The 72089-nt window shown below is 45.7% G+C and overlaps 2 protein-coding genes and 2 pseudogenes across 2 annotated transcripts; 2 read left to right on the top strand and 2 right to left on the bottom strand.

Moving 5' to 3' along the window:
- Positions 1 to 30637: 30637 nt before the first annotated feature.
- Positions 30638 to 30985, top strand: LOC137365017 (histone H2B-like; the record flags this gene model as incomplete). The annotated part of the gene is made up of 1 exon (XM_068027889.1): positions 30638 to 30985. A coding segment is annotated over one exon (348 nt), but the record flags the coding sequence as incomplete, so codon positions are not given.
- A 1002-nt stretch (positions 30986 to 31987) lies between these two features.
- Positions 31988 to 35934, top strand: LOC137365012 (histone H3-like). The gene is made up of 2 exons (XM_068027883.1): positions 31988 to 32455; positions 35719 to 35934. Exons 1-2 carry the CDS (start codon positions 32024 to 32026, stop codon positions 35932 to 35934), a joined length of 648 nt encoding a protein of 215 aa, XP_067883984.1. The 5' UTR covers positions 31988 to 32023.
- A 515-nt stretch (positions 35935 to 36449) lies between these two features.
- LOC137365011 (histone H2B-like) lies at positions 36450 to 43665 on the bottom strand (annotated as a pseudogene).
- Positions 43666 to 64688: 21023 nt separating this feature from the next.
- Positions 64689 to 64745, bottom strand: LOC137365042 (U4 spliceosomal RNA; annotated as a pseudogene).
- Between the last annotated feature and the right edge of the window lie 7344 nt (positions 64746 to 72089).

Raw genomic sequence — 72089 nt, 5'->3', positions numbered from 1 at the left:
GTGATGTATGTCAATATGTGATTTATTCTCCAACTGTCACTCACTGCTACTGCATGTTTTGTGGGATTTATTTCTGTGTCTGACAGTCTCTGTTACTCTTTGTGAAACTTTTAAATCTTGAAGTTCAGAGTCTTGGGTGCAGTCGTACAAGGAACACAAAGTCAGCTTGCAAATACTGCAAACAATTAGGAAGGCAGATGGCATGTTAGCCTTTATTAAAAGGACATTGGAGTCCAAGCATAAGGAAGACTTGCTACAATTGTGGAGGGTTTTGATGAGACCACACATGCAGCTGTGTGTACTCTTCCTGGTTTCCATATTTAAGGAAGGATATACTTGCATTGGAGATGGTGAAATGAATATTCACTCGATTGATTCCGGAGATTAGAGTGTTGTACTATGATGAGAGCTGACTAAATTGGTTGTTTATTCTGTTACGACCAGGTGAGAAGGGGTCCAGGGGTTCCCTCTCAGTCTTTGCCTGGTTTAATCGTAACAGGGTTCAATTTTTAAAACACCGTGCTTTTAGCTCCCCCTTAGTGAATCCTTGTTCATTGCTCCAGTTGTAAGGCAAAGAAATCAAACAGATTTCCTTAGATTTAAACAAGAAAGTTAGAAGTTTATTAACCTTAAACTCTAATCTGGTTAACGACTATGAATACGCGAAGTGACCAGGCTAGCATCCCCGATAAACACAGGTGCAGATAGAGACAGAATACATAGAAGGAATAAAGGGGGAACAGTTTGAGGCAATATCTGGTATTTACAGTCCTTTAGGTTCAACATGGAGTCTTTGGTTGCCAGTAAGTCTTGCAATTCGTTGGGGCTGATTTCACACTTCAACTTGTTCCGATGTAGGAGTCTATTCTCTCTTGAGGTTTATGTGTCTTCTGTGGGTCCGGTGGCTTGGGTGAAAGGAGGAGAGCCAGGCGAGAGACTTGTTTGTTTCAACTACAGTTGCACACCGCCTTCTGAATTCAAACTGTCCTGTGGCAAGTTCAAAAAACCTGGACCAGCCAGTTAGTCATGTGACCAGCTGGTTTAACCGGTCCTGGCTCTGTGAATTGCATCATCTTAGCAGGGCCTGGAATGTGCTTCCTTACACCTTCAATGTCTGGTGATCAAAATCCATTTGGGGTTAATTAGAGCAGGGAAACAGTCCTTTATCTCCACATGCAGCATCTCTTAGTATGTAAATAACCTTCCAGCCCAGTGTCTGGTGATCTTCAAGCAAGTTATTTCTTCATTCCAGCAACAGTTTAAAATCAATGTTCATTTGACAAAAGTAATATGCCTCATTCTTGGCAGGTGGGGGCCAGCGAAATGAAATGCAAATTGTTTTTAAAGTGCATTTCATTAAAAGGGACTGGAGAGAAAATTAGGAATGGAACACATACACTCATCTCTCACACTCATTCAGAACCCTAACGATTGTTACAGGCTGTCTTTTCTTGGTAGCAGTGCTGCTTTAAACGGCATTTTCTGACATCCCAATAAACATGTGGATTTTGGGGAAGTTATTTTTTACAGTTTACATATTTCCAAGATTGTCTAAGGTGTCTTTGTTCCAATTGAGGTAAAAGCCTGCTACCCAACCCGAACCTGACGGGACACGATGACGTGTCGGGTTCGGGTCAGGCCGCTCTTCCGGGTCCGCCTTCGGGCCGGACGCACACTGCAAGAATTGCAGGTAAGTATTAAGAGTTAAAAACGTACCTGAGCTGCGAGTCCAGAATGTCAAGCAGGAAACTCTGAATCTGCGCAGTGAGCATCTTTATGACGTCATCACGCTTGTGCTGCAGCTTCCTGAAGATTGGGAGTTGGAAGGTAAGTAAAGAGAACATTGCGGGGGTTGGGTCGGGTCGGGCTGGGCTCGGGGGGAAAATGGAGGGAACTCAGGCCGGGTTGGGTCCAATGTGATTCTGTCGGGTTCGGGTTGGGTTTTTTTTGTTATCTGAGCAGGCCTTTATGTTGAGGTCTGCAGAGGGGAGGGTTAGGTTTAAGTAGACCTCGGTGAGAGTTCTGCTCAGGGGTGGGGGCAGTGGGCAGTTCCACTCTGAATTCTCTTTCAGTGCTTTGATGAGTCATGCAAGGGCTCTTCACTCAGGGAACGGCTGATTCCCTTTTTTCCTGACTGTGGGGGTGGATTGTTTGCTAATCCCCCCCATTCTCCTCTGGGACAATCCTGCCTGCAGGTATTTGTCCAATTTCTGCTGCAATCCCCTGCGTTACTTCGACTAGGTGAGGCATCACCTGCAATGTTTCTCTGCCTCTTGAGAACTTTATTTGTCTCTGCAGGTGCCTGCAAATGCTGCTAGCAACTCTGGTGGGGTGCTTCTGGTGTCTGCATTTACATAGGAGGATGTGGTGTTTAATTTTTCAAACATTTTGGGGTTTGCTGACTGGACAGTGGGGGTTTCATCCGGGATTCTTTCCAGACTTCCTTTAACCTGCCCTCTTGGTCCCTTTTTCCCCGTTCCTTTCTCACCTTTTGCCAGCCTGATGCCTGGCCGATTCCCTTTTGTTCTCAGCAGGAGTCCCTTACAGTTCACTAGCCTTCTGCTGTCGGGGCCTCCAAACACCGATACAGGACTTAGAGGTGTAGATTTCACTGCAGGCTGGGGTTTCCCCTCAATCTGGCACATGTGGAAACTCCTACAGTACTCCACTACATCTTTGTAGAGTTTTAGCCAGTCAAACCGCTGTGCTATGTGGGCTCTGGGTTTTTGTACACCGACATATACAGCCACTGTAGTCCCGTGGGCCATTCTTAATATTTCTCTCCGGTCCCTCTGTGGCAGCACTAACTGGTGAACCACTGTCCACTCCTTGCTCTCAGGTCTGTGACGAGAACTCCACTTCTTCATCAGTACCTCATTCTTTAAACAGTAGCAATCAGGTACTCCCTCTGCTTCAATTTCAGAATAGGTAGCCTGTGCTAACTCTCTCAATACTGGGTCAGCTCGCTGAGCCTCAGCTAGGGAAGATCTATTTAACTGATTCCCTGGGTCTTCGAACTTTCCAAAGAAAGTCTCGGACAGGCAGACCTCATGGTGATCTGCCTGCAGTGCCAATTCAGTCTCCTCTGGGGGAGTTGGTTTGATCATGGCCTCACTCATTACATTCAGAGAAACTGCAGAGGACCATCTCCTGCCACTGCCCTGTCTCTCTCACCTCCTGCGGTCTCTCTTTCACTACTGGGGAAGCTACCACCTTTGTCCCTGCCCGATCATTACCTAGGAGCAGGTCAACCCCATCCACAGGCAAACTAGGGACAATCCCTATGGTCACCGGTCCTAAAAATAGGTCGCACTCCAAGTGCACCTGGTGCAAAGGTACAGGCATACGCTGCCCTCCAATACCATTTACCACTATTCTGTAGTTTACTGCACTCTCTGGGGCAAAGGTCAGGCCTTTTCCCAGTAAAAGGGATCTAGTGACCCTGTGTCCCTGAGAATTACTATGGGCTTGCTGGCCCCACTGCAGTGGTATGGGGTTACTCTTCCTTCAGACACACAACCCTGATAACCTTCAGGAATCCTATTAAATTTTCCTGCACTTGCAACGGTAGACTTCCTGGGTCTCACTCTTACTGCAGTTAAAGCCATAACTTGTTCTGCTGTGCTTTCCATCAGGGTCCTTTCTTCACTGAGCGGGTGTGCCCTGATTAACCCGACAGGTTTTCCTTTTAGTTTCCAGCAGTCAGCTCTTAAATGCCCTGCTTTATTACAAATGGAAGCACACAGGTCTCCGGGTCTCACTCCTACTTACAGCACTTTCCTTTTTGGCTGAAGGAGGGTCCCCTGTGTCTCCTGCTTTTCTTCCCCTCCCAGGATTGCTTGGGCTTCTATCACCTTCCCACCCTCTGTCCTTTTCGGATTTGTAGGGGTGATTAGGAAAGGTTTTCCCCTGGGAAACTGATTTATAAATGAGAGCAAACTCATCGGCCAGGACTGCTGCCTGCTGTGCTTTATGAGCCTTTTGTTCCTCCACATGTGTCTTTATGGAGAGCAGGAGAGAGTTTTTAAATTCCTCTAACAAAATTACTTCTCTGAGATTTTCATAGCTGTACTTTAAGAGCCCTCAGCCACTGGTCAAAAGCCACCTGCTTATTTCTCTCAAACTCCAGGTAATTTTGATCAGCTTGTTTTTGAGGGTCTAAATATTTGGCGATAGGCTTCTGGTACTAACTCATATGCCCCGAAGATAGCATTTTTTGTCAGTTCATAATTTCATGAACTCTCATCTGGCAACATGGAATAAACCTCATCAGCTTTTCCCACTAATTTGCTCTGTAACAACAGAGTCCAAGCCTCAGCTGGTCACTTTAACTGCCTTATCAGTTTTTCAAAAGACACAGAAAATGCTTCCATGTCTCCCTCATTGAATTTTGGGATCAGTTGGGAAAGTTTTAACAATCCTGAACCCAGCCCTGAATTGTGTTCCTCCATATTGGCCATGCTTTCACTGTGGTTACTCTGTCGCCCCTGAGTTAACTCAATCCATCTCAGCTCTCTTTCTTTGCATTCTTTCTGGAAGGTTCTTTCTCTTTCCCTCTCCTCTCTCTCTCTTTCCCTGTCTTCTAATTCAAGTTTCCTCTGTTCCAATTGTACCTTTGCTAGCAATACCCTGTCAGAGTCTACTTCTAACCCTGTTTCTGCTTCTTCAGATTCAAGGGAAAAATGATTGGCCACTGGTCTTAGGAGTTCAGACTTCCTCACCTTGTCACGTACAGTGATCCCACACTGCTCAGCCATTTTCCTCAACTCCTCCATAGTCAGTGCTTTTAACTTATTCCAAGTTACTTCCCCCTGGCTTGGGGAGCTACTAGCTTCCATCGCAGACATGTTAGTATTCCAGCACACACAACCACGAGAAAACCTGTATTGAAATCTTTTCTCTTTGTTGATTGGGAAAATATTGGCTTCCCACTTCCAATTTCCCTTTTGTCTATGGGTAAAATCTCAGATGCTCGCCCCCAAATTTCTCTTATGACTAGGTGAGAAGGGGTCGAGGGGTTCCCTCTCAGCCTTTGCCTGGTTTAACTGTAACAGGGGTTAATTTTTAAAACACTGTGTTTTTAGCTCCCCCTTAGTGAATCGTTGTTCACTGCTCCAATTGTAAGGCAAAGAAATCAAATAGGTTTCCTTAGATTTAAACAAGGTAAAAGTTTATTAATCTTAACCTCTAATCAGGTTAACGATTATGAACATGCGATGCGACCAGGCTAGCATGCATATACGATAAACACACGCAGATAGAGACAGAAAAAGTAGAAGGAATAAATGGGAAATGTTTGAGGCAATATCTGGTAGTTACAGTCCTTTAAGTTCAATGTGGAGTCTTTGGTTGTCGATAGGTCTTGCAATTTGTTGGGGCACAGGTTCTGATGTAGCAGTCTTTTCTCCATTGAGATTTACGTGTCTTCCGTATCCAGTGCCTTCAGTCGTTTCTTGATATCATGTGGAGTGAATCGAATTGGCTGAAGTCTGGCATCCGTGATGCTGGGGACTTCAGGAGGAGGCCGAGATGGATCATCAACTCGGCACTTCTGGCTGAGGATTGTTGCAAATGCTTCAGCCTTATCTTTCACACTGATGTGCTGGGCTCCTGCATCATTGAGGATGGGGATATTTGTGGAGCCACCTCCTCCAGTTAGTTGTTTAGTTGTCCACCACCATTCATGGCTGCATGTGGCAGGACTGCAGAGCTTAGATCTGATCCGTTGGTTATGGGATCACTTAGCTCTGTCTATTGCATGCTGCTTACGCAGTTTGGCACGCAGATAGTCCTGTGTTGTAGTTTCACCAGGTTGACACCTCATTTTGAGGTATGCCTGGTGCTGCTCCTGGCATGCCCTCCTGCACTCTTCATTGAATTAGGGTTGGTCTCCTGGCTTGATGGAGTAGAGTGGGGGATATGCCGGGCCATGAGGTTACAGATTGTGGTTGAGTACAATTCTGCTGCTGCTGATGGCCCACAGCGCCTCATGGATGCCCAGTTTTGCATTGCTAGATCTGTTCAAAATCAATCCCATTTAGCACGGTGATAGTGCCACACAACACGGTGGACGGTATCCTCAATGTGAAGGCGGGACTTTGTCTCCACAAGGACTGTGCAGTGGTCACTCCTATCAATACAGTCATGAACAGATGCATCTGCAGCAGGCAGATTGGTCAGGACGAAGTCAAGTATGTTTTCCCCTCTTGTTGGTTCCCTCACCACCTGCCACATACCCAGTCTAGCAGATATGTCCTTTTGGACTCGGCCAGCTCGGTCCGTAGTGGTGCTACCGAGCCACTGTTGGTGATGGACATTGAGGTCACCAACCAGAGTACATTCTGTGCCCTCGCCACCCTCAGTGCTTCCTCCAAGTGCTGTTCAACATGGAGGAGTACTGACTCATCAGCTGAGGGAGGGCAGTAGGTGGTAATCAGCAGGAGGTTTCCTTGTCCATGTTTGATCTGATGCCATGAGACTTCATGGGGTCCAGAGTCAATGTTGAGGACTCCCAGAGCAACTCCCTCCCTACTGTATACCACTATGCCGCCACCTCTGGTGGGTCTGTCCTGCCGGTGGGACAGGACATACACGGGGATGGTGATGGCAGTGTCTGGGACACTGTCTGTCAGGTATGATTCCGTGAGTATGACTATGTCATGCTGTTGCTTGACTAGTCAGTGGGACAGCTCTCCCAACTTTGGTACAAGCCCCCAGATGTTAGTAAGGAGGACTTTGCAGGGTCGACAGGGCTGGGTTTGCCATTGTCGCTTCCGGTGCCTGGGTCGATGCCGGGTGGTCCGTCCAGTTTCATTCCTTTTTATTGACTTCGTAGCGGTTAGGTACAACTGAGTGGCTTGCTGGGCCATTTCAGAGGGCATGTAAGAGTTAACCACATTGCTGTGGGTCTGTGCTAAATTATTCGGATTCATTCTGTACCTTTCCATCTGCTGCTCTACCTCATATTTAATTTGTAGCTTAGGCTGCACTCTTGTGGGATTGATCCGGTGCCTTTCAATCTGATAGTGGGTGTGATTTTGAACTGAGATTGATGGATCTACCTTTGAGCAGGACTGAGTTGGGGTGAATTGGAAACAACTTCTGCCTCTCCTGCTTTGTTTGATTGTCTGCTGGATTGAAAATGTGTCTCTGGAACTTGGGATCAGTGTGAGTCTGACTGCTTCTGCTCTCTGTGACTGTGGAACTCATGGCCTGTCTGTGTCTCTGAGCTCTGGGAGTGATAATGTACCTACTCTGTGTTAGAAGGAGTGGACTGTACATGTCCTTGTGCCGGGGAATCATCACATTCCTTCTGGTTCCTTCAAGTATTTGCCGAGAGAAAGAAAGAAAAATATCTCTTGTAACTCAAGATCAATTGAGGTGGAAACTAGAAAAGACATGAATGTAATATTTCAATTAATAATCATTATGACCAACCAAAAAGGATGATCAGTAATACAAAGAGTGTCAGTGTCTGATTCCACTGCAGCACTCAGCTTCTGCTGATCAGGTTTTCTTTGGTAGTTTTATAACAATTTAGTGACATCCAGGAACAACCCAACATCTGCACTGCTCCATGAATGGGAATACCTGCTGGAGCAGGGATATTTGCACAAGTCAGATTTTTAATTCCACCTGGCATTATAATGCAAGAACTAGGAGCAGGATTAGGCCATCTGCCAGTCGAGTCTGTTCCACCATTCAATCAGATCATGGCAGATCTGATCATAGTCTCAACTCCACTGTCCTGCCTGTCCCCATAACACTTCACTCCCTTGTAAATCAAAAGTCAGTCTAACTCAGCCTTGAATATATTCAATGACCAGCTTCCACCATCCTCTTGGGTAGAGAATTCCAAAGAACAACAACCCTTTGAGAGAAGAAATTCCTCCTCAATTCCATCGAAAATGGGAGATCCCTTATGTTGAAACTGTTCCCCCGAGTTCTTGTTTCCCCTCATGAGGGGAAACATCATCTCAACATCATCAAGCCCCTCAGTATCCTATATGTTTCAAAAGATCACCTCTCATTCTTCTGAACTCCAATGAGTGTAGCACAACCAGGTCAACCTTTCCTCACAAGAGAACCATTCATCCCAGGAATCAACCTGGTGACACTTGCCTGAACTACCTCCAATGCAAATATATTCCTCCTTAAATAAGGAGACCAAAACTGTAGGCAACACTCAAGGTGTGGTCTCACCAACACCCTGTTCAGTTGCAGCAAGACTTTCCTACATTTATACCACATCCCCCTTGCAATAACGGCCAACATTCCATTAGCCTTCCTAATTACTTGCTGTACTTTCATGCTAACTTTTTGGGATGCATACACAAGGACACCCAGATCCCTCTGTACCACAGCATTCTGCAGTCGCTCTCCATTTAAATAATATTCTGCTTTTCTATACAGTCTACCAAAGTGGATAACCTCACATTTTCCCCACACTATACTTAATTTGCCAAATTTTTGCCCACACATTTAACCTGTCTTTATCCCTTTGCAGACTCTTTGTGTCCTCCTCACAACTTGCTTTCCCACCTATCTTTGTATCAGTAAATTTAGTTACAATACATTCTGAAGGGGGAGGTGAAAGGGAAAAGGACATGTAACAGTGAACAAAGGAGAAGGCCTGATGAACCACGAGTAGTCATGTCTGACATAAACCAGACAAGGGTGAAAGTTTCATGCGTTCGTGCCTTGCTAATGATTGGATAGTATAATGTATACCTGCTTAGAATGTAATTGGGTAACCTAGCTATGTACAAGTAGACACAACTGGATTGAGATAAGAGACAAGACTGTGTAACAGAATGATTGGTAAATGTAAATGAGCTGCTATCTGTAAAATGGTATAAAAATGATGTTTTTGGAACTATTTGGGGAGTTCGTACACCATCTCGAACGGGTACGGTCTCCCTTGCAGATGCTTGCAATAAACCGGTGAACAAAGAGCTTGAGTCTCGTGTGGTCTATTATGGACAGAGGGTGACTGAACTCCTTTTCACACTCGGTCCCTTCATCAAAATCATTAATATAGATTGTAAGTAGTTGAGGCCCCAGCACTGATCCCTGTGGCACCCCACTAGTTACAGTTTGCCAACCTGAAAATGACCCATTTATCCCAGTTCTGTTTCTTGTTCAATAGTCAATCCTCTGTCCATGCTGATATATTACCCCTCAATACCATGAGCTCTTACCTTGTGTTGTAATCTTATACATGGCACTTTAGCAAATACCTTTTAAAAGTCCAAATACACTACATCTACTGGTTCCCCTGCATCTACCCTGCTTGTTACATCCTCAAAGAACTCTACTAATTTTGTCAAACATGATTTCCCTTTCATAAATCCATGTTGACTCTGCATGATTGTATTATAAATGTTCTTTTGCTCTTTACTTCATCAAGGATTCCAGCATTTTCCCAATGACACCCATTAGGCTAGCAGGCCTGTCATTGCCTGCTTTCTCTCTTCCTCCTTTCCTGAATAGGGACGTTACATTTGTGGTTTTAATATCCACTGGGACTGTTCCAGAATCTAGGGAATTTAAGAAGATTACAACCAATGCATCCACTATCTCTGTAGCCACTTCTTTTAAACCGATGCAAGCCATCAGGTCCAGGGGACCCGTCAGCCATTAGTCCCATTAGTTTTCTTAGTACATTTTCTCTAGTGATAGTGATTGTTTCAAATTCCTCCCTCCTTTTCTGCCTTGATTTTCTACTATTCTTGGGATGCTTTTAGTGTCTTCAGTGAAGACATGCAAAATTCTTGTTCAAAGTCTCTGCCATTTACTTGTTTCTCATTCCACCAATCATTCAACCAAAACCGACAGCCGCTGTTCAAACCCTTAACACTTCTCACCTGGTGCCAGCCATAGGTGTCGTTTGCATAACTGTCCCCATCCCTACTGTCCGGCTCTGTTCCCTCTATTCACTGCTCAATAACAACGAACAGTGTGAAACTGGAGCTAAACCAGGAACATGCATTACAGGTTTGAGGATAGAAAACAACAATTATTTTCAACAGCAGCTTCTTCCCGTTCTGTCTCCCTTACCTTGTCCACAAATCGCCTGAGAAAGGCTTCTCCTTCCGCGCTCACTCCATGTTCCGGGACCAGTTCCTGCTCCACTCCGCCTCTTACAAACAGCCCCCGAACTTGCTCCAGAGTCAATGTTGATCTCTGAGCCCCTCTGCGGACAGGCTCCCAAAACAACGTGCTGCTGGAAGGAGACTGCTGTTTACTCGCTTACACCGGGACTCCCATCTGTTTCAAACAAACTTCTTCCGCTCACAGAGTAAATGACGCGAAAGGACACTGCGAGGGGAGGGGAGAGCGCATGCGCTCTTCTGCTCCTGAACAGTGGGGCGGGTGGGATTGCATCGCGCATGCGCTTCTTTCCCCACTCATTCAGAAAATAAAAATGAATTGGAACTTTCCCCAGTTCAGTTTTCTCCGAGTTTGAGCAAAGGAACTGGGGCTGTGGGGAAAGGTCAGAGAACGTTTCAAGCTGGGGGATTCCCCCTTTCTGAAGCTCAGTTTGAGATCATTCCCAGCAGTGTGTTTGCTCTTCATTCACCCGTCTTCTCAAAGCAATCCTCCAAGGGAGTTGCTGTGTTTGCTGCGATCGCGCAGGAGTTAATATCTGACAGTAACAGTCCCAGATTAATGTCATCACATTGAAACTGTCCCTCACTGACAGTCATATCGAACGGTGTGAGCTGAAAGATTACAGAGATCAACAGGGCCAAGAGCGTTAAATTTGGAACATTGTTCACCTCACGAACTGTTTCACAGAGTCGAGGAATAATAATGTGTCTGTTTATGACACAGTATCAGTTAGAGATGAGACTGTACCGTCTGTCTCCCAGGGGATCTTTCAAAATAAAATGAGGCTTCCAGGTCAGCCTGTAACTGCTGATGGGGATCTCTCTCTGTCTCACCTCTCATCACCCCCCGCCCGTTCCCACCCCGCCCCCGTCTCTCTCAATTTTTCACTATCACCTCTGTCTCTCGTGCTCTATATAAACGTGGGATCCAGTTATTGGGTGTGACATGGACATACTGATAGAAAATGCACTATTGATACTGTCTCTCTTCCTCTCTAAATGCTGCACATATGTTTGGGATACATTATTGTTATCAAAGTTATTGAGTGTGATACGTGTGCACTTTATTGTGTTACTGATACTGTCTCTGATGATACATATGAATGTGTAATACAGTGTGATATGGGCACACTGTTAGGAATGGTCGGACTTATTCTCTGCGGTGCTGTATATGAAGGGGGATAATGTTAGTGAACATGATAGAATCATAGAAGGTTTAAGGCAGAGAAAGAGGCCACTTGGCCCATCATGATCTGTGGCAGCAGAAAAAGGGCTAACATAAAGGAATGGCAGGGGTGCTTCAACCTCGAGAATGCACCTCTTGTGCTATGTGGGAGCTCCAGGATGCTTCCCGTATCCTGGAGAACCATTTGTGCCAGGAAGTATTGTCAATTGCAGCTGCTTAAGCTCTGGGTTTGGAACTTAAGCGGCAGCTGGTGAAACTGCGGTGCATTCGTGAGAAGTGAGTTATATGGATAGTATGTTTATAGATGTGGTCACCCCACAGATTAAGAGTATGCAGGGAGAGAGGGAATGGGTGACCACTAGGCAGTCAAAGAGAATCAGGCAGGTAGTGCAGGACACCCTGAGTGCATCACACACTCCGACAGGTTATGAACACAGAGGACAGTGATGCTTCAGTTGGGGAGTGCAGCCAGAGCCAAATCCATGGCACCACGGGTGGCTCAGCTGCAAAGGGGAGTACAGGGAAGACTGGAAAAGCCATAGTGATAGATGATTCAATAGTCAAGGGAACAATCAGGCATTTCTGTGGCTGTAGACGTGAATCCCAGAATACTGTGGTGCCTCCCTGCTGCCAGGGTCAAGGATGTCATTAAGCAGTTACAGAGCATCCTAAAGGGGGAGGGTGAACAGCCAGCAGCTGTGGTCCACATCGGAACCAATGACAAAGTTGAAAGAAGGATGTTGTCCTCCAGTCAGAATTTAGGGAGCTCGGTAAGAAATTAGCATCAAAAGCAGTATTCTCCGGATTACTCCCAGTGCCAGGCAAAAATGAGTACAAGAATAGAAGGATAAGACAGATAAATGCCTGGCTGGAAAGATGGTGCAGGAGGGAGGGCTTTAGATTCTTGGGACAGCTCGGATGGGTTACACCTGAACAGAGCCGGGATGGAGTTCCTTGTGGGACATTTGCTAGTACTGTTGGGGAGGGTTTAAACTCATTTGGCAGGGGGGTGGGGACTGGAAGGTAGACTCAGATGGGACAAAATTAAAAATGAAAATGGAAGGCAGAAAATTAATGGATGAGTCTGGAAGACAGAGGAAACAAAGGTTAGAAAATTTTTTTAAAGTTTGGCAGTGCTCAAGAGTATCAATTTCAACGCAAGGAGTATAGAAAACGAAGCAGATGAGCTGAGGGCACAGATAGACACGTAGCAGTATGATATCATAGCTATTACAGAAACATGGCTTCAGGAGGGACAGGAATGGCAGCTCAACATTACTGGTTACAGGGTTTTCAGACACGATAGGGAGGAGGATAACAAAGGAGGGAGAGTGGCAATTTTGGTCAAAGAAACTAATCCAGCTGTGAGGAGGAATGATATGTTGGAAGGTTTATCAAATGAGGCCGCATAGATTGAGCTAAGGAAAAAAAAAGGGGCAATCACACTGCTGGGAGTGTACTAAAGATCCCCAAACAGTCAGAGGGAGATAGAAGAGCAGATATGTAGGCAAATCTCTAAGAAGTGCAAGAACAATAGGGCAGTAACAGGAGGGGATTTTAACCACCCCAACATGAACTGGGATACTTTTAGTGTGAAAGGAATTGAGGGAGCAGAATTCTTGTGATGCATTCAGGAGAACTTTTTTTAGCCAATATGTAGCAAGTGCAACAAGAGAGGGTGAAGTTTTAGATGTAGTTTTAGGAAATGAAGATGGGCAGGTGGAAGGAGTGGCAGTGGGAGAGCATTTTGGTGGTAGTGATCATAATTCAGTCAGAGTTAACATAATTATTAAAGGACAAGGATAGAACAGGAGTTAAAGTTCTCAGTTGGGGCAAGGACAACTTTACTAAGCTGAAGAGTGATTTAGCAAAAGTGGACTGGAAACAGGTACTTGAAGGTAAATCAGTGTCAGAGCAGTGGGAAGAATTCAAAGGGAAGATTCAAGGGGTTCGGAGTCAACATGTTCCCACAAAGAAAAAGGGTGGGAAGGCCAAATCTAGAGCCCCATGGATGTCAAGGAGCTTATGGGTATGATAAGGCAGTAAAGGAAAAATTATGCCCGACATAGAGAACTTAATGCTACAGAAAGCCGAGAGGGGTATAGAATGAGGAGTGGAGCGGGGTGGGGGGTGGGGGGGGGGATGCGGAATCAACATCGAAATTAGGGAAACTAAGAGCGGGCATGGAAGAATATTGGTAATCAAAATCAAGGTGAACACAAAAATGTTTTATCAATGCATTAAGAGTAAAAGGATAACTAAGGAAAGAGTTGGGCACAGAAAAGACCAAAAAGGCAACCGATGTGTAGAGGCAGAAGATGCTGGCATTGTTCTTAATGAATAATTTGCATCTGTCTTCACAAAAGAGGGGGACGATGCAGATACTGTAGATAACGAAGAGGGGTGTGAAGTATTAGACGTGATCAACAGAGGGAGAGAGGACATATTAATGGAATTAGCTTATTTGAAAATTGATAAATCACCAGGGCCGGATGAAATGAGCCCCAGGCTCTTCAAAAGCAAGAGAGGAAATAGCGGAAGGTCTGACCATCGTTTTTCAGACCTCACTGGATACAGGTGTGATGCTGGAGGATTGGAGGACTGCTAACATTGTACCTCTGTTTAAAAAGGGAGTGAGGGATAGACCGAATAATTACAGGACAGTCAGTCTGACCTCAGTAGTGGGAAAATTATTGGAATCTATTCAGAGAGACAGGATAAAATGTCACTTAGAAAGGCACAGATTAATCAAGGATAGTCCAGCATGGATTTGTTAAGGGAAGATCTTGTCTGACCAACTTGATCAAAATTTTGAAGAATTAAAAAGGAAGATAGTTGAGGGCAGTGCAGCTGATGTAGTCTACATGGATGTAAATGTAGGAAGCATGATCAAGAAGTTTGCAGATGACACAAAGATTGGCCATGTGGTAAATAGCAAGGAGGATAACTGTAGGCTGCAGGAAGATCTTCATGGTTTGGCCAGATGGGCAGAAAAATGGCAAATGGAATTCAATCCAGAGAAGTGTGAGCTGATGCATTTGGGGAGGTCAAACAAGGCAAAGGAATACACAATTAATAGGAAAATGCTGAAAGGTGTAGAGAAAGTGAGGGACCTTGGGGTAAATGTCCACAGATCCCTGAAGGTAGCAGGACAGGTCGATAAGGTGGTAAGAAGGCATATGGAATCCTTTCCTTTATTAGCCGAGGGATAGATATAAGAGCAGAGAGGTTATGCTGGAACCGTATAAATCATTAGTCAGGCCACAACTTGAGTAATGTGTGCAGTTCTGAGCACCTCATTACAGAAAGGATGTAATTGCCCTAGAGAGAGTACAGAGGAGATTTACGAGGATGTTGCTGGGACTGGAACAACGCAGCTGTGAGGAAAGATTGGATAGGCTGGGGCGGTTCCCCTTGGCACAGAGAAGGCTGAGGGGAGATCTGACTGAAATGAACAAAATTTTGTGGATTCTGGATAGTGTTGAAGTGAAGGGCCTGTTTACCTTAGCAAAGAAATCAGTGACTCGGGGAATAGATTTTCAGTGATTGGCAGAAAGATTACAGGGGAGATGAGGAAAAAAAAATTCAGCCAGAGGGTGGTGGGTGTCTGGAACTCACTGCCTGAAAGGGTAGTTGAGGCAGAAACACTCAACTCATTCAAAAGAAGTCTGGATATACACTTCAAATGCCGTAATCTGCAGGGGTACCGACCAAATGCTGAAATGTGGGATTAGAATGGGTGGAAAGTTTTTCATCTGGCACAGACATGATGGGCCAAATGGCCTCTTACTGTGCCATAAACTTGCTTTGATTCTATAAATTATCCAGCTGCTGCAGTGGAATTTGAACTCATGTCTCTGGACCATTAGTGGAGACTTTTGGATTACTCGTCCTTTAATGTAACCACAAAATCACCATACCTCTGTATGAGAGTTTTTACTGGTTTGTCATGTGGAGTTCAGTCTGCACAAATGGAATTGATAATCTATTTCACTCTGATCATGTATGAGATGTTTTTGGCTGGTAAATAATGTGGATCACAGTCAACTGTATTTTTCAATTCTGCAGTCTGGGTGAGTTCTACCCAGGCATCTAATTTACATCACAGTTTACACTTCGTATCAGCATTGCTCAGTCTGATACTGTATGTGATTTTTGGACTGGCAATGTTTAGATAAATTTACAGTAATGGAATTGATACTGTATTTCAGTTTGATATTGTATCAGTTTTTAGAATGGTATGTAATGTTTAGATCAATCTGCACTAATAGAATTGATACTGTGTGTTTTTAGAATGGTATACAATGTTTCGATCAATCTACATGAATAGTATTGATACTGTATTTCAGTTTGGTATTGTATGAGTTTTTAGAATGGTAGATAATGTTTAGACCAATCTACACTAATGGAATTGATTCCGTATCTTTCCATTTCACAGTGTGGGTGAGTTCTGAACTGGTATCTAATTTGTGTCTCAGCTTACAATATCTTTCAGCACCTTTGAAACTTTCACTGTAATGAATGTTGGACTTGTTTGCGACTTGTATCTCAGGGTACACCATGGGGATGTTTCAACATCCTTTATAATCAATGGGTGTGAGCTTTGGGTATGGTATTTAATTTAAATCTCAGGGTACATCATTAGGTTAGATTCTGTGCCAATCAATCAGTCTTCTTCTTCTTTGGCCTCGTTGTCTCGAGAGACAATGGGTAATTGCCCAGAGGCAGTCAGTGGTTTGTGAAGCAGCTCCTGGAGTGGCTAGAAAGGCCAATTCTCGAGTGACAAACTCTTCCACAGGCACTGCAGATAAAATTGGTTGTCGGGGCTGTTACACAGTTGGCTCTCTCCTTGTGCTTCTGTCTTTTTTCCTGCCATCTGCTAAATCTCTTCGACTCGCCACTCTTTAGCCCCGCTTTTATGGCTGCCCGCCAGCTCTGGCAATCTCTGGCAACTGACTCCCATGACTTGTGGTCAATGTCACAGGACTGCATGTCGCGTTTGCACATGTCCTTAAAGCGGAGACATGGATGGCCGGTGGGTCTGATACCAGTGACGAGTTCCCTGCACAATGCGAGATGGGGATCCTGTCATCTTCCATGTGGCTCACATGGCCAAGCCATCTCAAGCGCCGCTGGCTCAGTAGGGTGTATATGCTGGGAATGCTGACCGTCACGAGGACTTCTGCATTGGAGATACAGTCCTGCCACCTGATGCCAAGGATTCTACGGTGGCAGCAAATATGGAATGAGTTGAGATGTCAGTCTTGGCTGACAGACGTTGTCTAGCCTTGCTGCTGCAGAGCAAGGTACTGAGGACACAGGCTTGATAAACTTGGACTTTTGTGTTCTGTGTCAGTGCATCATTTTCCCACACCCTCTTGGCCAGTCTGGATATAGCAGCAGATGCCTTTCCCATGCGCTTGTTGATTTCTGCATCGAGAGATAGGTTACTAGTGATAGTTGAGCCTAGGTAGGTGAACTCTTGAACCACTTCCAGAGTGTGGTCGCCGATATTGATGGTATCAATAACAAACAGTAACGTGTACCAATTCTATCTGATATTTAATTGCTAGCTAAGTCTGCATTATATTTAGATTGACACATTGCATTTCAATCTGCTAGTGGGTGTGATTTTGACCTGGGATTGATGTATCTGACTGTCAGTGGGACTGAATTGGGTGAAATGGAAACAACTTCTTTCTCTCCTGCTTTGTTTGATTGTTGGATTGAAAATGTGTCTCTGGAACTTGGGATCCATGTGGGCCTGACTACTTCTGCAGTCTGAGACTAGGGAATTGATGAACCATCTGTACCTCTGTACTCTGAGTGATAATGTACCTACTGTGTGTGAGAGGAGCTGGCTGCACTGTTCCTTGTGCCTCGAGTGCAGCAACCATCACATTCATCATGATTCCTTCAAGTATTTGCCTGTATGAAGAAAAAATATATCTTATAACTCAAGAACAGGTGAGGTGCAAAATATCAAAGATGTGAATTTACTTTCTGAATTAATAATTATTAAGAACACACACAATTGAAAACCCATGTCAGTATCTGCCTCCACTGAAGTACTGAAGCTCCCAGCTCCTGCATCACAAGTGTTCTGGGCAGATCCATCCAGACAAAACACTGCACTGTGATCGTCCCAACTGCTCTATGCTCTGCACAATATTTCCAGCCATCCTGCATCATTTGCATAAATAAAGAAAAATAAAGCCTGATATGTATATTGCTCAATTCATTTCTCCCCATACACTTGCTCACTTGTTCCACCTCCCCTTACGTGCATCAATACTATTCACCTCAATCTCTCCATGTGATAGAAAATTCCAGATTCTATCCATTCACTGCGTAAATACAATTTTCATGAATTCCTCATTGGCTTTAGGAATGATGATTTTATATTTTTGGCTCTTGTTTCAGACACCACCACAAGTGGAAACATGTCTCCGTGTATTCCATAAAAGCCCTTCACTATTTCCTCACTTTTTTCATTTGTTATGTGACGTGAATGTTACTTGCCACTTATCAGCCTAAGCCTGGATGTTGTCCAGGTCTTGCTGCGTCTGGGTTCGGGCTGCTTCAGTATCTGAGGAGTCATGAATGGTGCTGAACATTGCACAATCATCAGTGAACATCCCCACTTTCAGCCTTGTGATGGAGGGAAGGTCATTGATGAACCAGCTGAAGATGGTTGGGCCCAGAACATGAGCCTGAGGAATTCCAGCTGTAATGTCCTGAGACTGAGATGATTGACCTGAACAACCACAGCCATCTTCCTTTGTGCTAGGTATGACTCCAACCAGCAGAGAGTTTTGCCCAATTCCCATTTACTCCAATTTTGCTTGGGCTCCTTGATGCCATACATGGTCAATAGCTGCCTTGATATCAAGGGCAGTCACTCTCACCTCACAAGGCAATGTTTCTTTAACTCTAAAATAAAAGCAAAATTCTGCAGATGCTGCAAATCTGAAATTAAAAAAAACAAAATTGCTGGAAATACTTAGCAGTTCAGGCAGCGTATGTGGAGAGAGAAACAGAATTAACATTTCACGTCTGTGTCCTTTCATCTTACAATATGTTTTATGTCCTGGTATGTAATGGTCAAGTTCATTCAGTTTGCAGTAATGGAATTAATACTGTGTCTTCCGCTCTGACCATATGTGAGATTTGTGGAGTGATGTGGAACATGGAGCTCAGTCTGCAGTCTGGGTACATTATTGGGATAAATTCTGTACTTTACAATCAGGTTCTGTTTGTCTGCTGTATCTGACATTGAATTTGTAGTTCAGGCTGCACTCTTGTGAGAGTGACACAGTGCCTTGCAATCTGATAGTGGGTGTGATTTTGGACTGGGATTGATGTATCTCCTGGTCAGTTGGGGTGAAATGGAGACAACTTCAGTCTTTCCTGCTCTGAGTGACTGTTGGATTGAATAAATGTTTCTGGAACTTGGGATCAGTGCCGGTCTGACTACTTCTGCTGGCGGTAATTGTGGAATTGATGTCTCTGCTCTCTGTGAGTGATACTGTACTTACTGTGTGTGAGGAGCTGGCTGCACTTCCTCTTGTGTCGAGGAATCACTGCATTTATTCTGCTTCCTTCAAGTATTTGCCTATGGAAAGAAAAAAGTATTTATTATAATTCAGGAAGAGATGTGGTAGAAGATACAAAAGTGACCAAAACAATTTTTCAATGAATAATCATTGTGAACAATCACAAAGGAAACCCAGCAATGCAAACAGAGTCAGTGTCTGATTCCACTGCAGTCCTGCAGCCCCCAGCTACTGCATACCAGGGGCTTTGGCCATTTTACAACAATTAAATGACATCCAGAAACAATCCACTGGCACATGAATGGGACTGACCGACGGAACAGGAACTTTTACACAGGTCAGATTTCCAGTTCCCGCTCCCATGGTCTAACCGTTCAAGCGAAACCAAACAGCCGCTGTTTAAAATGTGTCCTTCACACTTCTCACCTGGTGCCGATAATAGATTCTCTTTGTGTAACTCCCCACATCCTGACTGTCCGCATCTGTTTCCACACTTCACTGTCCAATAACAAGAAACTGTGGGATGAGGCTGGATCGCTCTCTTTGCGCTGGCACAGACATGATGGGCCGAATGGCCTCATTCTGCGCCGGAAATTTTCCATGTTTCTGTTTGCTGAATTGTTGCAGAAATCTGCGCCTGCGCTCCCCTCCCCCAGCACTGCCTGTGAGCGGAAGAAGATGGTTGAAAACAGCCGCGAATGGAGAGATCCCAGTCCCGGGGGAAGGGAGCAAACAGCAGCCTCCTTCCAGCAGCACATCGCTTTGGGAGCGTGTCCGCAGATAGACTCAGAGATCAGCATCGAGTCCGGGGCAAGTTCAGGCGGAGGCGGGGGCTGTTTGTAAGAGGTGGAATGGAGCAGTATCTGGTCCCGGAACATGGAGTGAGTGGGGGAAGGGAGAGGCCATTTTCGGGTTGTGTGTGGACAGGGAAAGGAGACGGAATGGGAAGAACCTGTTACTGCAGTGCAGTCAAACAATGATAATATTTGTATGGCTGGGCTTCCTTTGTGGGCGTTCATTATTATTTGAGAGATTAAATTCTTTAAAATCCTGTATGTTCTACCTTCCCTGTATTTCAGTTAGAAACATACTTTTGTTCAAACAGGCAAATAATTGAATGAACCGGAATAAATGTGATGTTTCCTCCACCCAAGTTACAAGGAAGAGTGTCACCAGCTCCTTCTCATACAGTCCGTACATTATCACTCACAGAGCGCAGACGCACAGACAGGTCATCAGTTCCACAGTCTCAGACAGCAGAAATAGATGCAGAGACACATTTTCAATCCCTCAATCAAACAGAGCAGGAGAGACAGACGTTGTTTCCATGTCACCCCAACTCATAAATCCCAGTCCAAATTCTCACCTACTATCAAATGATCACTGTGCCAATCCCACGATCGTGCAACCTCAGCTACAAATTATGGTTCCCGTTTCAAAGTTACAGAATTAACCTCAATAATGGAGGCATTATGTGTGTTTATGGGCGGCACAGTGGTTATCACCGCAGCCTCACAGTTCCAGCGACCCCCGGGTTCAGTTCTGGGTACAGCCTGTGTGGAGTTTGCGAGTTCTCCCTGTGTCTGCGTGGGTTTCCGCCGGCTGCTCCGGTTTCCTCCCACCTCCAAAGACTTGCAGGTTGATAGATTAATTGGCCATTGTAAATTGCCCCCAGTGTCGGTAGGTGGTAGGAGAATGGTGGGGATGTGGTAGAGAATATGGGATTAATGTAGGATTAGGATAAATGGGTGGTTGTTGGTTGGCACAGACTCAGTGGGCCGAAGGGCCTGTTTCAATGCTGTATCTCTAAATAATATAAAAATATACTCTGAGATTCAAGTTAAATACCAGCCCAACACGTTCTGAGTTTATGAGTAATAATTGCCATAATGTGTCCAGACATATACATTAAAACTCATCTGGATTATGAAAATAAAAGTTACAATATAAATTTGATTTGTGTAGTCTGAGCTATAAATAACATACCAGTCCTAAAACCTCATACTGTGTCAGTTGGAAGATACTGTACAATTCCAGACTGAGTTCATTTTACATGCAAGTCCAAGATTCTCCCTCAGACTGAATGGCACTGATCAAATTGATTCGTACAGCCTGAGTTACACTTGCACACCAATCCTGTATCAGATTGAAGGATACATTATTTTTCACTATTGTGTTTACAGTGCAGATATTTAATATCAGGTAAAACCTCAAACATACTGTCTGCTTAAAACCTATCACATCTGTGGCCTGTTGCATTGCTGACATTTTATGTAGAATGAATCCAGACTTGCAAACAGTCCCAGGGACGGAAGGTTATATCATGAATCCCACACTCACACAGAGTACCAGATACTGACAGATACAGAGTGATTCTGATACACATGCTCAGTGCCAGATGCTGAAAGGTATAGGTTGATTGCTGCACTCACTCACAGTATCGCAGCCTGAGTCATCTAAAGCAATCTAACACACAAATAGTAGCACTGAGACATTGAGAAAGAGTCCAAAACTCACATAGAGTACCAGGCACTGACAGATACAAACTGAAAACTACACGCACATGGATATAGGATTGGCTAACTCACAGAAAACAGAGTGGGGATAAATGGGGCATTTTCAGATTGGCAAACTGTAACTAATGGAATGTCACAGGGATCAGTGCTGGGGCCTCAACTATTTATGATCTATATTAATAACTTGCATGAAGGGACTGAGTGTACTGTTGCCAAATTTATGGATGGTACAAAGATAGGTAGGAAAGCAAGTTGTGAGGAGGACACAATGTGTCTGCAAAGAGATATAGATAGGTTAAGTCAGTGGGCAAACGTTTGGCAGATGGAGTATAATATGGGAAAATGTGAGATTGTCTACTTAGGCAGGTAGAATAGAAAAACAGAATATTATTTGCACAGTGACAGACTGCAGAATGCTGCTGTACCAAGGAATCTGGGTGTCCAGGTACATGAATTACAAAAAAGTTGGCATGAAGGTATAGCAAGTAATTAGGAAGGCAAATGGAATGTTGGTATTTTTAGCAAGGGGAATGGAGTATCAAAGTAAGGAAGTTATGCTATAACTTTACAGGACATTAGTGACATCCCAACTCTACACAGTTTTGGTCTCCTTACTTAAGGAGGGATATACTTGCATTGGAATCAGTTCAGAGAAGGTTCACTAGGCTGATTCCTGGGATGTTGGATTGTCATATGAGAAAAAGTTGAGCAAGTTGGGCCTATACTCACTGGAGTTTAGAACATTGAGAGTTGATCTTCTGGAAACCTACAAGATTCTCAGTTGCTGGCCGGGGAGATGCTGAGAAGATATTTCTACTTGTGGGGAAAAGTAGAATTAGGGACCACAGTTTCAAGATAAGTGGTCTCCCATTCAAGAAGGAGATGAGGAGGATTTTCTTCTCTCAGAGGGTTGTTCATCTTTGGAATTCTGTTCCCCAGAGGACTGTGGAGGCTGGGTCATTGAATATATTCAAGGCTGTGACAGACAGATTTTTGATCTACAAGGGAGTCAATGGTTCTGGGCGCAGGCAGGAAAGTGGAATTAAGGCCACAATCAGAACAGCTATGATCTTATTGAATGGCGGAGCAGGCTCGATGGGCCAAATGGTCTTCCCCTGCTCCTATTTTGTATCTTCTTATCTTCTTGCACACACACATTCAACCAGTGTGTGGTGGACCGAGAATGAATCCCACTTTCATCCACAATTGCAGTGACTGAAAGGTATAGAATTAATCCCACAGATGCACGCAGTACCACTGACAGGTGCAGAATGAATCCCATGCTCACACACAGCACCAGGGATTGAAAAATACATGTGATTCCCACCCTCACAGAACAATATCAGACTGAGTTACAGAATGATTTCCACATTCACATAGTGCACCACTGACGGCTAATTAATTCATCCCACAATCACACACATTACAGAGGCTGACAGATACAGAATCGATCTCACACTTTCACAAATTGAGTGACAGGTACAGAATGAATCCCAAATTCATAAACTGTCCGAGAGAATGACAGATACAGTACCAATGACAATTCAGAATTAATCCCAAATTTACACATGAAATTCGAGATGGACCGATACAAAATTAATTCCACATTCACACTCCGCGAGAGACTGATAGTTACAAAGTGGATCCAGAACTTGCAGACAGTGCCTGAGACTGACAATTACAGAATGAATTAAACACTCTCATACAGTACCAGAGATGACTGAAATGGAATTGATAACACACACATATGTGATACCAGCGATGGAGCATACAGAATGAATCACATTCTGGAACAGAGATAGAGTTATACAGTATGGATCTCACACTCATGTACAGTACAACAGATTAACAGGTAAAATATCAACCTCAAACACACATACATTACCAAGGATCAGTTCAGAATGACTAACAAACTCAATTAATGTGTTAGAGGCTGAAAGATACAGATGAATACAAAGCTCAAACACAAGATACAGCCTGAAAGCCACACTCAAACACAGTACTGGAGACCAACAGATACAGAATGAATCCCACACTCGCACATAATTCCAGAGACTGGCAGATGCAGAATGGATGTCACACTCAAACTTCTTCTTAGGCAGTCCCTTGGGAACAAGGATGACTTTCTTCCACTACAGGGTTGTGTGTCCTTAAGTAACTGAATAGTCCAATTCTTGATCCACACACTCGGCTACAGGTGGGGCAGATGGTGTTTGGTGAGGTGGATGAATGGGATACTTGAATTTCCAAATACTCCTTCCACTGTTTGCGTTTGGTTGCGACCTGGGCATGCCGACGTTGTTCAAACTGGCTGGCACCTTCACGGTTGCTTCTTCACCATTTTGGGTGGTCTCAGGTAAGAGATGCCCACGAATCAGTGGAGATGTTACTTATTTTTCAGGGAGTCTTTAAGGAAATTCTTGTAACGTTTCCTCTGCCCTCCTGGTAGTCTCTTGCCCTGACGGACCTCAGAGTAAAAAGCTTGATTTGGAAGTCTGGTGTCAGGCATGCGGATAATGTGGCCCACCCAACATAACTGACTAGCCATGAACAGTGTCTCGATACTGGGGTTGTTGGCCTGAGAGAGGACACTGATATTGGAAGCGCCTGTCCTGCCACTGAATTTGCAGGATCTTGCGGAAGCACCGCTGGTGATATCTCTCCGGGGTTTTGAGATGTCTGCTGAACAGTGTTGATGTTTCCGACACATACAGGAGGGCAGGTAACACTGCAGCCATGTCAACCATGAGTTTGTGTCTGATTTGAGGTCTTTGTCATCAACCATTCTTTTCCTCAGACAACTGAAGGCTGTGCTGACACACTGGAGGTGATGCTGAGTGACATTTTTAGTTTAGTTTAGAGATACAGCACTGAAACAGGCCCTTCGGCCCACCGAGTCTGTGCCGACCATCAACCACCCATCCATACTAATCCTACACTAATTCCATATTCCTACCACATCCCCACCTGTCCCTATATTTCCCTACCACATACCTATACTAGGGGCAATTTTTAACGGCCAATTTACCTATCAACCTGCAAGTCTTTGGCATGTGGGAGGAAACCCACGCAGACACAGGGAGAACTTGCAAACTCCACACAGGCAGTACCCAAAATTGAACCCTGGTCCCTGGAACTGTGAGGCTGCGGTGCTAACCACTGCACCACTGTGCCGCCCTATATGCCGCTGTGCCGTCTTATGTGAAAAGGTTGAGCAGGTTGGGCCACTGCGCCGCTACTGTGCCATCTTATGTGAAAAGGTTGAGCAGGTTGGGCCAAAACTCACTGGAGTTTAGAAGATTGAGAGGTGATCTTTTTGAAACCTATAAGATTCTCAGTTGCTGGACAGGTAGATGCTGAGAGGATGTTTCTCCTTGTGGGGAATGTAGAATTAAGGGCCACAGTTTCAAGATAAGTGGTCTCCCATTCAAGAAGGAGATGAGGAGGAATTTCTTCTCTCAGAGGGTTGTTCATCTTTGGAATTCTGCTCTCCAGAGGATTGTGGAGGCTGGGTCATTGAATATATTCAAGGCTGTGATAGATAGATTTTTGACCTACAAGGGAGTCAATGGTCATGGGCGCAGGCAGGAAAGTGGAATTAAGGCCACAATCAGAACAGCTATGATCTTACTGAATGGCGCAGCAGGCTCGATGGGCCAAATGGCCTTCTCCTGTTCCTATTTTGTCTCTTATTATCTTCTTACACACACACTCAACCAGTGTGTGGCGGATCTAGAATTAATCCCACTTTCGTACAAAATACCAGAGACTGAAAGGTACAGAATTAATCCCACAGCTATATACAGTGCCACCGACAGGGACAGAATGAATCCCATGCTCACATACAGCATCAGGAATTGAAAGATACATGTGATTCCCACCCTCACAGAACAATATCAGACTGAGTTACAGAATGATTTCCACATTCACATAGAGCACCACTGACTGCTAATTAATTCATCCCACAATCACACACATTACCAGAAGCTGGCAGATACAGAATGTATCGTTCACTTTCACAAAGTACTAGTGAGTGAATGGTACAGAATGAATCCCAAATTCACAAACTGTACTAGAGAATGGCAGATCCAGTGCCAATGACCAATTCAGAAAGAATTCCAAATTTACACATGACACTAGAGATGGAGAGATACAAAATTAATTCCACATCCACACTCTGCGAGAGACTGATCGTTACAAAATGGATCCAGAACGTGCAGACAGTGCCAGAGACTGATCGTTACAGAATGAAATAAACACTCACATACAGTACCAGAGATGACTGAAATGGAATTGATACCACACACATATGTGATACCAGTGATGGAGCATACAGAATGAATCACACACACATAACAGGAACAGAGATAGAGTTATACAGAATGAATCTCACACTCATGTGCAGTACAACAGATTAACAGGTAAACCAACAACCTCAAACACACATACATTACCAAGGGTCAGTTCAGAATAACTGCAAAACTCAAATAATGTGTTAGAGGCTAAAAGATACAGATGAATACAAAACTCACACACAAGATACCAATAGATACAGCCTGAAAACTGCACTCAAACACAGTACCAGATACCGACAGATAATGAATGAATCCCACACTCATACTCAATACCAGAGACTGACAGATGCAGAATGGATGTCACACTAAACTTCGTCTTAGGCAATCCCTCGGTAAGGAGGATGACTTCCTTCCACTCCAGGGTTGTGGGTTCTTAGGTAACTGAATAGTCCAATTCTGGATCCAGACACTCGGCCACAGGTGGGGCAGATGGTGCTTGGTGAGGTGGGATAATGGGATTCTCCAATTTCCAAGTACTCCTTCCACTGTTTGCATTTGGTTGCTTACTGGGCATGTCGACGAATTTTGAACTGGCTGGCACCTTCGCGGATGCTTCTTCTCCATTTTGGGTGGTCTCAGGCAAGAGATGCCCATGAATCAGTGCAGATGTCACGTTTTTTCAGGGAGTGTTGAAAGGAAATTCTTGTAACGTTTGCTCTGCCCTCCTTGTAGCCTCTTGCCCTGACGGAGCTCAGAGTAGAAAGCTTGTTTTGGGACTCTGGTGTCGGGCATGCGGATAATGTAGCCTGCCCAACATAACTGACTCACCATGACCAGTGTCTGGTTACTGAGGATGTTGGCCTGAGAGAGGACACTGATATTGGAGCGCCTGTCCTGCAACTGAATTTGCAGGATCTTGCGGAGGCACCACTGGTGATATCTCTCCAGGGTTTTGGGATGTCTGCTGTACAGTATCTATGTTTCTGACACATACAGGAGGGCAGGTAACACTGCAGCCATGTCAACCAAGAGCTTGGTGTCTGATTTGAGGTCTTTGTCATCAAACATTCTTTTCCTCAGATGACTGAAATCTGCCCTGACACACTGGAGGTGATGCTGAGTGTCATTGTCGATATCTGTCCTTGGTGACAGGAGGCCCCCAAGGTATGAACAGTGATCCACATTGTCCAGTGGTTCGCCGTGGATCTTGATAGTCGGGGGGCAGTGTCAGGGAGCAGGTTGGTAGAGGACCTTTGTCTTCTGGAGGTTTAGCTTAAGGCCAATTATTTCATATGCCTCTGTGAATGCATCGATAAGGGTTTGAAGCTTGGCCTCTGAGGGTGTGCATATGCCAGCGTCATCAGCATACTGCAGTTCGATGACAGAGGTTGGAATAGCCTTGCATCTGGACTGGAGGCAACATATGTTAAATCGTTTCCCAGCAGGTCTTGCAGCATCTGTGGAAAGAGAAGCAGAGTTAACGTTTCAGGTCAGTGACCCTTCTTCGGAACTGGCAAATATTAGAAATGTCAAAGGTTATAAGCAAGTAAGTCGGGGGTGGGGCAAGAGATAACAAAGGAGAAGGAGTAGATTGGACAAGGCCACATAGCTGACCAAGAGGTCATGGAGCAAAGGCAAACAATATGTTAATGGTGTGTTGAAAGACGAAGCATTAGTACAGATAGGGTGTTAACGAACTGACGATTGAACAGCAGCAAGTACAAACATGAAAAAAAAACAGTGGGTAAGCAAACTGAACAAACTACAATGAAATGAAATGAACAAAAGGAAGAAAATTGTAAAATATGTAAAAAAGAAAAAAGAACTAAAAATAAAAGTAAAATGACGGGCCCCCGTCCTTGACTACATTCCAATGCATGGTACCCACCGTGCTGTCAGCACAATTCCTGACTGACAGAGACTGAAAAGGCAAACTCACAGCTAAAAATCCATAAGGCCGCTTGCGTATATGGAATTCCCGCCGAAATTCTAAAATACGGCAGAGAAGCACTCTTGACACAAATACATGGTCTCATTTCTCTCATCTGGAAGTAAGAGAGCATGACAGGGGATCTCTGAGATGCCGTAATTGTGATCATCTTCAAAAAAAGGTGACAAGACAGACTGTGTTAACTACAGAGGGGTATCCCTGCTGTCCACCACAGGGAAGGTCATCACAAGAGTCCTTCTCAACTGCCTCCTCCCCGTGGCTGAAGACGTCCTACTGGAATCACAATGTGGATTCTGTCCATCAACAGACACAGTGAACATAATCTTCACAGCAAGACAACTTCAAGAAAATGTAGGGAGCAGCAGCAACCTTTATAAATGGCCTTCTCTGTCCTGACAAAGGCCTACGACTCGACCAACTGGCAGGGATTATGGAACGTCCTCCTCAAATTTGGCTGCCTGGAGAAATTCGTCACCATCCTCCGATGACTGCATGAGGACATGTAAGCTGTAATCCTTCCCAACAGCCCTACCACTGAACCAATGCTAATATAAACTGGGCTCAAGCAAGGCTGTGTCACCACACCAATGCTCTTTTCTATCATCCTCGCCACAACACTCCACCTCATCTCCTCACACTCACATTACCAGAGACTGAGAGACAGAATGGATGTCAAACTCACACACAGTACCAGAGTATGAGAGATACAGAATGAATCCATACAGCACCAGACACTGAGAGCTACCGAATGACAGAACACTCTCAAACACAAAAGAAGAGAGTAAAATAATTGAATTAACTGCACACTCACCTACAATAGCAGAGACACAAGGACACATAAGTGTCCTCCCAACAACAGCCAGGACATTTCCAGGGAGGTTTACACGGGCAGCGGCTCTTTCAATAAAAACTGGGTTTGGAGAGAGTCTTTATGAAATATACTTCCTGATTGCAGGTAGGGTGTTTGTGATTGGTTGCAAATCTTTAATCTGATTGGATGGGGAAAGACACCAATTAGAGAATTACAATATAAAACCTTTGTGACATCACTTCCAATCACCCAATCACAATCTTTACTTTCCCCCATCCGTCAATAGCATAGAGCTGTGGGATTGTCTATTTAATCCGCACTCGGAAGGGGTTTGGTTTATTTCTGTGTCTGAAATTGGAACTGAAGATGGTTGAGGAGAAGAAGAAAGCTCTACACAAACATCAGTAGCGCAGTCTCAATCAACGGGTGGGAATCTGAAAGTTTCCCGATCAAATCTGGAGTCAGACAGGGCTGTCCTCTGTCCCCGGTCTAGTTTGTTTGCTGTGTTGAACACTTTGCTGAGTCGATGAGGAAGGATGCGAGCATAAGAGGGGTGACAATCCCAGGCAGCGGAGGCACTCAGGTCAAAACCTCCCTGTACATGGATGACGTCGCCGTTTTCTGCTCGGATCCGCTGTCCGTGCGCAGACTAATGAGCATCTGCGACCAGTTCGAACTGGCCTCGGGAGCCAAAGTTAACCACGGCAAGAGCGAGGCCATGTTCTTTGGCAACTGGGCTGACCGATCCTTTGTCCCCTTCACCGTCAGGTCAGATTACCTGAAGGTGCTGGGGATATGGTTCGGAAGGGCCGGGGCGTGCACCAAAACATGGGAGGAGCGAGTAGCCAAGGTACGACAAACGTTGAGCATGTGGGGGCAGCGATCTCTCTCCATTGTGGGTAAGAACCTGGTCATCAGGTGCGAGGCGCTCACGTTGTTGCTCTACATGGCGCAGGTCTGGCCTATACCCCACTCCTGCGCCGTGGCAGTCACCCGAGCCATTTTCCGCTTCGTCTGGGGATCTAAAATGGACCGGGTCCGGAGGGACACGATGTTCAAATCTCTGGACAAGGGCGGGAAAAATGTACCCAACGTGGCCCTCATCCTGATGACCACCTTCGTGTGCGGCTGCATCAAGCTGTGTGTATATCCCCAGTACGCAAACTCCAAGTGTCACTACGTGCTGAGGTTCTATCTGTCCCCGGTGTTGCGAAGGATGGGCCTGGTCACATTGCCGCGGAACGCACCATGCAGTTGGGCGGCGCCGTACCACCTATCCTTCGTGGAGCAGTTTCTGCGGAAAAACACCTTTGACCACCGGTCCATCAGGCAGTGGTCTGCACGGAATGTCCTCAAGGCCCTACGGGAAAAGGAAACGGTAGATCCTGTCGGATGGTTCCCCGAGCAGACCGTCAAAGTCATTTGGCGGAATGCCTCATCACCAGAACTTTCAAACAAGCACCAAGACGTAGCTTGGCTGGTGGTGAGAAGGGCCCTCCCCGTCAGATCCTTCATGCACACCCGAAGTCTCGCCCCCTCCGCAGAGTGCCCCCGCGTTGGCTGTGGTGGGGAAGAGACGGTCGCCCACCTCCTCATGGAATGTGCCTTTGCAAAGCAGGTGTGGAAAGAGATGCAGTGGTTTTTGTCAAGGTTCATCCCAAGCAGCTCTGTAACACAGGAGTCTGTGCTCTCCGGGCTGTTCCCAGGGACGCACACCGAGACAAACATCATCTGCTGCTGGAGGACTATCAATTCGGTGAAAGACGCCCTTTGGTCTGCCCGAAACTTGCTGGTCTTCCAGCGCAAAGTGTTGTCCACCACCGAATGTTGCAGACTGGCACATTCCAAGGTCCAGGACTACGTGCTGAGGGACGCACTAAAGCTTGGGGCAGCCGCAGCAAAGGCTCAATGGGGAAAGACCACAGTGTAAGGTTCCCCCACCAAGCTGGACTGAGGGGCTGGATCAATGGGAAACCCCTCGAACTGTATCGTTAATATTCTCAATTGCTGTAAATGTAAAACTGTAATTGACATGACAATTGTGAAACAGAAGGGTTGGGAAGAAACTCATGACAGTATTGAAGGAAACTGATCTCCCTTGCAATGTTTGTATTTTTTGGTGCTGTTTGGAAACTGTTTGGCAATGTAATTTTTACAGATTTTTATGAATAAAGTATATTTTGGAAAAAAGAAAGAAGAAAGCAGCTCCTAAGAAGGGCGCCAAGAAAACCTTAAGTAAACCATCAGCAAAGGGCGGCAAGAGGCGGAGAAAGTCGAGGAAGGAGAGTTACTCCATCTACATCTACAAAGTGATGAAGCAGGTTCACCCCGACACCGGCATCTCCTCCAAGGCCATGAGCATCATGAACTCGTTTGTGAACGATATTTTCGGGCGCATCGCGGGTGAGGCTTCCCGCCTGGCCCATTGCAACAAGCGCAGAACCATCAGCTCCCGGGAGATCCAGACCGCCGTGCGCCTGCTGCTGCCCGGGGAGCTGGCCAAGCACGCCGTGTCGGAAGGGACAAAGGCGGTGACCAAGTACACCAGCTCCAAGTAAAACTGCACAATGGACTGAAAAACATCCCAAACACAACGGCTCTTTTAAGAGCCACCCACAATCTCTCTGAAAAAGCTACAACTTCATCTCTATGGTATCGATTTGTTTTGTTTCTTATATATGAAAGGTCTGGAACTTTCTAATTGCCTTTGTGATCTCTGTTTTATCCCAGGTATATTTGGGTGATTCACTTTCACTGTCTGTGAGATCTTTGTGTCTCTACTTAATGATGCCGTGTAAATTAATTGCTGACCACTGACCGCAAGTGCGCTTTGATTTCAGACGCGTTCATATTCGGCCCCTTTCCTGTATTCCGCTAATAAAAGCTGACAGATCAGTTCTCAGTCACTTGTTTCCCTTGTTCAAGCTTGGCCTCAATAATTAATAAGTACATTATCTGGAAACCCCGCTGTTGTCGGAAACCTCAGTCTCACATTTCAACTCCTGACAATAAAACACTTTCTCTCCGCTTTTGTCTCCCACAAATAGGTTCAATCTAGAATCAGTGATTCGGTATCTTGACAAAGATTGACCTGAAATGTATCCGTTTGCAGAATGCTGTGAAAGAGACTTTCTGCCGCCGCTTACAGACTGTTTCAAAAAGGACTGAGAATAAACCCGAATAGATACCAGATTGGAAAAGTGTATCTGGAACTTGTGACAATGTGTGGAATAATACAAGAGAAAGAGTTTAAAATCTTTGCTGTAAAAGATCTTTGCTGACAAATATCATTGAAATGTTCTGATCATGTTCATAAGATGAATTAAAGCAAATTTCTCCTTTGTCAAAACCGTTGTTTCCGGCACTGATATTGGCGGTTTTTTAAAAATTGAGTAATCAGTAATAATCGACCAATCGGAGGCAATAGCTTCCTGTGTTTCTGTTTATTATCGGGGTTTGGTTTAAACTGACTGGGCGTCGGGTTCCAGCCAATTACTGCTCAGGGCGGTTCCTCACAGAGTTTAAAAAGGCGGATGTGCAGCAGATTCAGTATTAACAGTCTGTGTGTCTCAGATTGTGCAGAATCCGTTGAGAAAATGGCCCGGACAAAGCAGACAGCGCGTAAATCGACCGGAGGGAAAGCTCCTCGCAAACAGCTGGCTACCAAAGCGGCCCGGAAGAGCACTCCAGCCACGAGTGGAGTAAAGAAGCCTCATCGCTATAGACCCGGCACTTTGGCTCTGAGGGAGATCCGCCGCTACCAGAAATCCACTGAGCTCCTCATCCGCAAACTGCCCTTCCAGCGCCTGGTCAGAGAGATCGCTCAGGACTTCAAGACAGACCTGCGCTTCCAGAGCTCGGCCGTCATGGCCCTGCAGGAGGCCAGCGAGGCTTACCTGGTGGGGCTCTTTGAGGACACCAACCTGTGCGCCATCCACGCCAAGCGAGTCACCATCATGCCCAAAGATATCCAGCTGGCCCGCCACATCCGCGGGGAACGCGCCGAAAACCCGGCTTCAGTAACAAGTGTAACAAGGGCTCTTTTCAGAGCCACCAAATCAGCAAAGGAAAGAGCTTCCATCTCTGTTCATCATCAAACACATTAGATTGGAGGGGCGGTCACATGGTTTCTGTTTTGTCACATCACTTTCCCGAAAGGCCTGTCGGACTGAGAGCTGATCTGGAATTTAGAAAGCAGCATTCCCGGAGACTCATTGCTGTTCAGCACAATCTCAACCCTGCTCCTGGGATCCGTTAGCTGACATTTGGGGAAAAGAAATGGATCCCAGTTTTATTTGGAAGGCATTAATGGAGCCAGCTCCGTTCACATGAGGGTTATTTACAAACATTACCCAATGAGTTCGCTAATAGTTGAATCCCTTGGAGATCGGTACACAGGACATGTAAGGCAGCTCGGTCACACTGACTCGAACCGCCAGTTCCCCGGGGTTGCAAACCCTGACACTGCGGGGAGAGAATCCCCGACTCTCCCGCCGCCGGGGGAGTAGACAGCTTTGTGTCCGGAGAATAGGGAGGGCCGGGGGGGAAGGCACATATTAAAGCGCTGCAATGGACTCAGCTCCCGTGTGTGAGCAACTCTCAGATTCCGTCCTCTGGGAACAGTGCGGTCTGAACAGATCAGGTTAGGAGAGAAACATACAGCCCGAGAATGGCCTCTTCCTGCATTGACTCTGCTCCGGGAGCAAATTCTCATTGAGAAGCCGGAGAGAGAGAAAAAACAGAATTCAAACTGTCTGCATGCGAAACAGGTCAATCCACTGTTACAATAACTCCATCTCTGATTCCCTCCTGACAGTAACCAGCCCTTTCACAGAGACTGTGGGTGGCTCTGAAAAGAGCCTTTGGTTTATTAGATGATATTTTGGCCGCTTTACTTTTTCTGGGAGCTCTGAGCACTGGTTTTCTTGGGCAGCAGCACGGCCTGGATATTAGGCAGCACCCCACCCTGAGCGATGGTCACTCCTCCCAGCAGCTTGTTGAGCTCCTCGTCGTTGCGGACGGCCAGCTGCAGGTGTCTGGGGATGATGCGGCTCTTCTTGTTGTCCCGGGCCGCGTTCCCGGCCAGCTCGAGGATTTCAGCGGTCAGATACTCGAGCACAGCAGCCAGATAGACCGGGGCTCCGGCACCCACACGCTCAGCATAGTTACCCTTTCTCAGGAGTCTGTGAACACGGCCCACTGGGAACTGCAGTCCAGCCCGGGAGGAGCGAGACTTGGCCTTGGCCCGAGCTTTCCCGCTGGTCTTTACTCTTCCTTTTTTTTTTAATTTCCATAATATACTTTATTCATAAAAATGTGTAAAAATTACATTGCCAAACAGTTTCCAAACAGCACCAAAAAATACAAACATTGCAAAAGAGATCAGTTTCTTTCAATAATGTCATGAGTTTCTTCCCAACCCTTCCGTTTCACAATTGTCATGTCAATTACAGTTTTACATTTACAGCAATTGAGAATATTAACGATACAGTTCGAGGGGCTTCCCATGGTTCCAGCCCCTCAGTCCAGCTTGGTGGGGGAACCTTACACTGTGGTCTTTCCCCATTGAGCCTTTGCTGCGGCTGCCCCAAGCTTTAGGTCGTCCCTCAGCACGTAGTCCTGGACCTTGGAATGTGCCAGTCTGCAACATTCAGTGGTGGACAACTCTTTGCGCTGGAAGACCAGCAAGTTTCGGGCAGACCAAAGGGCGTCTTTCACCGAATTGATAGTCCTCCAGCAGCAGTTGATGTTTGTCTCAGTGTGCGTCCCTGGGAACAGCCCGGAGAGCACAGACTCCTGTGTGACAGAGCTGCTTGGGATGAACCTTGACAAAAACCACTGCATCTCTTTCCACACCTGCTTTGCAAAGGCACATTCCAGGAGGAGGTGGGCGACCGTCTCTTCCCCACCACAGCCAACGCGGGGGCACTCTGCGGAGGGGGCGAGACTTCGGGTGTGCATGAAGGATCTGACGGGGAGGGCCCTTCTCACCACCAGCCAAGCTACGTCTTGGTGCTTGTTTGAAAGTTCTGGTGATGAGGCATTCCGCCAAATGACTTTGACGGTCTGCTCGGGGAACCATCCGACAGGATCCACAGTTTCCTTTTCCCGTAGGGCCTTGAGGACATTCCGTGCAGACCACTGCCTGATGGACCGGTGGTCAAAGGTGTTTTTCCGCAGAAACTGCTCCACGAAGGATAGGTGGTACGGCGCCGCCCAACTGCATGGTGCGTTCCGCGGCAATGTGACCAGGCCCATCCTTCGCAACACCGGGGACAGATAGAACCTCAGCACGTAGTGACACTTGGAGTTTGCGTACTGGGGATCTACACATAGCTTGATGCAGCCGCACACGAAGGTGGTCATCAGGATGAGGGCCACGTTGGGTACATTTTTCCCGCCCATGTCCAGAGATTTGAACATCGTGTCCCTCTGGACCCGGTCCATTTTAGATCCCCAGACGAAGCGGAAAATGGCTCGGGTGACTGCCACGGCGCAGGAGTAGGGTATGGGCCAGACCTGCGCCACGTAGAGCAACAACGTGAGCGCCTCGCACCTGATGACCAGGTTCTTACCCACAATGGAGAGAGATCGCTGCCCCCACATGCCCAACTTTTGTCGTACCTTGGCTACTCGCTCCTCCCATGCTTTGGTGCACGCCCCGGCCCTTCCGAACCATATCCCCAGCACCTTCAGGTAATCTGACCTGACGGTGAAGGGGACAAAGGATCGGTCAGCCCAGTTCCCAAGGAACATGGCCTCGCTCTTGCCGTGGTTAACTTTGGCTCCCGAGGCCAGTTCGAACTGGTCGCAGATGCTCATCAGTCTGCACACGGACAGCGGATCCGAGCAGAAGACGGCGACGTCATCCATGTACAGGGAGGTTTTGACCTGAGTGCCTCCGCTGCCTGGGATTGTCACCCCTCTTATGCTCGCATCCTTCCTAATAGACTCAGCAAAGGGTTCAATACAGCAAACAAATAAGACCGGGGACAGAGGACAGCCCTGTCTGACTCCAGATTTGATCGGGAAACTTTCAGATTCCCACCCGTTGATTGACACTGCGCTACTGATGTTTGTGTAGAGCAGTTGGATCCAATTGCAGATTCCCTCCCCAAACCCCATTTTGGAAAGCACGTCCATCATGTAGGTGTGCGATATCAACAATCTCACAAATACCTTGACGAAGAATGGTTATTTTCCGCAGCATTTACTGTACTTATAGACTGAGAACTCATCTCATTGGTCGGTACTTAATTCACCTCATTTGCCTATATTCTTCACCAATCAGGACACTGACAAACGGAAGAGGGCGGGATTTACCCGCCACACTACCAGAAGCAGAGAATTTGTCAATTTCACAAAGCCCGCCAATTTCATTCTCGGAAAAGAGCGGATTAAAATAAATGTCACCCTTAGTCAAAGATTTCAAATCCCTTCTCTTTTTTTTGTTTTATTCAATTCTTTCCGTCACCAATCACAAGCGCGGTTTAAAAATGTTGTGTAAATTGTGGTTCATTCTACAATCGTTTACAAACTGTTCCAGTTGGGAATAAATCCCTGTTCATAGCATTTCCCTGAAGGAAAACACTCAGTTTAGTCTTCAATCAGAGCCCAGTGTCCTTCTCTGAAAAGAGGAAGCCGGATCTGCTCAATCTGCTCTGTTCCTGTTCCGGCGAGTTGCTGTGAATAAAACGATGAATCAGTTCACATTTCAGGAATAGAGTGAAGGGACTAAGGTCTGACCTTTACAGCTAAAAACAGCTGTTAATGCAGTCATTGAGGAGCTGTGCAATAATAACAGCTTTTAGCAAAAAAAGCGAAGGCGGATGAGCGGATTATGTGTCCGTGTACAGTTTATGGGACAGAAGACACAGGTACAGCAGTGGGAACGTTATTATGTTATACATTGTTTTAAAATAATTTAATAGAGATGTTCGGATGCAGCTTTTTCAGAGAGATTGTGGGTGGCTCTTAAAAGAGCCTTTGTGTTTGATCTGTTTTTCAGTCCATTGTGCAGTTTTACTTGGAGCTGGTGTACTTGGTCACCGCCTTTGTCCCTTCCGACACGGCGTGCTAGGCCAGCTCCCCGGGCAGCAGCAGGCGCACGGCGGTCTGGATCTCCTGGGAGCTGATGGTGCTGCGCTTGTTGTAATGGGCCAGGCGGGAAGCCTCACCCGCGATGCGCTCGAAAATATCGTTCACAAACGAGTTCATGATGCTCATCGCCTTGGAGGAGATGCCGGTGTCGGGGTGAACCTGCTTCATCACTTTGTAGATGTAGATGGAGTAACTCTCCTTCCTCGACTTTCTCCACTTCTTGCCGCCCTTTGCTGACGGTTTATTTAAGGCTTTCTTGGCGCCCTTCTTCGGAGCTGCTTTCTTCTTTTCAGGCATCTTCAGATTCAATTTCAGACACAGAAATAAACCAAACCCCTTCCGAGTGCGGATTAAATAGACAATCCCACAGCTCTATGCTAATGAGGGATGGGGGGAAAGTAAAGATTGTGATTGGGTGATTGGGAGTGATGTCATAAAGGTTTTTTAACTGTAATTCTCTAATTGGTGTTTTTCCCCATCCAATCAGAATAAACATTTGCAACCAATCACAAACACCCTTCCTGCAATCAGGAAGGATATTTCACGAAGATCCTCCGGCCCCAGTTGATATTGAAAGAGCCGCTCCCTGTGTACAGCTCCCTGGAAATGTCCTGGCTGTTGGTGGGAGGACACTTATTGATGATTCTCTGTCGTTGTGTCTCTGCTATTGCATGTGAATGTGCAATTAATTCCACTGCTTTTAGTCTGTGGTACTGTGTTTGCACATGTTATGTAATTCGGTAGCTCTCGGTCTCTGGTGCTGTATGGATTCCTTATCTATCTGTCAGACTCTGGTACTGTGTTTGAGTATGACATCCATTCTGTATCTGTCAGTCTCTGGGATGGTACGTGAATTTGGGACTGACTCTGAATCTGTCAGTGGTTCTGTATGTGTGGAATTCAAGCTATCTGTGTCAGCATCTCACAATATGTAGGAGTTCACGATTTATTTGTCAGTCTCTGGTAATTTTGGCAGTTACTGAATCTGCCAGTGGTACTGTAGGAGTGTTTGTGATTGATTTTGTATGTGTCAGTCTTTGCTACTACATCGGAGTGTGGGATTAATTTTGTATCTCTCAACCTCTGGAAGTGTGTGAGATTGTGGGATGAATTGATCAGCAGTCAGTGGTGCTCTATGTGAATGTGGAAATCATTCTGTAACTCCGTCTCATATTGTCATGTGCGAGTGGGAATCACATGTATCTTTTAATACCTAGTGGTGTGTGTGAGCATGGGATTCATCCTGTACTTGTCGGTGGTACTGTATGCATCTGTGGGATTGATTCTGTACCTTTCAGTCACTGGTATTGTGTATGAAAGTGAGATGAATTCTGGATCTGCCACACACTGGTTGTGTGTGTGTGTGTACACGTGTGTGTAAGAATATAATAAGATACGAAATAGGAGCAGAAATAGGCCATTTGACCCATCAAGCCTGCTCTGCCATTCGATAAGATCATGGCTCTTCTGATTGTGACCTTAATTTCACCTTCCTGCCTGCGCCCATAACCATTGATTCCCAACCATTGATTCCCATGTAGATCAAAAATTTGTCGAACAGAGCCTTGATTCAATGACTCAGCCTCCACAGTCCTCTGGGGAACAGAATTCCAAAGATGAACAACCCTCTGAGAGAAGAAATTCCTCTTCATCTCCTTCTTGAATGGAAGACCACTTAGCTTGAAACTCTCGCCCCTACATTCCCCCACAAGGAGAAACATCCTCTCAGCATCTACCTGTCCAGCCCACTGAGAATCTTATAGGTTTCAATAAGATCACCTCTCAATCTTCTAACTACAGTGGGTATAGGCCCAACCTGCTCAACATTGTCTCATAAGGCAATCCTTCATCACAGAAATCAGCCTAGTGAACCTTATTTGAGTTGATTCCAATGCAAGTATATCCCTCCTTAAGTAAGGAGACCAAAACTGTATGGAGTCCTTTAGTTGGGTTGTCACTAATGCCCTAGACAGTTATAGTAAAACTTCCCTACTTTTATACTCCATTCCCCTTGCTAAAAATGCCAACATTCCATTTTCCTTCCTAATTACTTGCTATACCTTCATGCTAACTTTTTGTAATTCATGTACCTGGCACCCAGATCCCTTGGTGCAGCAGCATTCTGCAGTCTCTCTCTATGTAAGTATTATTCTTTTTTTCTATTCTTCCTGCCAAATTAGACAACCTCACATTTTCCCACATTATACTCCAGCTGCCAAACTTTTGCCCATTGACTTAACCTATCTATATCTCTTTACAGACACTTTATCCTCTTCATAACTTTCTTTCCTATCGATCTTTGTCACATCCATAAATTTGGCAACAATACACTTGATCGCTTCATGTAAGTTATTAATATAGACCATACATAGTTGAGGCACCAGCACTGATCACTGTGGCACTCCATTAGTTAGATTGCGAAAATGAAAATGCCCAATTTATCCCCACTCTCTGTTTCCTGTGAGTTAGCTCATCCTAGATCCATGTGTGTATAGTCTTCAGTTTGTATCTGTCAGCATCGAGTGCTCCATGTGAGTTTTGGACTCTTTCTCAATCTCTCAGTGCTACTATTTGTGTGTTAGATTGCTTTAGATGACTCAGGCTGAGGAATTGTGAGTGAGTGCAGTCATCAACCGATGCCTTTCAGCACCTGGCACTGAGCATGTGTTTCAGCATCACTCTCTATCTGGCAGTGTCTGGTACTCTGTATGAGTATGGGATTCATTATATAATCTTCTGTCCCTGGGACTGTTTGCAAGTCTGGATTCATTCTACATAAAATGTCAGCACAGCAACAGGCCACTGATGTGGTCGGTTTTAAGCAGATAATACGTTTGAGGTTTTGCCTAGTATTAAATATCTGTCACTGTGAACACAATAGTGAAAGATAATGTATCCCACAATCTAATACCGGATTGGTGTGCAAGTGTAACTCAGACTGTACGAAGCAATTTGATCAGTGTCATTCAGTCGGACAGTGAGAATTTTGGACTTGCATGTAAAATGACCCTATACATCTGGAACTGTACAGTATCTTCCATCTGACACTATATGTGGTTTTTGGACTGGTAGAAAACTTATAGCTCACTAGACAAATCAAATTTATATTGTATCTTTTAGTTCCACAATCCAGATAAGTTTTAAACTGGAATCTGAGTTTGTATCTTAGGTTATACTGTTTTTCATAATCTCTCAATCTGATTATGCAGTTGAGATATGGACTAGTGTCCAAATGTGGGTGATGCAGTGGTTAGCACCGCAGCCTCACAGCTCCAGTGACCCGGGTTCAGTTCTGGGTACTGCCTGTGTGGAGTTTGCAAGTCCACCCTGTGACCGCGTGGGTTTCCGCCGCGTGCTCCGGTTTCCTCCCACAGCCAAAGACTTGCAGGTTGATCAGTAAATTGGCCATTGTAAATTTCCCCTAGTGTAGGTCGGTGGTTGGAGAATGGTGGGGATGTGGTAGGGAGTATGGGATTAATGTAGGATTAATATAAATGGGTGGTTGTTGGTCGGCACAGACCCGGTGGGCCGATAGGCCTGTTTCAATGCTGAATCTCTAAATAAAAATAAATACATTATGGGAATTAATACTGCAACTTCTAAACTCATAACGTGTAAATATTTAGCTGGTATTTAACCTGAATCTCAGAGTACATTATTGAGGTTAATTCTGTAACTTTGAAACTGGAACCACGTGCCAGTTCTATATGTATTTAAATTGTAGCTGAGGTTAGTCATAGAGTCAGAGTTATACAGCATAGAAACAGGCCCTTCAGCCCATCGTGTCCATGTCAGCCATCAAGCACCTATCTTTTCTAATCCTATTTTCTAGCACTTGGCCTGTAGACTTGTATGCTATGGCATTTCAAGTGCTTATCTAAATTATTCTTAAATGTTGTGAGGGTTCCTGCCTCTACCGCCCCTTCAAGCAGTGTGTTCCAGATTCCAACCCCTCTCTGGGAGAAAAGGTTTTTCCTCAATTCCCCGCTCAACCTCTTGCCCCTTACCTTAAATCCATGCCCCCTGGTTATTGACACCTCTGCTAAGGGAAAAAAAGTTTCTTCCTATCTACCGTATCCATGCCATTCATAATTTTTTATACCTCAATCAGGTCCCCCCTCGGCCTTCTCTGTTCTAAGGGAAACAACCATGGCCTATCCAGTCTCTCTTCACAGCTGAAATGTTCCAGCTCAGGCAACATCCTGGTGAATCTCCTCTGCAACCTCTCCAGTGCAATCACATCCTTCCCATAGTGTGGCGACCAGAACTGTACACAGTACTCCAGCTGTGGCCGAACGAGCATTTTATACAACTCCATCATAACCTCCCTGCTCTTATATTCTATGCCTCGGCTAATAAAGGCAACTATCCCATATGTCTTCCTAACCAACTTTTCCACCTGTGCTGCTGCCTTCGGTGTTCAATGGACAAGTATACCAATGTCCCTCTGTACTTCCTGTGGTCCTTTCATCTATTGTATATTCTCTTGCCTTGTTAGTCCTCCCAAAATGCATCACCTCACACTTCTCAGAATTAAATTTTATCTGCCACTGCTCTGCCCACCTTACCAACCCATCTATATCGTCCGTAATCCAAGGCTTTCCTCCTCACTATTTACGACACCCACCAATTTTCATGTCATCTGCGAACTTACTAATCATATCACCTATATTCACATCTAAATCATTAATGTACACTGCAAACAGCAAGGGTCCCTGCACCAATCCCTGCGTACACCACTGGTCACAGGCTTTCAATCGCAAAAACAACCCTCGACCATCACCCTCTGCCTCCTGCCAATAAGCCAATTTTGGATCCAATTTGCCAAATTGCTCTGGATCCCATGGACTCTTACCTTCTTGACCAATCTCCCATGTGGGACCTTATCAAAAGCCTTACTGAAGTCCATGCAGACTACATCAACTGCTTTAACCTCATCTACATGCCTAATCACCACCTCACAAAATTCAATCAAATTTGTTAGACACGATCTCCCCCTGACAAAGCCATACTGACTATCCCTGATTGATCCCTGCCTCTCCAAGTGGAGATTAATCCTGTCCCTCAGAATTTTTTCCCAATAGTTTTCTTACCACTGATGTTAGACTCACTGGCCTGTAATTACCTGGTTTATCCCTGCTCCCCTTCTTGAATAATGGTACCACATTCACCGTCCTCCAGTCCTCTGGCACCTCTCCTGTGGCCAGAGAGGATTTGAAAATTTGTGTCAGAGACCCTGCAATCTCCTCCCTTTCCACACATAGCAGCCTGGAATACATCTCATTTGGGCCTGATGATTTATCCACTTTTGAGCCCGCTAAAACCGCTAACACCTCCTCCCGTTCAATGCTAATTTGTTCACGTATATCACAATCCCCCTCCCTGATCTCGACACCAACATCGTCCTTCTCCATAGTGAACACAGAAGAAAAGTAACCAACCAAAACCTCGCTTACATCCTCCGGCTCCACATACAGATTGCCACGTTGGTCCCTAATGGGCCCTACTCTTTCCCTGGTTATCCTCTTGCCCTTAATATACTTATAAAATGCCTTGGGATTTTCCTTTATCTTGCCCACCAGTGTTTTTTCATGCCCCCTCTTCGCTCTCTTAATTACTTTTTTTTTAATGTACCCACCCCCACCTGCACTTTCTATACTCCTCGAGGGCCTTTGCTGTTTTCAGCCCTCTGAATCTGCCATAAGCCTTTTTTTTTTCCTTATTCAATCCTTGATATCCCTTGACATTCAGGGTTCCCTAAACTTGTTGGTCCTCCCCTTCATCTTTACGGGAACATGTGGGCCCTGAACTCTCACTATCTCCTTTATAAATGACTCCCGCTGGTCTGATGTAGACTTTCCTAGAAGTAGCTGCTCCCAGTCCACTTTGGCCAGATCCTGTTTTATCATATTGAAATTGACCTTCCCCCAAAACAGTACCTTTATTTCCAGTTCATTTTTGTCCTTTTCCATAACTGCCTTAAATCTTAGAGTTATGGTCACTATCCATGAAATGCTCCCCCACTGACACTTCTACCACTTGTGCGGCTTCATTCCCCGAGATTAGGTCCAGTACCACTTTCTCTTGCAGGACTCTCTACGTGCTTGCTCAAAAAGCTCTCCCGAATGCACTTTCAGAATTCCACCCCCTTTAACCTTTTGCACTACGACTATCCCAGTTAATATTGGGGAAGTTGAAATTCCCTCTTATTACCCTATTATTTTTACACCCCTTTTAGATTTACCTACATATCTGCTCCTCTATCTCTCCCTGACTGTTTGGAGGCCTGTAGTACACTCCCAGACAAGTGCTTGCCCCATTTTTGTTTTTAAGTTCTAACCATATGGCCTCATTTAAAGAACCTTTTAATATATCATCCTTCCTTACTGTAGTAAATGATTCCTTGGTCAATAGTGCAATGCCACCTCCTCTTTGACATTCACCCCACCCCCTCCCCCTCCCCCTTCCCCTTGCCCCCATTCCAGTCCTTGTCACACCTGAAGATTCTATACCCTGGAATATTGAGCTGTCAGTCCTGCCCTTCCCTCAACCATGTTTCTGTGATAGCAATATCATATTGCCATGTGTTAATCAACGCCCTCAATTCATCTTCGGAGTTCTGAAGAAGGGTCACTGACCTTTTATTTTTTTATTTAGAGATACAGCACTGAAACAGGCCCTTTGGCCCACCGAGTCTGTGCCGACCATCAACCACCCATCCATACTAATCCTACACTAATTCCATAATCCTACCACATCCCCACCTGTCCCTATATTTCCCTACCACATACCTATACTAGGGGCAATTTATAATGGCCAATTTTACCTATCAACCTGCAAGTCTTTGGCATGTGGGAGGAAACCGGAGCACCCGGAGAAAACCCACGCAGACACAGGGAGAACTTGCAAACTCCACACAGGCAGCACCCAGAATTGAACCCGGGTCGCTGGAGCTGTGAGGCTGCGGTGCTAACCACTGTGCTGCCCCAAATGCCCTGAAATGGTAACTCTGCTTCTCTCTCCACAGATGCTGCCAGACCTGCTGAGTATTTTGAGCATTTCTTGTTTTTAGCCCTCAATTCATCTGCCTTACTTGTAAGACGCCTTGCGTTAAAATAGATGAAATCCAGCCTTCCATTATTCGCTTGCAATATTGTGGGATTGACACAGTGATAATTCGATAGTGAGAGAGAATTTGGACTGGGATTTATGTATCTACCTGTCAGTGGTACTGAGTTGGGTTGACATGGAAACAACGTCTGGCTCTCCTGCTCTGTTTGATTGATGGATTGAAAATGTGTCTCTGGAACGATTTCTGCTGTCTGAGACTGTGGAACTGATGACCTGTCTGTGTCTCTGCGCTGTGTGTGTGATAATGTACGGACTGTGTGTGAGAAGGAGCTGGTGGTTGGGCTTTGTCTGTGAATGGCTCTGTGGTGTAGTAGACAGCACGTCACTGTTATATTAAATATACATCACCATCCAGTTGATGAAACCCTCCATTCTTTAACCATTGCACTGCCCCATGACAGGTAGATGGGGGAGGGGAGCGCAGGTGCAGATTTCTGCAAGAATTCACCAAACAAAAACATCAAAAAGTTCCAGCACAGAATTAGGCCATTTGGCCCATCGTATCCACACCAATGCAAAGGCAGCAATCCAGTCTAATCCCATAGTTGTTTATTGGACAGTGGGATGTGGGGAGTTACACAAAGAGAATCTATTATAGGCACCAGGTGAGAAGTGTGAAGGACACATTTTAAACAGCGGCTGTTTGGTTTCGCTTGAACGGTTAGACCATGGGAGCGGGAACTGGAAATCTGACCTGTGTAAAAGTCCCTGCTCCGTCGGTCAGTCCTATTCATGGCCCAGTGGATTGTTTCTGGATGTCATTTAATTGTTGTAAAATGGCCAAAGCCCCTGGTATGCAGTAGCTGGGGGCTGCAGGACTGCAGTGGAATCAGACACTGACTCTGTTTGTGTTGCTGGGTTTCCTTTGTGATTGTTCATAATGATTATTAATTGAAAAATTGTTTTGGTCACTTTTGTATCTTCTACCACATCTCTTCCTGAATTATAATAAATACATTTCCTTTCTACAGGCAAATACTTGATGGAAGCAGAATAAATGTCGTGATTCCTCGACACAAGAGGAAGTGCAGCCAGCTCCTCACACACAGTAAGTACAGTATCACTCACAGAGAGCAGAGACATCAGTTCCACAATCACCGACAGCAAACGTAGTCAGACCGGCACTGATCCCAAGTTCCAGACACATTTATTCAATCCAACAGTCACACAGCGCAGGACAGACTGAGGTTGGTTCCATTTCACCCCAACTCTGTCCCAGCTAGATACATCAATCTCCGCACAAAATTACACCCACTATCAGATTGCAAGGCACTGTGTCATTCTCACAAGAGTGCAGCCTGAACTACAAATTCTATGTCAGATGGGAAAGACAAACAGGACCTGATAGTAAAGTACAGAATTAATCTCAATAATGTTAGATTGCAGACTGAGCTACATGTTACACACTACTCCACAAAACTCATAAATGGTAAAAATGGAAGACATAGTCTTCCATTACTGCAAACTGAGCACAAGTAGGAGGAGGAGCAGGCCATTCAGCCCCTCAAGCCTGGCCCGCCATTCAATAAGATCATGGCTGATCTCTCCCATGCCTCAACTCCTCTTTTGAGCCTGCACTCCCTGAGATTTCAAAAATCTATCTGCCACCTCCTTAAATACATTTCGTGACCTAGCCTCCACAACTCTCTGAGGTACAGAATTCCAGAGATTCACCACCCTCAGAGAAAAAAATTCATACACATCTCAGTTTTAAATGTGTGCCCCCTTATTCTGTAACAATGTCCCCTTGTTCGAGATTCCCCCACCAGTGGAAATATATTCTCAACATCTACCCTGTCAAGCCCCCTTAGAATCTTATTTGTTTCAATAAGATCACCTCTCATTCTGTTCTTGATAAGACAACCCCTGCATTCCAGGAATCAGCCTCGTGAACCTTTTCTGAACTGCCTCCAATGCTAGGATATCCTTCCTTAAATACAGTGACCAAAACTGTACGCAGTACTCCACGTGTGGCCTCACCAACACCCTGTGCAGTTGTAATAAGACTTTCCTATTTTTAAACTCTCACCCCTGAGCAATAAAGGCCAAAATTCCATTTGCCTTCCTAATTATTTGCTGCACCTGCATGCTAACTTTTTGTGTTTCCTGCACAAGAACACCCAGATCCCTCTGAACTGCATTTTGAATTTTGTAGTTTTTCTCCATCTAAATAATAATCTGCCTTTTTATTCTTCCTGCCAATGTGGATTACCTCACACTTTCCCACATTGAACTCCATCTGCCAAGTTTTTGCCCACTCACTTAACATATCCCTTTACAGTTTCTTTGTGTCCTCATCACAACATGCCTTTCCACCTATTTTTGTATCGTCAGCAAATTTGGATACTCTACAATATGTCCCTTCCTCCAGGTCATTAATATAGATAGTAAATAGTTGAGGCCCTAGGACTGATCCTTGTGGCACCCCACTAAATACGGCTTTCCAACCTGAAAAAGACCATTTAATCCCGACACTCTGCCTTCTGTGTGTTAGCCAATCCTCAATCCATGCTAACACATTACCCCCAATACCCTGAGCTCCTATTTTGTGCAATAACCTTTTATGTGGCGCCTTCTGAAAATCCAAATACACTACATCTACTGGTTCCCCTTTATCCACTCTGCTTGTTATATCCTCAAAGAGCTCTAACAAGTTTGTCACACATGATTTCCCTTTCATAAAACCATGTTGACTCTGTTTGATTGCATTATGTTTTTCTAAATGTCCTGCTATTTCTTCCTCAATAATGGACTCTAGCATTTTCCCAATGACAGATGTTAAGCTAACTGGTCTATAGTTTCCTGCCTTCTGTCTCCCTCCTTTCTTGAATAAGGGCGTCGCATTAGCGGTTTTCCAATCCGCTGGCACCCTACGGAATCCAGTGAATTTTGGTATATTATGACCAATGCCCCTACTATCTCTGCAGCCACTTCTTTTAAAACCCTTGGATGGAGGCCATCAGGTCTTGGCGACTTGTCTGTCTTTAGTCCCATCAGTTTGTCCAGCACCTTTTCCCTCGTGATAGAGATTGTTACAAGTTCCTCCCTCCCATTTACACCTTGCTCATCTATTATTGTTGGGATGTTTATAGTGTCTTCCACCGTGAAGACCGATGCAAAATATTGGCTTAAATTATCTGCCATTCCCCTGTTCCATGTTATTTATTCCCCAGTCTCATCCTCTAAGGGTCCCACATGTACTTTAGCTACTCTCTTCCTTTTTATATTCAAGGATATTCGATATTCCGGAAGAATAGGGAGAAAGGAAAAGGAGGTGGGGTAGCTTTGTTATTAAAGGAAGGGATCAGTGCAGTTGTGAGGAATGATATCGGTGTAATAGATGGTGATGTAGAATCAGTTTGGGTGAAAATAAGGAATAGCAAGGGAAAGAAATCACGCATTGGAGTGGTCTATAGGCCCCCGAGCTCTTGCTGTTTGTTTTTATATTTCTTGCCAATTTACTCTCAATCAATTTTCTCTCTTTATTCATTTTTTAAGTCATGCACTGCTGGTTTCTAAAAAATTCCCATTCCTCTGGCCTAGCACTAGCTTTTGCTGCTTTGTCTGCCTTTGCTTTTGATTTGATACTCTCCTTAACTTACTTTGTTATCCTCGGGTGGTTCATCGTTCTCCTCGAGTCCTTCCTTCTGACTGGAATAAATGTTTGCTGAGTGTTATGAAATATCTGCTTAAAAGTCTGCCACTGCTCATCGACTGACTTCCCCCGTAGTCTATTTTCCCAGCCTGCTTTAGACAACTCATTCTTCCTACCACTGTAATTGCCCTTGTTCAAGTTGAAGACACTGGTTTGAGACCCCAGTTGCTCACCCTCAAACTGAATTTGAAATTCTACCATGTTATGATCACTTCCCCCTAGAGGATCCTTAACTACGAGATATCTTATTAATCCTACCTCATTACACATTACCAAGTCTAAAATAGCCTGTTCCCGGCTAGGTTCTGCAATGTTCGAAGAAACAATCCCTGATGCACTCTACAAATTCGTCTTCCATGCTACCCTTGCCAATTTGATTTGTCCAGTCTATATGAAGATTAAAATCACCCACGATAATTGCAGTGTTCTTCTTACACGCCTCCATTATTTCCTGATTAATATTTTGTCCTACAGAGGCACAACTCCTCAGGGGCCTATAGACCATTCCCATCCGTGATTTCTTCCCCTTGCTATTCCTTATTTCCACCCAAACTGATTCTACATTACCATCTATTACACCTATATCATTCCTCACAACTGCACTGATCCCTTCCTTTAACAAAGCTACCCCACCTCCTTTTCCTTTCTGCCTCTTCTTCCGGAACGTCGAATATCCTTGAACATTGAGATTCCAGTCCTGGTCATCCTGCAACCACGTCTCAGTGATAGCTATCAAATCATATTCATTTATTTCTCTGTGTGCCGTCAGCTCATCTATCTTGTTACAAATGCGATGTGCATTCAGATAAAGAGCCTGAAGCTTTGACTTATTCTCATTTTTACCTATTCTAGTTCTAATTTCTACTGTACTCTTATGCTTGTATTCTCTGTTCCTACCGGTCACACTCTGATTAATGTATGCCCCTTCACTACCCTGCACCTCTGTTCTCTCGTTACTTTTCAACTTTATAAACTTCCCTTCAATAGAACCCTCCACCCCACTATTTAGTTTGAAGCCTTATCTACAAGCCTAGTTGTACGATTCGCCAGGCCACTGGTCCCAACATGGTTCAGGTGCAGCCCATCCCAATGGAACAGCTCTCTCTTTCTCCAGTACTGGTGCCAGTGTCCCATGAATTGGAACTCATTTCTCCCACAAAAATCTTTGAGCCACGCATTTACCTCTCTAATCTTATTTACCCTGTGCCAATTTGCACGTGGCTCAGATAGTAATCCGGAGATTATTACCTTTGTGGTTCTGCTTTTTAATTTAGCCTCAAGCTGCTCATAGTCCCTCAGCAGAACCTCTTTCCTAGTCCGACCTATGTTGTTGGTATCTATGTGGATCACAACAACTGGATCCTTTCCTTCCCACTCCAAATTCCTCTCTCGCCCGGAAAAGATGTCCTTAACCTTGGCACCAGGTAGGCAACACAATCTTCGGGACTCTCTATATCTTTGCTGTGGATAACAGTATCTATTCCCCTAACTATGCTATCCCCTATGACTACAATATTTCTCTTTTCTCCCCCCACTTGAATGGCGCTCTGAACCAGGGTGGTCAGTTCACTCATCCTCCCTGCAGCCTGTGCCCTTATCCACATTGGAAGCAAAAATCTCGTACCTATTGGATAAGGGCACTGGCTGAGGCTCCTCCAAAGCTAAATTCTGGATCCCCATACCTGCCTCACTCGCAGTCACACCCTCCTGTCCCTGACCATGGTCCAAATTGGATGTAATTAATCTAAGGGGTGTGACTGTCTCCTGAAACAGTGTCCAGGTAACTTTCGCCCTCCCTGATGCGTCGCAGTGTCCACAGCTCGGACTCCAGCTCATCAACTCTGAGCCAAAGTTCCTCAATCAGCTAACACTTGCTGAAGATGTGGTCACCGTGGATTGCATCGGCGTCCACCAGCTCCCACATACTACAGCTGTAACACATCGCCTGCCCAGCCATCTCTATTCTATTTAATTAATTAATTTGGATTGCAGTATTTAAAAAAAAACATTTAATTGTAATCTTAACCTGTAATGACATCTCCTGATTTAAATCACTTGGCCAAAACAAAACAGACATGGAAGAAATACCCGCCAATCACTTACCGGCTCTCCTGTGATGTCACACTTCGATTATTGCTGGTCAAGCAGGTCCACAGAACTGAACAGAGCTCTTGCCACCGACACTGTCACTGCTTCTGGTCTCGGGCCTCGGCTCACTGCTCTTTATACCCAGGCTCCTCTCGCCACCGACACTGTCACTGCTTCTGGTCTCGGGCCTCGGCTCACTGCTCTTTATACCCCAGCTCCTCTCGCCATCGACACTGTCACTGCTTCTGGTCTCGGGCCTCGGCTCACTGCTCTTTATACCCCAGCTCCTCTCGCCACCGACACTGTCACTGCTTCTGGTCTCGGGCCTCGGCTCACTGATCTTTATACCCCAGCTCCTCTCGCCACCGACACTGTCACTGCTTCTGGTCACGGGTCTCGGCTCACTGCTCTTTATACCCCAGCTCCTCTCGCCACCGACACTGTCACTGCTTCTGGTCTCGGGCCTCGGCTCACTGCTCTTTATACCCCAGCTCCTCTCGCCACCGACACTGTCACTGCTTCTGGTCTCGGGCCTCGGCTCACTGCTCTTTATACCCCAGCTCCTCTCGCCACCGACACTGTCACTGCTTCTGGTCTCAGGCCTCGGCTCACTGCTCTTTATACCCCGGCTCCTCTCGCCACCGACACTGTCACTGCTTCTGGTCTCGGGCCTCGGCTCACTGCTCTTTATATCCCAGCTCCTCTCGCCACCGACACTGTCACTGCTTCTGGTCTCGGGCCTCAGCTCACCGCTCTTTATACCCAGGCTCCTCTCGCCACCGACACTGTCACTGCTTCTGGTCTCGGGCCTCGGCTCACCGCTCTTTATACCCCAGCTCCTCTCGCCACCGACACTGTCACTGCTTCTGGTCTCGGGCCTCGGCTCACCACTCTTTATACCCCGGCTCCTCTCGCCACCGACACTGTCACTGCTTCTGGTCTCGGGCCTCGGCTCACTGCTCTTTATACCCCAGCTCCTCTCGCCACCGACACTGTCACTGCTTCTGGTCTCGGGCCTCGGCTCACTGCTCTTTATACCCCAGCTCCTCTCGCCACCGACACTGTCACTGCTTCTGGTCTCAGGCCTCGGCTCACTGCTCTTTATACCCCGGCTCCTCTCGCCACCGACACTGTCACTGCTTCTTTTCTCTGGCCTCGGCTCACTGCTCTTTATACCCCAGCTCCTCTCGCCACCGACACTGTCACTGCTTCTGGTCTCGGGCCTCAGCTCACCGCTCTTTATACCCAGGCTCCTCTCGCCACCGACACTGTCACTGCTTCTGGTCTCGGGCCTCGGCTCACTGCTCTTTATACCCCAGCTCCTCTCGCCATCGACACTGTCACTGCTTCTGGTCTCGGGCCTCGACTCACCGCTCTTTATACCCCGGCTCCTCTCACCACCGACACTGTCACTGCTTCTGGTCTCGGGCCTCGGCTCACTGCTCTTTGTACCCCAGCTCCTCTCGCCACCGACACTGTCACTGCTTCTGGTCTCGGGCCTCGGCTCACTGCTCTTTATACCCCGCCTATCACCTGACCTTACATACCGGGACATAAAACATATCGTAAGATGAAAGGACACAGACCTGAAACCTTAATTGTGTTTCACTCTCCACATTTGCTGCCTGAAGGCCTGAGTATTTGCAGCACTTTTGTTTTTTTTTCAAATTTCCAGCAGCTGCAGAATTTTGCTTTTGTTTTCGGGTTAAAGCAACACTGCATTGTGAGGTGAGAGTGACTGCCTTTGACATCAAGGCAGCCTTTGTCCGTGTATGGTACCATGGAGCCCAAGCAAAACTAGAGTAAATGGGAATCAGGAGTAAAACTCTCCGCTGGTTGGAGTCAGACCTAACACAAAGGAATATGGCTATGGTTGTTCAGGTCAATCATCTCAGTCACAGGACATTACTGCTGGAGTTCCTCAGGCTAGTGTTCTAGGCCCAACCATCTTCAGCTGCTTCATCAATGACCTTCCCTCCATCACAAGGCCAGAAGTGGCGATATTCACAATGTTCAGCACCATTCGTGACTCCTCAGATAGCCCATGATCAGATGCAGTAAGACCTGGTCAACATCCAGGCTTGGGCTGATGAGTGGCAGTAACATTCATGCCACATAAGTGCCAGGCAATGACCATCTCAAATAAGAGAGAATCTAATAATCTCTCCTTGATGATCAATGGCATTACCATCACTGAATCCACCACCATCAACATCCTGGAGGTTACCATTGACCAGAAACTGAACTGGACCAGCCACATAAATGCTGTGGCTACAACAGCAGGTCTGCTAGGAACAACAGCTAGGAACTCTGTGGCGAATAACTCACCTCCTGTCTCCCCACACATGTCCACCATTTACAAGGCACAAGTCAGGAGTGTGATGCAATACTCTCCACTTGTCTGGATAAGTGCAGCTCCAACAACACTCAAGTAGCCTGTTTGATTGCCCCCATCCGCCACCTTCAACATTCATCACCGATGCACAGTGGCAGCAGTGTGTACCATCTACAAGATGCACTGCAGCAACTCACCAACGCTCCTTCGACAGCACCTTCCAAACCCGCAACCTCTACTACCTAAAAGGACAAGGGTAGCAGATGCATGGGAACACCAAGTTCCCCTGCAAGCCACAAACCATCCTGACTTGGAACTATATCGCCATTCCTTCATTGTCGCTGGGTAAAAATCCTGGAACTCCCTTCCAAACAGCACTGTTGGTGTTCCGACATCTCAAGGACTGCAGCGGCTCAAGAAGGCAGCTCACTACCACTTTGTTTAGGGCAATTTGGAATGGACAATGAATGCTGGCATAGCCAGTGATGCCTACATCCCATGAACAAATGAAAAAAGTGAGGAAATAATGAACGGCTTTTATAAAGTACAAGGAGGCATGTTTACTTTTGTGGTGAAACAAGAGCCAAAAATATAAAATCGCCATTCATAAAACCAATGAGGAATTCATGAAATATGTATTTATGTAGTGAATGGTTAGAAGCTGGGATTTGCTATCACAGGGAGAGGTTGAGGCAAATAGTATCGATGCAGGGAAGGTGGAACAAGTGTATGGGGAGAAAGGAATTGAGAGATATACATATCGGACTTTATTTATCTTTCATTCATATGAAGCAAGATGGTTGGAAATATATGTAGAGCATAGAGCAGTTGGAACAATCCCAGTGCAGTGTTTTGTCTGGATGGATAAACTGCATTTATTTTAATGCAAGAAGCCTTACAGGTAAGGCAGATGAACTCAGAGCATGGATCGGTACATGGGATTGTGATATTATAGCTATTACGGAATTGTAGTTGAGGGATGGGCAGGACTGGCAGCTCAATGTTCCGGGGTACCGATCCTTCCGGTGTGACAGAGGTGGAGGTAAGAGAGGAGGGGGAGTTGCACTATTGATTAGGGAAGACATCACGGCAGTACTTAGAGAGGATATCCCGGGGTGAATGTTCAGTGAGGCCAAATGGGTAGAACTTAGAAATAAGAAAGGGGTGATCCCTTTGATGGGATTATACTATAGACCCCCCAATAGTCAGAGGGAAGTGGAGGAGCATATAGGTAGGGAAATCACAGATAGGTGTAGGAATTATAGGGTTGTAATAATAGGTGATTTTAACTTCCCTCATATTGACTGGGACTGCCTTCGTGCTAAGGGATCAGATGGGAAGAATTTTTTAAATGTGTCCAGGATAGTTTTCTGAAGCAGTATGTGGATGGCCCGACTAGAGAAGGGGCTACACTCGACCTCCTCTTAGGAAATGAGGATGGGCAGGTGGTTGATGTGTCAGTGGGGGAGCACTTTGGGACCAGTGAACATAATTCTATTAGCTTCAAGATAGTTATGGAAAAGGATAGGACTGGTCCTCAGGTTGAAGTCATAAATTGGGGGAAGGCTAATTTTGATGGCATCAGACAGGAATTCTCAAAAGTTGAATGGGAGAGGTTGTTTACAGGTAAAGGGACGTCTGGCAAGTGGGAGGCTTTTAAAAGTGAGATAGGAAGAGTTCAGGGCCAGCATGTTCCTGTTAGATGGAAGGGCAAGGCTGGCAAGTTTAGGGAACCTTGGTTGACGAGGGATATTGAGGGTCTGGTCAGGACAAAGAAGGAGGCACATGTCAGGTATAGGCAGCTGGGATCGAGTGAGTCCCTCGAGGAGTATAGGGGATGTAGGACTACACGTAAGAAGGAAATAGGAAATTTGGAGGGTCGCCACATGACCAGAAGGACGTGGAGGCTTTGGAGAGGGTATAGAAGAGGTTTACCAGGATGTTGCCTGGTCTGGAGGGCATCAGCTATGAGGAGAGGTTGGAAAAACTCATTGTTTTCACTGGAACGACGGAGGTGGAGGGGCGACATGATAGAGGTTTTCAAAGTTATAAGCGGCATGGACAAAGTGGATAGTCAGAAGCTCTTTCCCAGGGTGGAAGAGTCAGTTGCTAGGGGACATAGGTTTAAGGTGAGAGGGGCAAAGTTTAGAGGGGATGTGCGAGGCAAGTTCTTTACACAGAGGTTGGTGAGTGCCTGGAACTTGCTGCCGGGGGAAGTGGTGGAAGCAGGTACGATAGCGACGTTTAAGAGGCATCTTGACAAATACATGAATAGGAAGGGAATAGAGGGATACGGTCCCCGGAAGTGCAGAAGGTTTTAGTTTAGGCAGGCATCAAGATCGGCGCAGGCTTGGAGGGCCGAATGGCCTGTTACTGTGCTGTACTGTTCTTTGTTCTTTGAAAAGGGGCCATGAGATTTCCCTGGCAGATAATATAAAGGAGAATCCTAAAAGATTCTATAAGTATATTAAGAGTAAGAGGGTAGCTAGGGGGACAGTTGGTCCCCTTAAGGATCAGTGTGGCAATCTATGTGTGGAGCCACAGGAAATGGGCGAGGTCTTAAATGAATATTTTTCGTCCGTATTTACCGTGGAGAAGGTCATGGAATCTAGTGAGTTCAAGGGAGGGAACAGCAATATCCTGGAGCATATCAACATTACAAAGGAGGTGGTGTTGGAGGTTTTGAAGTGCATTAAGGTGGATAAATCCTCAGGGTCTGACCAGGTGTATCCTAGGATGCTATGGGAAGCAAGGGAGGAGATTGCTGGGGCCCTGGCAGAGATTTTTGTATCATCGTTAGCCACGTCTGAGGTACCGGAAGACTGGAGGATAGCTGATGTTGTGCCTTTATTTAAGAAGGGCTGCAGGGATAAGCCAGGGAACTGCAGGCCGGTGAGCCTTACATCAGTGGAGGGAAAGTTATTGAAAGGGATTCTGAGAGACAGGATTTATATGCATTTGGAAAGGCATGGTCTGATTAGGGATAGTCAAAATGGCTTTGTGCGTGGGAAATCATGTCTAATGAATTTGATTGAGTTTCTCGAGGAGGTGACCAAGAGGATTGATGAGGGCAGAGCGATGGACGTTTTCTACATGGACTTTAGCAAGGCCTTTAGCAAGGCCCCGCAAGGTAGGCTGGTCCGGAAGGTTCGAACACATGGGAACCAGGGTAAGCTAGCAAATTGGATACAAAATTGGCTTGGTGATTGGAGGCAGAAGGTGGTAGTGGAGGGTTGTTTTTCCGATCGGAGGCCGGTGACCAGTGGTGTGCCGCAGGGGTCGGTGCTTTGCCCTCTGTTTGTCATATATATTAATGACTTAGATGTGATAGTTGGGGGCATGATTAGTAAGTTTGCAGATGACACCAAAATTGGTGGTATAGTGGACAGTGAAGAAGGTTGTCTAATGTTACAACAGGATATAGATAAACTGGGAAAGTGGGCAAGGGATTGGCAAATGGAATTTAACGCAGACAAGTGTGAAGTGATGCATTTTGGGAAGTTAAACCAGGGCAGGACATATATAGTGAATGGCAGGGCCTTGGGGAGTGTTGTTGAGCAGAGAGACCTTGGGGTGCAAGTACATAGTTCCCTGAAAGTAGCAACACCGGTAGACAGGATGGTGAAGAAGGCATATGGCATGCTTGACTTCATCGGCTGAGGCATTGAGTACAAGACTTGGGACAACATGTTACAGTTGTACAAAACGTTGGTTAGGCTGCATTTGGAGTACGGTGTGCAGTTCTGGTCGCCACACGACAGGAAAGATGTGATTAAGCTAGAGAGGGTGCAGAAAAGATTCACAAGGATGTTGCCTGGTTTGGAGGGCTTGAGTTATAAAGAGAGATTGGATAGGCTGGGTCTGTTTTCCCTGGAGCAAAGGAGGCTGAGAGGAGACATGATAGAGGTATATAAAATTATGAGGCATAGGTGGGTGGACAGCCAGAGTCTGTTTCCCATGGTAGGGGTGACTAAAACTAGACGGCATAGATTTAACGTGAGAGGGAGGAGGTTTAAAGAGGATCAAAGGGGTAAATTTTTCACACAAAGAGTAGTGGGTATCTGGAATGAGCTGCCTGAGGTGGTGGTGGAGGCAGGAACAGTAGCAACATTTAAGAGGCATCCGGACAGGTACTTGAATGAGCAAGGCATAGAGGGATATGGAATTAATGCAGGCAGGTGTGATTAGTATGGATGGGCATTATGGTCGGCATGGACGCGGTGGGCTGAAGGGCCTGTTTCTATGCCGTATGACTCTATGACTCTATGGATCTGCCCAGAACACTTGTGATGCAGGAGCTGGGAGCTTCAGTACTTCGGTGGAGGCAGATACTGACACTGGTCTACATTTGTGGCTGTTATTAATGATTATTCATTGAGAAATTTAATTCATCTGATATTTTGCACCGCATCCGTTCTTGAGTTATAAGATATACTTTTTCTTCATGCAGGCAGATACTTGAAGGAATTGTGATGGTTCCTGCACTTGAGGCACAAGGAACTGTGCAGCCAGCTCCTCTCTCACACAGTAGGTACATTATCACTCAGAGTACAGAGGCACAGACAGTTCATCAGGTCCCTAGTCTCAGACTGCAGAAGTAGTCAGGCTCACATTGATCCCAAGTTCCAGAGGCACATTCTCAATCCAACAATCAAACAAAGCAGGAGAGAAAGAGGTTGTTTCCATTTCACCCCAATTCAGTCCCATTGACAGTCAGATACCTCAATCCCAGGTCAAAATCACACCCACGAGCAGATTGAAATGCAATGTGTCAGTCTAAATATAATGCAGACTTAGCTAGCAATTAAATATCAGATAGAATTGGCCCACGGTACTGATTGAATGGCACAGAATCTGACCGAATGATATAGCCTGAAATTTAAATTAAGTACCATACCCAAAGCTCACACCCATGATAAAGGATGTTTAAATATCCCCATAGTGTACCTTGAGTGACATACAAGTCCAACATTTTTTACAGTGAAAGCTTCAAAGGTGCTGAAAGATACTGTAACCTGAGACACAAATTAGATACCAGTTCAGAACTCACCCACACCGTGAAATTGAAAGATGCAGTATAAATTCCAATAGTGCAGATTGATCTAAACATTGCCAATCCAAAAATTACATACAGTATTAGATTGAGCAAAACTGATATGAAGTGTAAACTGTGATATAAATTAGATGCCTGTACAGAACTCATCCAGACTGCGGAATTGAAAAATACAAAGACAGAGATACACATTATTTACCAGTCAAAAAATTCATACATTATCAGAGTGAAACAGATTATCAATTCCATTTGTGTATACTGAAATCCACATTACAAACCAGTAAAAAATCTCAGAGGTATGGTGATTTTGTGGTTACTTTACAGGACGAGTAATCCAGAAGTCTCCACGAATGGTCCAAAGACATGAGTTCAAATTCCACTAAAGCAGCTGGGTAATTTATAGAATCATAGAAAGTTGAAGGCACAGAAAGAGGCCACTTGGCCCATTGTGTCTGTGCCAGATGAAAAACATTCTACCCATTCGAATCCCACCTTCCAACATTTGGTCCGCAGCCCTGCAGATTATGGCATTTGAGGTGCATATCCAGACTCCTTTTGAATGAGTTGAAGGTTTCTGTCTCAACTCCCCTTTCAGGCAGTGAGTTCCAGACCCTCACCACCCTCTGGTTGAAAAAACATTTCCTCTTCTCTCCTGTAACCTTTCTCCCAATCACTTAAAATCTATGCCCCTAGTCACTGATCTCTCTGCTAAGGTGAATAGACCCTTCACCTCAACTCTATCCAGACCCCTCAAAATTTTGTACATTTCAGTCTTCTCTGCACCAAGGAGAAAAGCCCCAGCCTATCCAATCTTTCCTCATAGCTGCATTTTTCCAGTCCCGGCAACATCCTCGTAAATCTCCTCTGTACCCTCTCTAGTGCAATTACATCCTTTCTGCAATGAGATGATCACAACTGCACACAGTACTCATGTTGTGGCCTGACTAATGATTTATACAGTTACAGCACAACCTCCCTGCTCTTATATTCTATACCTCGGCTCATAAAGAAAAGGATTCCACATACCTTCTGACCACATTATCGACCTGTCCTGCTACCTTCAGGGATCTGTGGACATTTACTCCAAGGTCCCTCACTTTCTCTACACCTATCAGCATTTTCTTATTAATCGTGTCTTCCTTTGCCTTGTTTGACCTCCCCAAATGCTTCACCACACACTTCTCCAGGTTGAATTCCATTTGCCATTTTTCTGCCCACCTGACCAGACCATCAATATCTTTCTGCAGCCTACAGCTATCCTCCATGCTATTTACCAGATGACCAATCTTTGTGTCATCTGCAAATTTCTTGGATCGTGACCCACACGTTTACGTCCATGTAGACTACATCAACTGCACGACCCTCGTCTATCTTCCTTGTTACTTCTTCAAAAAATTCAATCAAGTTGGTCAGACAGGATCTTCCCATAACAAATCCATGCTGACTATGCTTGATTTATCTGTGCCTTTCTAAGTGACAGTTTATCCTGTCGCTCTGAATGGTTTCCAATAATTTGCTCACTACTGAGGTTAGTCTGGCTGGCCTGTAATTATTCGGTCTATCCCTCACTCCCTTTTTAAACAGATGTACAACGTTAGCAGTTCTCCAAAACCACACCTGTATCCAGTGAGGACTGGAAAATGATGGTCAGACCTTCTGCTGTTTCCTCTCTTTCTTCTTTTAACAGCCTGGGGTACTTTTCATCCTGCCCTGGTGATTTATCAACTTTCAAATACACTAATCCTATTAATATGTCCTCTCTCCCTCTGTTGATCACATCCAATACTTCACACCGCTCTTCCTTAACAACAACACCTGCATCGTCCCCTCTCTTTTGTGAAGACAGATGCAAAGTATTCATTAAGAACATTACCAACATCTTCTGCCCCTACACACAAGTTACCTTTCTGGTCTTTTATGGGCCATACAATTTCCTTAGTTATCCTTTTACTCTTAATGTATTGATCAAACATCTCTGGGTTCACCTTGATTTTGATTGCCAATATTCTTTCATGCTTTCTCTTCAGTTTCCTAATTTCATTTTTGATTTCCCCCCTCCACATTCTATACTCCTCTTGGTTTTCTGCAGTATTGAGTTCTCTGTGTCGGGCATAAGCTTTCCTTTACTGCCTTATTATACCCATAAGCTCCTTGACATCCATGGGGCTCTAGATTTGGCCGTCCCACCCTTTTTCTTTGTGGGAACATGTTTACTCTGAACCCCTTGAATCTCCCGTTTGAATTCTTCCCACTGCTCTGACACTGATTTACCTTCAAGTAGCTGTTTCCAATCCACTTTCGCTGAATCACTCCTCAGCTTCGTAAAGTTGTCCTTGCCCCAATTGATAACTCTAACTCCTGTTGTACCCTTGTCCTTTCCATAATTATGTTAAAACTGACTGAATTATGATCACTCCCAACAAAATGCTCTCCCACTGCCACTCCTTCCACCTGCCCATCTTCATTTCCTAAAACTAAGTCTAAAACTGCACCCTCTCTTGTTGAACTTGCTACATATTGGCTAAAAATGTTCTCCCGAATGCAGCTCAAGAATTCTGCTCCCTCAATTCTTTTCATATTAAAACTATCCCAGTTCATGTTGGTTAAAATCCCCTACTATTTTTTTATTTTTTTATTTCCAAAATATACTTTATTCATAAAAATCTGTAAAAATTACATTGCCAAACAGTTTCCAAACAGCACGAAAAAATACAAACATTGCAAAAGAGATCTGTTTCTTTCAATAATGTCATGAGTTTCTTCCCAACCCTTCCGTTTCACAATTGTCATGTCAATTGCAGTTTTACATTTACAGCAATTGAGAATATTAACGATACAGTTCGAGGGGCCTCCCATGGTTCCAGCCCCTCAGTCCAGCTTGGTGGGGGAACCTTACACTGTGGTCTTTCCCCATTGAGCCTTTGCTGCTGCTGCCCCAAGCTTCAGTGCGTCCCTCAGCACGTAGTCCTGGACCTTGGAATGTGCCAGTCTGCAACATTCGGTGGTGGACAACTCTTTGCGCTGGAAGACCAGCAAGTTTCGGGCAGACCAAAGGGCGTCTTTCACCGAATTGATAGTCCTCCAGCAGCAGTTGATGTTTGTCTCGGTGTGCGTCCCTGGGAACAGCCCGTAGAGCACAGACTCCTGTGTTACAGAGCTGCTTGGGATGAACCTTGACAAAAACCACTGCATCTCTTTCCACACCTGCTTTGCAAAGGCACATTCCAGGAGGAGGTGGGCGACCGTCTCTTCCCCACCACAGCCAACGCGGGGGCACTCTGCGGAGGGGGCGAGACTTCGGGTGTGCATGAAGGATCTGATGGGGAGGGCCCTTCTCACCACCAGCCAAGCTACGTCTTGGTGCTTGTTTGAAAGTTCTGGTGATGAGGCATTCCGCCAAATGACTTTGACGGTCTGCTCGGGGAACCATCCGACAGGATCCACCGTTTCCTTTTCCCGTAGGGCCTTGAGGGCATTCCGTGCAGACCACTGCCTGATGGACCGGTGGTCAAAGGTGTTTTTCCGCAGAAACTGCTCCACGAAGGATAGGTGGTACGGCGCCGCCCAACTGCATGGTGCGTTCCGCGGCAATGTGACCAGGCCCATCCTTCGCAACACCGGGGACAGATAGAACCTCAGCACGTAGTGACACTTGGAGTTTGCGTACTGGGGATCTACACATAGCTTGATGCAGCCGCACATGAAGGTGGTCATCAGGATGAGGGCCACGTTGGGTACATTTTTCCCGCCCATGTCCAGAGATTTGAACATCGTGTCCCTCCAGACCCGGTCCATTTTAGATCCCCAGACGAAGCAGAAAATGGCTCGGGTGACTGCCACGGCGCAGGAGTGAGGTATGGGCCAGACCTGCGCCACGCAGAGCAACAACGTGAGCGCCTCGCACCTGATGACCAGGTTCTTACCCACAATGGAGAGAGATCGCTGCCCCCACATGCCCAACTTTTGTCGTACCTTGGCTACTCGCTCCTCCCAGGTTTTGGTGCACGCCCCGGCACTTCCGAACCATTTCCCCAGCACCTTCAGGTAATCTGACCTGACGGAGAAGGGGACAAAGGATCGGTCAGCCCAGTTCCCAAAGAACATGGCCTCGCTCTTGCCGTGGTTAACTTTGGCTCCCGAGGCCAGTTCGAACTGGTCGCAGATGCTCATCAGTCTGCGCACGGACAGCGGATCCGAGCAGAAGACGGCGACGTCATCCATGTACAGGGAGGATTTGACCTGAGTGCCTCCGCTGCCTGGGATTGTCACCCCTCTTATGCTCGCATCCTTCCTAATAGACTCAGCAAAGGGTTCAATACAGCAAACAAACAAGACCGGGGACAGAGGGCAGCCCTGTCTGACTCCAGATTTGATCGGGAAACTTTCCAATTCCCACCCGTTGATTTACACTGCGCTACTGATGTTTGTGTAGAGCAGTTGGATCCAATTGCAGATTCCCTCCCCAAACCCCATTTTGGAAAGCACGTCCATCATGTAGGTGTGCGATATCCTGTCAAAAGCCTTCTCCTGGTCCAGGCTGATGAGGCAGGTGTCCACCCTCCTGTCCCGTACGTAGGCGATCGTATCCCTGAGTAGCGCGAGACTATCAGAGATCTTCCTGCCGGGTACAGTACAGGTCTGATCGGGGTGAATCACCAACTCCAGAGCAGACTTGACTCGACTGGCTATGACTTTGGACAGAATCTTGTAATCAACATTAAGCAGTGAGATGGGCCGCCAATTTCTGATTTCTGCCCTCTCCCCCTCCTGCTTGTAAATGAGGGTGATGATGCCTTTTCTCATGGTCTCTGACATGCTGCCGGCCAGGAGCATACTCTCGTATACTTCCAGCAGGTCCGGGCCGACCCAGTCCCACAGGACCGAGTACAACTCGACCGGTAAGCCGTCGCTCCCGGGGGTTTTACTCGTCTCGAAAGACTCGACGGCCTTTGTCAGCTCGTCCAGAATTAGCGGCTTGTCCAGTCTCTCCCTCCTGCTGTCATCTAGGACCTCTGTGATAGATGACAGGAAGGACTGGGAGGCTCTGCTGTCTGTGGGCTTCGCGTCATACAGCCCAGCATAAAAGGATTTGCTGATCCTTAGTATGTCGGACTGCGAAGACGTTACCGAGCCATCTTCTTCCTTCAGGCTGCTGATAACAGAGCTCTCTCTGTGTACCTTTTGGAAGAAGTAACGCGAGCACGTCTCATCCTGCTCGATGGAGTGGACTCTGGACCGGAAGATGATCTTGGAGGCCTCCTTGGCAAAGAGCGAGGCCTGCTGGCTCTTCACCTCTTGGAGGTCCTCCTTGACCTCGACCCCCATTGACTGCAACCGGAGTAGATTTTGCATAATTTTCTGGAGTCGGGACAGTTCCCTCTGTCTCTCTCTCGCCTTCTGAACACCTTTGTGGATGAAGAACCTCTTGATGTTCTCCTTTATCGCTTCCCACCAGTGAACTGGAGACTCAAAGAGGGGTTTCACCGTCCTCCAACCTTTGTAATCTCTTTTGAGTTCCTCAACGTTCTCTGGGGTCAGCAGTGTCGCATTGAGCTTCCACGTCCCTCTGCCAACCCGCTGGTCGTCCTGTAAGTGACAGTCGGCCAGTAAGAGGCAGTGGTCGGAGAAGAACACCGGCTTGACGTCGGTGGATCCGACCGTGACAGCACGGGACACAAACAGGAAGTCAATCCTGGAACGAGCAGACCCGTCCGATCTTGACCATGTGTATCTGCGCTGCGCTCCGTCTGCAGGTTTGCTGAAGACGTTGTGCAGTTTGGCATCCTTAATTGTTTCTACTAGGAATCTGGACGTAGCGTCCAGTTTGCTGTCGTCACTGCCGGATCGTCCAGCCGCATCGATGATGCAGTTGAAGTCACCGCCTAGGATGACTGGCCTGGACGTCGCCAGCAGCAGTGGGAGCTGCTGGAAGACGGTCAGCCGCTCGCTGCGTTGTACCGGGGCGTACACGTTGATCAACCGGAGCGGAGCGTTGTTGTACATCACGTCTGCTACGAGGAGGCGGCCGCCCACCACCTCCTTAACTTCGGAGATGGTGAAGTTACCTCCCCGCAGCAGAATACCCAGGCCGGAGGAACGGCAGTCATTACCCCCCGACCAGATCGATGGCCCGTGGGACCACCATCGCGACCACTGCCTGTAGGTGCTGAGGTGTGGTATTCCACACTCCTGCAGAAACAGTAGGTCAGCTTTGACCTTGGCAAGGTAATCCAAGGTTGAAACACATCGCGTAGTAGATTTAATGCGACGCACATTAATGGAAGCAATTCTTACACCCATTTTTTACTAAAGATTAGTTGTTGCTTCCCATACCATTTGTCCTCGCTAGTCCCAGTCCTAACCCTTCGGGATGTTCCTGCATACCCATCGTATGCGCAAGCAGTTTCACGTTGGTTGGGCTCAGAAACCCCTCCTGATTTTTCATGCAGGGTTTGTGCCGCTCGGGTGACATCGGGGGGTCTTGTAGGCAGAGAGGATTGGGTTGTCCTCAGCTGCTTCCATCTGTTCCTCCTCTAAAACATCACAGCTCCCGGTCTCCCGGAGCTCAGGTGCGCCAGACGTGTCTTTGCTCCCGGTGTCGCAGAGCTGAGATGCGTTGGCCTCTTCGTTACGTGTCGGGCATTGGGGTTTGGGCATGCCGGGCCCATCACAGCTTCCAGTGCCCGGGGGCTGGGATGCTTTATCATCCATCTCGGAGTTCTGCCGCCTCTTTTGAAGGGGCTGTCGTTCCAGCATTTCCCCGTCCAGTGAAGAGGAGTTGTTGCAGTCTGATTCAGAAGAGAGCCTCCTCTTGCCACTGGTTTGGGTGGTGGCTTTGGGATGTTTTTTCTTTGTGGTTTTCCCTGTTTGGGTGGTGGCTTTGGGATGTTTTTTCTTTGTGGTTTTCCTCTGGACCACTTGCCACTGACCTGCTTGTCCATCTGCTGCCTCCTCCTCCATTGATTCTGTCTGTGGAGGAGGGGTTTCCGGGCGCTGGATAGGTGCTGGGTCGTTGGTTTCAGCTGCCTCCCCTTCCTTCTCAGGCTGAATTTCCTCACTGCGGAGAAGGTTGCTGGTCTCCTTTCGGACAGCGGACGCCTTCATCGAACCTTCGCCCGGCCATTCCTTGGACCTTGCCGCCTGAGCATAGCTGAGACAATGTTTGGGGCAGGTCTTGTAGAGATGGCCTGCCGCACCGCACAAGTTGCAACACTTCGTCTGCTTACAGTCCTTGGTCTGATGGCCTTCCTCCTTGCAGTTCTTGCAAACAACCGTGCTGCAGTTGGCTGCCATGTGACCAGATTTGCCACAGGTGCGGCAAACTCTGGGCTGCCCAGCGTAGACCAAGAAGCCTCGACTTCCCCGATAGCAAAGCTGGAGGGAGGGTGGATGATGGCTCCACTGGGATCTACCTTCAAGGTCACCTTGACCTGCCGCTTGCTGGTCCAGATCCCAAAGGGGTCCTTGACATCAGAGTTGCTGCCGGCCACCTCGACGTACCTGGCGAGAAAGGTGAGTACATCCACCACCGGAACATGGGGGTTGTAGAGGTGAATCGTCACCACCCGGTCCCGTTGTGACGGAAGCGTGAAGAGCGGCTCCGCTGTGAGGATCGACAGTGGAGCCCGGTCCCCTTTCTCCTTGAACGCCTTCAGGAACTTGATGCATCCCGCCACGTTCCGGAACGTCACTTCGAAGTATCCACTGCTGGGGAAATCCTGCAGGCAGAAGACGTCCGTCGCTTGAAATCCGCAGCAATCGAAGAGAATTTTCTTGATGAACAAGGTGCGATCGACTGGTGCATCTCCTTCCTTGTCCGTCACGAACACCCGAACTGTGTTGCGCACTCCCTGGCCCGAAGCTCGAAAATTGGTTATAGCCATTTTACTCAAAGCTTCCCCATAATCACGCTTCGGTTAAACCTCATTAGCTACGATATTGCCACTGCGCAAAACTCAAATCCCCTACTATTACTGCTCTATTGTTCTTGCACTTCTCAGAGATTTGCCTACATATCTGCTGTTCTATCTCCCACTGACTGTTTGGGGGTCCACAGTACACTCAGTGTACTATGATTGCCACTTTTTTTGTTCCTTAGCTCGATCCATATAGTCTCATCTGATAAACCTTACAACATATCATCCCTCCTCACAGCTGTAATAGTTTCTTTGGCCAAAATTGCCACTCCCCCTCCTTTCTTATCCCCCTCCCTATCGCGTCTGAAAACCCTGTAAACAGGAACATTGAGCTGCTACTCCTGTCCCTCCTTAAGCCATGTTTCTGTAATAGCTATGATATCATACTGCCATGTGTCTCTCCGTGCCTTCAGCTCATCTGCTTTATTTGCTATACTCCTTGCATTAAAATAGATACCCTTGAGCACTGCCAAACTTTTTTTTTTTTAATTTTCTAACCTTTGTTTCCTCTGTCTTCCAGACATTAATTTTCTGCCTTCCATTTTCATTTCAGCTTTTGTCCCATCTGAGTCTACCCTCAGGTCCCCATCCCCCTGCCAAACTAGTTTAAACCCTCTCCAACAGCACTGACAAAATGTCCCGCAAGGAACTCAGTCCCAGCTCTGTTCAGGTGCAACCCATCCGATCTGTCCCAAGAATCTGAAGCCCTCCCTCCTGCACCATCTTTCCAGCCACACATTCATCTGTGTTACCCTTCTATTCCTGTACTCATTTGCACGTGGCACTGGGAATAATCTGGAGATTACTACTTTTGATGGCAAGTTTGCTGATTTCTTACCGAGCTGCCTAAGTTCTGACTGCAGGACAACATCCTTCTTTCTAACTATGTCGATGGGTCCAATGTGGACCACAACTGCTGGCTGTTCATCCTCCCCCTTCAGGATTCTCTGTAGATGCTCAATGACATCCTTGACCCTGGCACCAGGAAGGCAACACTCCATTCCTGGATTCACATCTGCGGCCACAGGAATGCCTCATTTTTCCTTGACTATTGAGTCGCCTATCACTATGGCTTTTCCAGTCTTCCCTGTACTCCCCTTTACAGCTGAGCCACCCATGGTGCCATGGACTTGGTTCTGACTGCTCTCCCCAGGGAAGCATCATTGTCCTCCATATTCAGAACTGAATACCAGTTGGAGAGTGAGATGCACTCAGTGTCCTGCAGTACCTGCCTGATTCTTTTTGACTGCTTGGTGGTCACCCATTCCCTCTCTCCCTGCTTACTGTTAAGCTGTGGGGTGACTACATCTATGAACATGCTATCCATGCAGCTCTCATCCTTTCAAGTGAACCGCAGTGTCGCCAGCTGCTGCATAAGTTCCAAAACCCAGAGCTCAAGCTGCCGCAATTGACCACACTTCCTGCACAAATGGTTCTCCAGGATACGGGAAGGATCCTGGAGCTCCCACATAGCACAGGAGGTGCACTCTCGAAGCTGAAGCACCCCTACCATTCATTTATTTATTAGTTGACCCTTTGCTACTGCTTAAAAAAAACCTTACCAATACTACAACACCTTAGAATTATTAATAAAACCTTACCAGTACTGATAAATCCTACTAAAAATCAATACAGTTCACCAGTTAAAATAAACCTTACTCAAAAAATAATACTCAGCTACTCACTTGTTCATTATTATGAATATTGAATTTATACTGTTTTTTTTTAGTCTGCCAGAGTTGAGACGCTATAACCCAACTATTTATGCACCCACCCGAACCGTGGTGTATTAACTATTTATTGATAATCCCTAACAGCAGTTACTCACAACCAATCACCTTGCAGCTTTCCTGTTATGTCACAGTTCACTTTGTTTTCAAACTCCGGTGGCCTGGGCTCCTGTCTGCTCCACTCACGCTGCTTCCTGCTGTCTGAGTGATCTCTCTGTCTCTCTCTCTCTATTTTATAGCTGTACATTGTGAGTTGTGGATTGGTATTCAATATTTAGCTCTGTGAAAACGATTGTGAATGAAAAGTTAACTTTCAATCTTATGCATGGGCTGCTATGCAAAGGACTACAAAGTCCTTCACTTTGTAGTAATGGAATTGATACTTTATCTTTCAGTCTTAATCTTTGTGGGACTTTTTGACTGCTATGTAATGTGTAGCTCGGTCTAACATCTGACGTACATTATTGAGATTCGTAGGATCATAGGAAATAGGGGCAGGAGGCCAATCGGCCCATCGCACCTGCTCCGCCATTCAAACAGATCGTGGCTGATCAACTACCTCTACACTATTTTTCCCCACTATCTCCGTATCCCTTGACATAACTAGCCACATAACTAGGGAGGTAGAGAGGGCTTTAAACGGAATAGTAGGGGCAAGGGATCAACTTTGGGAAGACAATGGTAAATCAAAGAGTAGAGACAAGGCAAGAGAGAATGGTATGAATATTGGAAATGATAAACAGACTGTGACAGGAAGGACAGAGCATACAAATCTAAGAGTAAATCAACAGATAAGGCTACAGGTCACAAAAACAATAAAAGGACACAACTAAAGGCTCCGCATCCGAATGCATGTACCATTCGAAACAAAACAAAACAGATGAACTGAGAGCGCAAATAGAAATAAATCAGTATGATCTGTTAGCCATTACAGAGACATGGCAGCAGGACAACATAGATTAGGACCTGAATATTGAAGGGTACATGGCATTTAGGAAGGATAGGAAGCTAGGAAAAGATGGAGGGGTAGCTCTGTTAATTAATGATGCTATTAGCGCAATAGAGAGGGATGACCTAAGTTGAGGATACCAGGATGTAGAAGTAACGCAGTTTGGGTAGAAATGAGAAATCATAAAAGGCAAGAAATCACTTTTGGAAGTGGGGTACAGGCCACCTAACATTAACCACACTGTAGGACAGGGTATAAAGGAAACAAATAATGGCAGCTTGTCAGAAAGGTACAGTAATAATTATGGGGGATTTTAACCTACAGACAGACTGGAAAAATCGGATGGGCAGAGGTAGCTTCGATGAGGAGTACACAGAATGTTTTTGGGATAATTTCTTGGAACAATACATTCTGGAGCCAACCAGAGAGCAGGCTATACTAGACCTGGCATTGTGCAATGTGATAGGATTAATTAATGACCTCATAGTTAAGGCACCCCCAGGTAGCAGCGATCATAATATGAATGAATTTTACATTCAGTTTGAGGGAGGGAAGAGTGGGTCCAAGACCAGTATTTTAAACTTAAATAGGGCAATTATGAGAGCATGAAAGCAGAGCTAGCTAAAGTGAACTGGCATATCAGGTTAAGGGATAAGTCAATTGAGATGCAGTGACAGACGTGAAAGGGGATATTTCAGAATGCACAGAAAAGATACATTTCAACGAGAAAGAAAAATTCTGAAGGTGGGACCCACCAACCATATTTAACTAAAACAGTTAAATATAGTATCAAACTTAAAGAAAAAGCTGACAATTACACAAAGATGGGAGACAGGTCAGAAGATTGCCGTTTTTTATATACTGTTCAAAGAATGACTAAAAGGTTGATAAGGAAGGTTAAATTAGAGGACAAGAGAAAGCTAGCTCGAAATATAAAGACAGATAGTAAGAGTTTCTATAGATATTTTAAAAAGAGTTAATAAAGTGAATGTTGGTCCTATAAAAAGTGAGTCTGGGGAATTAATCATGGATAAGGAGATGGCAGATGAATTGAACAGATATTTTGCATCGGTCTTCACTATTGAAGATACAAATAACATCCCAGTATTAGCCGTAAGTCAGAAATGGAAGGGAGAGAGGAAATCAAGAAAATTACAATCACCAGGCAAGTGATATTGAACAAATTGTAGGAGCTGTGGGCTGACAAGACCCCGGGTCCTGATGGACTTCATCCAAGGGTCTTAAAAGAAATGGCTACTGAGATAGTTGATGCGTTAGTTTTAATTTTGCAAAATACCCTAGATTCGGGGAAAGTTCTGTTAGATTGGAAAATAGTGAATATAACTCCCTTATTCAAAAAGGGAAGGAGACAGAAAGCAGGAAACTACAGGCCAGTTAGCTCAACATCTCTCTTAGGGAAAATGTTAGAAGCTATTAAAGACATTTAAAGGGCATTTAGAAAAATTGAAGGTAATCAGGCAGAGTCAATATGGTTTTGTGAAAGGGAAATCATGTTTTACCAATTTATTGGAGTTCTTTGTGGGAGTTACATGTGCCGTGGATAAAGGGGAAGCAATGGTTGTATTGCACTTAGATTCCAGAAGACATTTGATAAGGTGCCACATCAAAGGTTATTACAGAAAATAAAAGCTCATGGTGCAGGGGGTAACATATTGGCATGGACAGAAGATTGGCTAGCTAACAGGAAACAGAGTAGGCATAAAAATGGGTCATTTTCTGGTTGGCAAGGTGTAACGAGTGGTGTGCCACAGGGATCTGTGATGGGGCCTCAACATTTTACAATTAATAGTAATGACTTTGATGAAGGGACTGAAGGAATGGTTGCTAAATTTGCTGAAGACAAAGATAGGTCGGAAAGTAACTCGTGAGGAGGACATAAGGAGGATACAAAGGGGTATAGATAAGTTAAGTGAGTGGGCAAAGACCTGGCAAATGGAGTATAATGTGAGAAAGTGTGAAATTGTCCACTTTGGAAGAATAAAAAAGAAACAGATTATCTAAATGGTGAGAGATTGCAGAGCTCTGAGATGCCGAGGGAACTGGGTGTCCTACTGCATGAATCACAAAAGGTTAATATGCAGGTACAGCACGTCATTAGGAAAGCTAATAGAATGTTATAGTTTAACGCAAGGGGAATTGAAAACAGAAGTAGGGAGGTTATGCTGCAGCTATACAGGGCATTGGTGAGACCATGTCTGGAGTACTGAGTACAGTACTGGTCTACTTATTTAAGGAAGAATGTAAATGAGTTGGAGGCAGTACAGAGAAGGTTTACTAGACTAATACCTGGAATGGGGGGCGTGGGGGCGGGGGGGTGGTTTATGAAGAAAGACTGGACAGGCTAGGCTTGTATCAGCTGGAATTTAGAAGAGTAAGAGGCGACTTGATTGAAACATATCAGATCCTGAGGGGTCTTGACAGGGTGGATGTGGAAAGGATGTTCCCCCTTGTGAATCTAAAACCAGGGGTCACAGTTTATAATTAAGGGGTCGTCCATTTAAGACAGAGATAAGGAGAAATTTTTTCCCTGAGGGTCGTGAGTCTTTGGAATTCTCTTGCTCAAAAAGTGGTGAAAGCAGAGTCTTTGCATATTTTTTAAGGCAGAGGTAGATCGATTCTTGATAAGCGAGGGGATGAAAGGTTATCGGGGGTAGGTGGAAATGTGGAGTAATCAGTTCAGCCATGAACTTATTGAATGGCGGAGCAGGCTCGAAGGACCGAGTGGCCCACTCCTGCTCCTAATTCGGATGTTCGTACGTATGATAACATTAGTATTCAGAAATCTATCGATTTCTGTCTTGAGTATATTCAATGATTGAGCCTCCACAGCCCTCTGGGATAGAGAATTCCACAGATTTCCCACTCTCTGAGCAAAGAAATTCCTGCTCATCTCAGTCTCAAATGGCCTGCCCTTATTCTGAGACTGTGTCCCTTTGTTCCAGCCTCACTAGCCAGAGGAAACATCCTAACAAAATCTACCCCGTCACGCCCTGTGAGAATGTTGTAAGTTTCAATGAGATCACCTCTCATTCTTGGAAACTCGAGAGAACACAGGCCCAGTTTCTGCAGTCTCTCATCATAAGACAATCCCGCCATCCCAGGGCATGAGTCTGGTGAACCTCCGTTGCACTCCCTCTATGACAAGTATATCCTTCTTTAGATAAAGAAACCAAAATTGTACAGAATACTGCAGGTGCGGTCTCACCAAGGCTTCATACAATTGAAGCAATACATCTTTATTCATGCACTCAAATCCCCTTTCAATGAAGGCCAACATACCATTTGCCTCTTAATTGCTTGCTGCACCTGCACACTAGCTTTTAGTGACTCATGAACAAGGACACCCAGGTCCCTTTGGACATCGACACTTCCCCAACCTCTCACCATTTAAGAAATACTCTGCCCTTCTGTTTTTTCTACCAAAGTGGATCAGTTCAAACTTATTCACATTATATTCCATCTGCTATGTTCTTGCCCATTCACTTAGCCTGTCCGAATCCCCTTGAAGCCTCCGTGCATTCATTCTGTACCTTTCAATCAGGTAAATTTTGTCTGTAATAAAAACAAGAAATGCTGGAAATACTTAGTAGGTCTGGCAGCATCTGAAAGGTCACTGACCTGAAACGTTAACTCTGCTTCTCTCTCCACAGCTGCTGCCAGACCTGCTGAGTATTTCTACCATTTCTTGCTTTTATTTCAGATTTGCAGTATTTTGCTTTTAAATTTTGTCTGTTCTATTTCAGATTTTATATTTAAAATGTGGCCATGGTGACAGAGTTTATTGAGATCTGATAGTGGGTTTGTTTTTGGACTGTGATTGATGTATCAACCTGTCAGCTGTACTGAATTGGAGTGAAATGGAAACAACTTCTGTCTCTCCTGCCGTTGTTTGACTGTTGGATTGAAAATGTGTCTCTCGACTTTGGCATCAGTGTATGTCTGACTACTTCTTTTGTTTGTTCCAGTGGAACTGATGAGCTGGCAGTATCTCTGTGCTTTGTGAGTGATCCTGTACCTACTGTGTGTTGGAACGAGCTCGCTGCACTTTTCCTTGTGTCCAGGAATCACCACATCCATTCAGGTTCCTTCATGTATTTGCCTGCAGGAATGAAAAGTAACTCTTAAACCTTAACGTAAAAGCAAAATACTGCGGATGCTGGAAATCTGAAATAAAAACAAGAAATGCTGGAAATACTCAGCAGGTCTGGCAGCATCTGTGGAGAGAGAAGCAGAGTTAACATTTCAGGACAGTGACCCTTCTTCAGAACTAGCAAATATTAGAAATGTAAAAGGTTACAAGCAAGTAAAGCAGGGGTGGGGCAAGAGATAACAAAAGACAAGGTGCAGATAGGAGAAGGTCACAGAATAGTTGACCAGAAGGTCATGGAGCAAAGGCAAATGATATGTTAATGTGTGCGGAAAGACAAAGCATTAGTACAGATAGGGTGTTAACGGACTGAAAATTGAACAGCCACAAGTACCAACATGAAAAAAAAAACAGTGGGTAAGCAAACTGAACAAACTATGAAATAAAATAAAAACAAAACATATATTAAAAAAGGAAAAAAAAACTAAAAATAAAAGTAAAATGGGGGGCCCGTCATGCTCTGAAATGATTAAACTCAATGTTCAGTCCGGCAGGCTGTAGTGTGCCTAATTGGTAAATGATATGCTGTTCCTCGAG

The sequence above is a fragment of the Heterodontus francisci genome, unplaced genomic scaffold (assembly GCF_036365525.1).
Source record: "Heterodontus francisci isolate sHetFra1 unplaced genomic scaffold, sHetFra1.hap1 HAP1_SCAFFOLD_43, whole genome shotgun sequence".
Taxonomy (NCBI): domain Eukaryota; kingdom Metazoa; phylum Chordata; class Chondrichthyes; order Heterodontiformes; family Heterodontidae; genus Heterodontus; species Heterodontus francisci.
This window is presented reverse-complemented; position numbering and strand designations above follow the sequence as displayed.

Bases quoted from the DNA above. Each gene is read 5' to 3' on its own strand.
- LOC137365012 (XM_068027883.1), top strand. From the start codon at position 32,024: ATGGCCCGGACAAAGCAGACAGCGCGTAAATCGACCGGAGGGAAAGCT. The intron at 32,456-35,718 runs GTAACAAGGGCT...TTCACCAATCAG, and splicing joins ACCCGGCTTCAGTAACAAGT to GACACTGACAAACGGAAGAG.